Below are 61,174 nucleotides of genomic sequence, written 5' to 3' on the forward strand. Positions count from 1 at the left end.
TCCTCCTCGGAGCTGCTCTCCTTGCAGATCTGCTCCTGCAGAGATTATTTGGGGTGAAGGGGATATTTTTTCCCGTTTTTAATCCATTTCTTATGTCTCCTTGCTTTATCCAGCAACCTGGGAAGGACGTTGGGGGAAGGCTGCAAGACTGGGAGTGTAATAGAAGTAGGACACAGGAGAAAGCCAATACACACCTCCTCTTTCCAGACCTGGATGTAAAGGAGAAAAGGTTAATGACGCCTTTCAGGAAGCGCAGAGTCAAGTTGCAGTTTCTCCAAGCAGCACCCACATTTAACTCCTTGCCTATATGGATGCCAAGCCACAGGTCTGGTTTCTCTTTGGGTAAATGGCTTTGGCAAGGTAAAACAAACATACGGACACCAAGGCCTCTTACAAAGTCCTCAGAAATATCAGCCACCTAAATCACAGAATCCCAGAATCAATGAGGTTGGAAGAGACCTCTGGGATCATCGAGTCCAACCATTGCCCTGACACCACCATGTCAACTAGACCATGGCACTAAGTGCCATGTCCAGGCTTTTCATAAACACCTCCAGAGATGGTGACTCCACCACCTCCCTGGGCAGCCCCTTCCAATGGCTAATGACCCTTGCTGAGAAGAAATGCTTCCTAATGTCCAACCTGAATCTCCCCTGGTGAAGCTTGAGGCTGTGTCCTCTTGTCTGGAGGGTCTGACCTATGAGGAACAGCTGAGGGAGCTGGGGTTGTTTAGCCTGCAGAAGAGGAGGCTCAGAGGTGACCTTAGTGCAGTCTACAACTACCTGAAGGGAGGTTGTAGCGGGGTGGGAGTCGGCCTCTTCTCCCAGGCAACCAGCGATAGGACAAGCCTGGTGCCATGGTCTAGTTGCCATGGTGGTGTCAGGGCAACGGTTGGACTCGATGATCCCAGAGGGCTCTTCCAACCTGGTTGATTCTGGGATTCTCTGATTCTGTGACTGTGGGGGTGGTAAGACCCTGGCCCATGTTGCCCAGAGAAGCTGTGGCTGCCCCTTCCCCGGCAGTGTTCAAGGCCAGGTTGGATGGGGCTTGGAGCAACCTGGTCTGGTGGAAAGTGTCCCTGCCCATGGCAGGGGGTTGGGACTAGATGGTGTTTAAGGTCCCTTCCAACCCAAACCAGTTTGTGATTCTGTGACTAAACCTGGTACGTGGCTCTTTGTGCAGGTTCTGCTGCTGCCTCCACGTGGGCACAGTTATTTCAGAGGGTTTAAAACTGGTGCAAAGAGACTGGGGCGCTGACAGGGGGTAGGAGAGGCTGGAGGGGCCCATGAAACCAGTACCCGCTTCCTGCACACACCAGTACCCCCACACCAGTACTCCCAGTTGCCCCTCCCAGCACACACCAGTACCCCCAGTACCCCCTCCCCAGTACCCCATCCCTGCGCACACCAGTGCCCCCAGTACTCCTGCACCAGTACCTGCTCCCTGCACACACCAGTACCCCCAGTCACCCCTCCCTGCACACACCGGTGCCCCCAGTACCCCCTCTCTGTACACACCAGTACCCCCAGTACCCCCACCCCTCTGCACCAGAACACCCAGCCCCCCTCCCTGCACACCCCAGTGCTCCCAGTACCGCTGCACAAGAACCCCCAGCCCCCCTCCCTCATACCCCAGTGCCACCAGTACCCCCGCACCAGTACCCCCAGTACACCCAGTCCCCCCTCCCTGCACACCCAGTACCCCCAGCACCCCCCACCAGTACCCCCAGTCGCTGTTCCCTGCACACACCAGTACTCCCAGTACCCCCAGTACCCCCCGTCCCCCCGCTCCGCCCGGGCACTACAACTCCCGGCGGCCGCCGCGGCCGGAGCCAGGGCCGGGGGCGGAGCGGAGCGGGGAGGCCTGACCCGGCGGCGGGCCCAGCGCTGCCGCAGCCGGCGGGCCCGGCGGGCCCGGCCATGGCCACGGCGGTACCGGCGGGCAGCGGCTCCCTGCGGGGCGAGATCAGTGCGTGGGGACGGGGCGGGATGAGTGCGCGGGGACAGGGCGGTTGTGGGGCCGTGGGGCTGGTGTGCGCGGAGGGGTCGGGCTGGTCTGCTCCGGGGAGAGACGGGGGTGGTTGGTTACGAGGCCGGTGTTGACGTCGTGTTTTGAGGGTGGGCAGGGTGGTTTTGGGGTGGGCAAGATAGTTTTGGGGGTGGGCAAGATGTTTTAAGGTGAGTAGGATGGTTTTGGGGTGGGCAAGATGGTTTAGAGTTGAGAAGCATGGTTTTGGGGTGGGCAGGATGGTTTTGGGGTGGGCAGGATGGTTTTGGGGTGGGCAAGATGGTTTAGAGGTGGGCAGTGTGGTTTGGGGGTGGGCAGGGTGGTTTGGGGGTGGACAAGATGGTTTAGAGGTGAGCAGGATGGTTTTGGGGTGGGCAGGGTGGTTTAGAGTTGAGTAGGATGGTTTTGGGGTGGGCAGGGTGGTTTGGGGGTGGGCAGGATGGTTTAGAGGTGAGCAGGATGGTTTGGAGGTGGGCAGGATGGTTTTGGGGTGGGCAAGATGGTTTAGAGTTGAGCAGGCTGGTTTTGGGGTGGGCAGGATGATTTAGAGGTGGGCAGGATGGTTTGGGGTGCGAGTGGCCTCTCCCATGGAAGGGGTAAGAGGCAGGTGAGGATGCTCTCGGGAGAGCCCCTGCCTCAGGGGATGGGGAATTATCGTTGTTCCTCCATGAATTAACGAGCGTGTGTGATCCAAAGAGGTGGTTTTGGGGAGCTGGAGGAGAGGGGATGGCTCCCTCCCTGGAGGGAGATGGCGAGTGGGAGCCATGCACCCCCCTGCAGGGCCCAAACCCAGGTTCCCCTGGTAGGGATGCTCTCTGGTCACGTCAGGAACCGGCCGTGTTCCCCTGCGTTGTGCTTCAGCTGGTGGGGCAGAGCCCTAAGTCTTGAATGTGCAGATTTCGGAGGTCTGGCCCTGGCTGGGGTCTTCCCTCCTGCTCCGTAACCCCGGGTGCAGCCGTCTGGGGCTGCGGGAGCCCCATCCATGGGACTGATGATGTTGTCTCTCATGGGAGCCTGCCACGTAAGGAACTGTGCAGTAGGAGGGAAGAAATTTGAGGAGCCTGTAGTTTGCAGGTTGATTTTTTTTTGGAATATCATAGAATCACAGACTGGTGTGGGTTGGAAGGGACCTTAAAGATCATCTAGTTCCAACCCCCTGCCATGGGCAGGGACACCTTCCACCAGACCAGGTTGCTCCAAGCCCCATCCAACCTGGCCTTGAACACTGCCAGGGAGGGTACAGCCACAGCTTCTCTGGCCAACCTGGGCCAGGGTCTCACCACCCTCACAGGAAAGAATTTCTTCCTAAGATCTCATCTAAATCTCCCCTCTTTCAGTTTAAAACAATTCCCCTCTGGAAGAGCCCTCTGGGATCATCGAGTCCAACCGTTGCCCTGATACCACCATGTCAACTAGACCATGGCACTAAGTGCCATGTTCAGTCTTTTCTTAAACCCCTCCAGAGATGGTGACTCCACCACCTCCCTGGGCAGCCCCTTCCAATGGCTAATGACCCTTGCTGAGAAGAAATGCTTCCTAATGTCCAACCTGAACCTCCCCTGGCGAAGCTTGAGGCTGTGTCCTCTTGTCCTATCGCTGGTTGCCTGGGAGAAGAGGCTGACTCCCACTGCGCTACAACCTCCCTTCAGGTAGTTGTAGACTGCACTAAGGTCACCTCTGAGCCTCCTCTTCTCCAGGCTAAACACCCCCAGCTCCCTCAGCCGCCCCTCATAGGTCAGACCCTCCAGACCCTTCCCCAGCTTGGTCGCCCTCCTCTGGACTCACTCCAACACCTCAACATCTTTCTTGAAGTGCGGGGCCCAGAACTGGACACAGGATTCAAGGTGCGGCCTCACCAGTGCCGAGTACAGACGGACGATCCCTGCCCCAGACCGGCTGGCTACACTATTCCTAATAGAGGCCAGGATGCCATTGGCCTTCTTGGCCACCTGGGCACACTGCTGGCTCATGTTCAGCCGCCTGTCCATCAGCACCCCCAGGGCTCTTTCTAACCACTCTTCCCCCAGCCTGTAGCGCTGCAGGGGGTTGTTGTGGCCCAAGTGTCAGACCCAGCACTTGTTCTTGTTGAACCTCACACCGTTGGTCTCGGCCCATCGATCCAACCTGTCCAGATCCCTCTGCAGACCCTTCCTACCCTCCAGCAGATAGACACTGCCACCCAGCTTGGTGTCATCTGCAAATTTGCTGAGGGTGCACTCAATCCCTACATCTAGATCATCTGTAAAGATATTGAACAGCACCGGCCTCAGAGTTCCCATCTCTCTCTTCTAGCTGCCGGCCTATGGTCCCTTTTCTGGTCTGCTTTTCTCCAGCGCAGAGACCTGTTTGCTCCACGCGTATGGTTTTATTTATCTACTTATTTATTTCTTCTTTCCTCTCTAGGCTTCTGGGCCGATCGAACACCAGTTCATGAAGCAGCCAGGCGGGGAGACATCCTGCAGCTGCAGCAGCTGATAGAGAGCGGAGCCTGCGTCAACGCCGTCACCTACGACTCCATCACCCCGTTGCACGAGGCGAGCCTGCGAGGGCAAACGCATTGTGTCGAGCTCCTGCTGGCTGCAGGGGCCCAGGTGTGTGTTTGGGTTTGACCCAGCCGGGAACTTCATCTTGATGTCTGAAGTTATTTCTGGGATTTGGATTCTCCCCATCTGGCTCTAGGCTCTTCTTCATCACCCTGGGCTTTCTTGGCAGTCAGCAGAGGGTGGCAGGACACTTCAGAGAGTGTTTGAGCTTGATGAGGGCTTAAACAACTGCCTGGAAGTATTCCTGTCTCTTCCCCTCTCTCTTCACTGATTATCAACAGAGCCCAGGGTGACTAGAAATCTGATTTCATAGAATCATTTTGGTTGGAAAGGACCTTTAAGATCATCGAGTCCAACCATTAACGCAGCACTGCCAAGGCCACCACTAACCCATGTCCCTCAGCACCACATCTACACGGCTTTTAAATCCCTCCAGGGATGGGGACTCCACCACTGCCCTGGGCAGCCTGTTCCAATGCTTGACAACATGCTTGCTTCAACCCTTTCCATGAAGAAATTGTCCCTGATCTCCAATCTAAACCTCCCCTGGCACAACTTGAGGCCGTTTCCTCTCGTCCTATCGCTTGTTACCTGGGAGAAGAGACCGACCCCACCTCGCTACACCCTCCTTTCAGGCAGTTGTAGAGAGCGAGAAGGTCTCCCCTCAGCCTCCTTTTCTCCAGGCTAAACCCCCCCAGGTCCCTCAGCCGCTCCTCATCACACTTGTGCTCCAGACCCCTCACCGCCTTCGTTGCCCTTCTCTGGACTCGCTCCAGCACCTCAAGGTCTTTCTTGTAGTGAGGGGCCCAAAACTGCACCCAGGATTTGAGGTGCGGCCTCACCAGTGCAGAGTCCAGGGGGACGATCCCTGCCCTAGTCCTGCTGGCCACACTAGTGCTGATACAAGCCAGGATGCTGGTGGCCTTCTTGACCACATTGATTTAGATGATTTAGATGGCTCAAGTATCTAAAGCTGGCTGGGTTGAATCAAGGGGCCAGAAGGGGAGCAGGGGACATGTAGCTTCCAGAGGGGATTTATATTTATTCTTTTGTTCCTTCTAGTTCTTTAATTTTATTATGGAAACAAAAATCAGCTAAACAGAGTCTTTGGATATAGCTGGTGACAGCTGTCTTCAAGAGCTTGTGACGTCTCACACGCTGAAGACAGCTGTCCTCAGAGCAAAGCCAGTGAAGCGGAGTACACATGGTCCTCCTCAGTGCGAAGTCGAACAGCTTGGCTGTGTCCTCTGATGAAGCTGGGCTTTGTAAGCAGACGAGGAATTGTGTTGTGTTTCTCAGCCACAATGCTTGTAACCTTCTGGGGAGACCTCATAGCAGCCTTCTGAAGGGGCTACAGGAAAGCTGGAGAGGGACTTTTGACAAGGGCATGGAGTGATAGGACGAGGGGGGACGGTTTTAAACTGAAAGAGGGGAGATTGAGATGAGATGTGAGGAAGAAATTCTTTGCTGTGAGGGTGGTGAGACTCTGGCCCAGGTTGCCCAGAGAAGCTGTGGCTGCCCCCTCCCTGGCAGTGTTCAAGGCCAGGTTGGATGAAGCTTGGAGCAACCTGGTCTAGTAGAAGGGTGTCCCTGCCCGTGGCAGGGGTTGGAACTAGATGATCTTTAAGGTCCCTTCCAACCCACACCAGTCTGTGATTCTATGATTCATCAGGAAAACGGTAGAAAAATTTAATGATGGAAATAACAGCCTAAACTTGTGACATTAATGTACATCGGTGCCCTGAGAGCGATGGGAACAGCGCAAGCCAGGTTGCTGGCAGGAGCAACCAACTCTTTCCCAAGCCCAGAATATTTCTAGGGTTAAAAGAAGTCACAGAATCACAGAATCAACCAGGTTGGAAGAGCCCTCTGGGATCATCGAGTCCAACCGTTGCCCTGACACCACCATGGCAACTAGACCAGGGCACTAAGTGCCATGTCCAGGCTTTTCTTAAACCCCTCCAGAGATGGTGACTCCACCACCTCCCTGGGCAGCCCCTTCCAAAAATGGGCTCAGGAGTCAAAAAAGTAGGGAAGAGGATGCTGCCACACAGCAGCCTGCGGGTACCTAACATGTTTTTTCTGCCTTGCAGGTGGATGCCAGGAATATCGATGGCAGCACCCCGCTCTGCGACGCCTGCGCCTCGGGTAGCATAGACTGTGTGAAGGTGCTGCTGTCCCACGGCGCCAAGGTGAACCCTCCCCTTTACACAGCGTCCCCTCTCCACGAAGCCTGCATGAATGGTAAGCCCGCGTGGTTTTATCTTTGCACGGTTATTTGCAGCTTGGGAAAAAAAAAAAACAAATCAACAAAAGCAGCTGCTGAGTATCTTAAACTGACCATAAGTTGTTGTTGCTCATCAGAGCGTTACAGCTTGTGAATCCATCAGCATCATGTGGGCTCAGCTCCTGTTGAACGCAGAATGCAAAGCGCTGTGATATGAGATTAATAAAGCTGTCCCTTGTCTTGGGTGCTTTTATCCCATGTGACGGACACGGGATGTTAGGCAGATAAAATGCCAGCTTTTTGGTGCTCTGTTAGAAAACCTTGAGTCAAACCAGTAGCTTTGCTCTTGCGAGCAGAGGGGTGTTTGTGTTCTTTCCCACTGATCCATGTTTTGGGCCCCTCACTACAAGACAGACATTGAGGTGCTGGAGCGAGTCCAGAGAAGGGCAACGACGCTGGTGAAGGGTCTGGAGCACAAGTGTGATGAGGAGCGGCTGAGGGACCTGGGGGTGTTTAGCCTGGAGAAAAGGAGGCTGAGGGGAGACCTTCTCGCTCTCTACAACTGCCTGAAAGGAGGGTGTAGTGAGGGGGGGTCGGTCTCTTCTCCCAGGTAACAAGAGATAGGACGAGATGAAACGGCCTCAAGTTGTGCCAGGGGAGGTTTAGATTGGAGATCAGGGACAATTTCTTCATGGAAAGGGTTGTCAAGCACTGGAACAGGCTGCCCAGGGCAGTGGTGGAGTCCCCACCCCTGGAGGGATTTAAAAGCCGTGTAGATGTGGTGCTGAGGGACATGGGTTAGTGGTGGCCTTGGCAGTGCTGGGTTAACGGGTGGACTTGGTGATCTTAAAGGTCACAGAATCAACTAGGTTGGAAGAATCAACTAGGTCTGTCCAGGGGATAAGAGAAAACTGCAGGGGCCACAATAATGTCCCAGCTGGTGCGTGCCAGCCGGTCTCTGCTCCCCCTGTCCTCTACTTAAGCCTTGTCTGGACATTTGGATCTGGGTTATGGAGCAGGAGCAAACATCAAGGGTGGCTGTGACAGCAGCAGAGGCGGGGGAGTGGCAAAGTGTCACTCCTCCCCTGAACTTCCACTTGCACAGATGCAACAGCAGGAAAGCCTGGATGAGAGAATGATTGTGACCGAATCTCTTTAATCGTTTTGTGCCTCAGTTTCCCCTTCGTACGATGTAATATCTCCTCTCTCCTCCCCTTCACTGTTTTTGTTATATGCTGTCATGGACAGTTTCCCTTTGACTATGACAGATGTAGGAGACAGCATTTGTGACAATCAGGTAGTTACTGAATCACAGAATCCCAGAATCAAACAGGTTGGAAGAGACCTCTGGGATCATCAAGTCCAACCATTGCCCTGACACCACCATGTCAACTAGACCATGGCACTAAGTGCCATGTCTAGTCTTTTCTTAAACCCCTCCAGAGATGGTGACTCCACCACCTCCCTGGGCAGCCCCTTCCAATGGCTAATGACCCTTGCTGAGAAGAAATGCTTCCTAATGTCCAACCTGAACCTCCTCTGGCGAAGCTTGAGGCTGTGTCCTCTTGTCCTGTTGCTAGTTGCCTGGGAGAAGAGGCCGACTCCCACTTCACTACAACCTCCCTTCAGGTAGTTGTAGCTTGCACTAAGGTCACCTCTGAGCCTCCTCTTCTCCAGGCTAAACAACCCCAGCTCCCTCAGCCGTTCCTCGTAGGTCAGACCCTTCACCAGCTTGGTTGTCCTCCTCTGGACTCCTCTGGGCTGAAATATGCAGCTGTGTGCTCTTAGCTTTTCCTCGTTAAGCCTTTTTCTTAAGGCTTGATGGTGATCACTGCCCACTTTCTGTTAAGTCTTATTATTAGCATTGGAAAAAGTAAAGCTCGGGTGGTCTTGAAGGTGATTAATCCACCCAGGGCAGGATCAGCAACACAACCAGCTCCACGAAGAACGGGTGATTTAGTGCAAACCCTTCAATTCAGGTTTTTTTGACCTGATCCCCTGCAAGACCAGTTATCTCCAGCTCAGTGCCGTGCAGATGTGACTCTCTTTCTTGTGTCTTGGTCTTGATCTTGGTCCTACAGTGTATTGTGTTGGCTCACGAGCGTTTCTATTTTGCAGCCGTCCCCCCAAATATTAAACAGGCTGTTTGTGGGTCATGCTGATCTCAGCACGCCGCATGCTCCCATTTGAGCTGGATTCTTTCTGTTGACTCGTCTCTTCCCTTTCTAAAGGCAGCTCAGAGTGTGTGAAGCTCCTCATCGATGTCGGCGCCAACTTGGAGGCTCACGACTGCCATTTTGGGACTCCCCTACATGTGGCCTGTGCCAGGGAGCACCTGGACTGTGCAAAGGTGCTGCTCAAGGCAGGTATGGCAGCCACAGGGTTTGTTCTGGGTGGGCAGGAGATGGTGGGGTCTGTGCACAGTGTTGCCCTCGGCGTTCTCATAGAAGAGCTTATTCATTCACAGCATAATATAGATTAGATATTAGGAAGAAATTCTTTGCTGTGAGGGTGGTGAGACCCTGGCCCAGGTTGCCCCGAGAAGCTGTGGCTGCCCCCTCCCTGGCAGTGTTCAAGGCCAGGTTGGATGGGGCTTGGAGCAACCTGGTCTGGTGGAAGGTGTCCCTGCCCGTGGCAGGGGGTTGGAACTAGATGATCTTTAAGGTCCCTTCCAACCCAAACCAGTCTGTGATTCTATGATTCTATGAAAATACCTTTAACTAAACCTTGATCCTGCAGTAGTGCCTGATGGTGAGCTGCAACGTCTCATGGGTCTGGGGTATTTCTGTTAGGACATTTAACAGAGTTGTCACTGTTTTTCCTGAGTGGGAATACTCCGTTGGGATGATGGGATGGCTCTTTGCTGGCTTGGGACAGCACAGATTCAGGAAGCCGTTCTGAATTTCACACTCAGCAGCTTATTTACCTCGTAACATGGACTAAAATCCTTTCTCTGCAAGGAAAACATAAAGCCAGAGAAGAAGACTCATGCGTTGGCAGCACCGAGAACTTGTTCAGCAGTTTGGTTTCCTGTTTGTGCTGTTTTGTTTGGATCTTGGTCTGGCTGCTCGTGCGTGTTTTAACAGCATTTTGTGCTCCAGTCAAACCACTCCTGACGTTTGGGTCAAGTGAGGCTTTCATGAACAGGTTTGTTTTTCTTTCTGGCCTCAGGGGCAAATGTGAATGCTGCTAAACTTCACGAGACAGCCCTCCACCACGCAGCGAGAGCGAAGAACGTAGATCTGGTGGAGATGCTGATTGAATTTGGAGGGAACATTTACGCAAGGGACAACCGAGGAAAGAAGCCATCGGATTACACCTGGAGCAGCACCCCCATAGCGAACTGCTTTGAGTACTACGAAAGTAAGTGAGAGTTCAGTTTTGGACCCTCACTACAAGAAAGACCTTGAGGTGCTGGAGCGAGTCCAGAGAAGGGCAACGAAGCTGGTGAAGGGTCTGGAGCACAAGTGTGATGAGGAGCAGCTGAGGGACCTGGGGGTGTTTAGCCTGGAGAAAAGGAGGCTGAGGGGAGACCTTCTCGCTCTCTACAACTGCCTGAAAGGAGGGTGTAGCGAGGTGGGGTCGGTCTCTTCTCCCAGGTAACAAGCGATAGGACGAGAGGAAACGGCCTCAAGTTGTGCCAGGGGAGGTTTAGATTGGAGATCAGGGACAATTTCTTCATGGAAAGGGTTGTCAAGCACTGGCACAGGCTGCCCAGGGCAGTGGTAGAGTCCCCGTCCCTGGAGGGATTTAAAAGCCGTGTAGATGTGGTGCTGAGGGACATGGGTTAGTGGTGGCCTTGGCAGTGCTGGGTTAATGGTTGGACTTGATGACCTTAAAGGTCCTTTCCAACCCAAACAATTCTATGATTAAATTCAGGACTAGATCCAGGATGGATGCAGGTCTTGAAGGCTGGTGATTGCAGAGGCTGTGGGGCTGGGGATAGCAGCTTCTTAGGACTGACTCCTTCCAGAGCAATGTGCCCAACTGTAGCTCTGCGTCCGTGCACAAGCATCTACAGCCGGTGTTGAGGCTGCGGGCTGCACACTGGGGCTGTCTGGAAGGAGCGTGGGGAATTTAATTGGAGCTCTCAGCAGAGTGCTGAGCGAAAAGGGTTAACACAATCCTTAGATGGAGAAATGGAGTGGTAGGGAAGTGTTGGAAGTAGGTTTTGTTCCAACATACGGCATTGCTGAGGCTTAAAACAGCATCACAAGGGAAATGAATGTGGGTCGGGGCAACGCCAAGCACAGACACAGGCTGGGTGGAGAATGGGTTGAGAGCAGCCCTGAGGAGAAGGACTTGGGGGTGATGGGTGAGAGAAGCTCACCATGAGCTGACAACGTGCGCTGGCAGCCCAGAAAGCCACCCGTGTCCTGGGCTGCATCCCCAGCAGCGTGGCCAGCAGGGCGAGGGAGGGGATTCTGCCCCTCTGCTCTGCTCTCGTGAGACCCCCCCTGCAGTGCTGCGCCCACCTCTGGGGCCCCAACAGAAGAAGGACACGGAGCTGTTGGAGAGAGTCCAGAGGAGGCCACGCAGATGCTCAGAGGGCTGGAGCACCTCTGCTCTGGAGACAGGCTGAGAGAGCTGGGGCTGTTCAGCCTGGAGAAGAGAAGGCTCCGGGGAGACCTTCTAGCACCTTCCAGTGCCTGAAGGGGCTACAGGAAAGCTGGAGAGGGGCTTTTTACAAGGGCATGGAGTGACAGGATGAGGGGGAACGGTTTTAAACTGAAAGCGGGGAGATTGAGATGAGATCTGAGGAAGAAATTCTTTGCTGTGAGGGTGGTGAGAGCCTGGCCCAGGTTGCCCAGAGAAGCTGTGGCTGCCCCCTCCCTGGCAGTGTTCAAGGCCAGGTTGGATGGGGCTTGGAGCAACCTGGTCTAGTGGAAGGTGTCCCTGCCCGTGGCAGGGGGGTTGGAACTAGATGGTCTTTAAGGTCGCTTCCAACCCAAACCATCCTGTGATTCTATGACTCTATGAAATCTGACAGTCTTGGGTAGCCCCAGTGGATCAGAGCAGGTGACCCAGTGGCCACCATTGGCCTTTGGAGGATGCAGGTGAGGAAGGGAGCTGGGAGAAGAGCACTGCAGCTGTGCTCCCTGCTTCTGGTGGGGTTTGCATCGGGATGAAGCCTTGAGAGAGCACACCCATGGCCCTGCAGTGCCTTCCTGGGTGCTGTGGGAGGTTGAGCCAGGCTTGTGCCCACGGCGGGGGCGATGCCAGGTGTTACCCTCTGGAGGAGTCTCTGCTCTGCGGGAACATCAGCCATCTGCTGAGCTGCAGCCCCAACTTCGGATCCTCTTTTTTTCTCATTTTAGAAACGCCGCTGAGTTTGTCGCAGCTCTGCAGAGTGACGGTGAGGAAAGCTGCTGGGCAGCGAGCGCTGGAGAAGATCTCCAAGCTCAGTATTCCTCCACGATTAATCCAGTACCTGTCCTACAACTGACAGGGGCGAAGGTGGCCGGGAAGGACGATACCTTTACCTCCCGCAGTATGAAGTATCTGTCTCTTCTACCTCCCCCCGAGAAACTAATTGTAATTTAAGCAAACTGGTGTAAATAGTATTGATGAAGCAGCACTTCTTCTCTATGGGCAAAGACAGGCTCAGGCAATGTGTAGCCCTGGCTTGAAGTTGTCCTGTCTCCTGGGGTGATGGGTTAGACTGTCACCATGTTCCAGGCTGTAGCGCTGGAGTGAGCACTCATTGGCAGTGCTGGGTTACTGGTTGGATTGATGATCTTCAAGGTCCTTTCCAACCAAAATGATTCTGTGATTCTGTGATCTTCTGGAAGCTGTTATGCATCTTGCCCGGGTGATGTAGCCTCTGGCCACGTAGGGTTGACTTCTCTTAGTTATGGGTTAAAAAAACTTGGAGATCCCAAACACCCAGTTCATGGTTAGTTTATAGGGACTGGGGGCCTTTGCTGTGTCAGTGGCAGCCGAAAGACCCGGGGGTTTGCGAAGAGTTTGGGGATTGTTGGGAATGAAAGAGGCTGTCGGAGTCACGGGCATTACCAAGTGAAACTCCTCGGCTGACTCTGCTTGGGTGACACCCTCTGCTTTATTTTTATGTCAGGTTCTGGCTGTTGTTTGACTTCCTTCACCCTTTAATCCAAACGTTAGATCAGGGCATGAATCCAACGCAAACAAACCCAAACGCACCGGGCCAGTCCTGCTTTCATCCATCCCCTTCCCGGGCTCCCCAAACTGCAAACCCAGTTGAGCATTTCGGGCCACCTCCCTTCTCCTGTGGGTTTCACCACCAGCTTTGCTATGGGTCCAGCAGGACGGGGAGCGGTCTGAAATAACCCCGCTGCTTCTGGGAAGCCCAGGTGGGAACAGGGCTTTGCTTTCATCTGTGAAAATCATCCTTGGGACAGTCAGCCTTGCTCCTGGGCACTGCCGGTTGCTGCTGGCTGAGCTTCTTAAGATCAGCTTGTGAGCGAGAAGCTTCATCGTAGCAGCTTTCCTCCAACTATGTGAAGTTTGTCCAGAAAAAACAAGGTGTGACTGAAGCTGATGCCTTGGAAGAAAGCCTCCTGGCACTGAAGAATTAACTCCTTGTAATGCCAGAAGCCGTTGGTCTCCCTGGACGAGGTGGAGAGGAGCCACCCTTTCCCTTCCATGAAGGAAGGATTTGTGGCCTTGGTTGCAGCTCTCCGAGTCTCTCGGCGTAAAGAAGCAGGGGAGAAGGGAAGACATCAACCACAAACAGGGTTGGTTTATTTTTTGTTATCTTCCAGGGGATTTTGTACAAGAGAGCAAACCCCGAGGGCTGCCCTAACCTGAGCAGCAGCGAACAAAGACCTCAGTGTCCTCTGGAAAGTGGCGTCTGAAGATGAGTAATGGGTGGTTGCATCACGTTTAGGGCAAGCATGAGCATGAAGTATCTGTTCTACCTCTTGATTTAAAAAAACCCACCCAAACGCTGTAGACCTTGAGTATTTTCCTGAGTTTTCACACACCCTGTTCATCACTTCCCTTGTTTCTCCAGGGGAACAAGCGATCCTGCAGGCACTTGCAAGAAGATGGTGCCTGTCCCACATGCTTGAGCAGGAGCCAGTGGAAACCTAGTTGGGGGGCAGGTCTCAGCTGACTTGTTCTTCCTTGAGGTCCAGCCTTGGGCAGCTCAGAGGCTGGTGAATGTCCTGTTCCCTGGCCTGGGGGTGGCTGGAGCACCAGTTGTTTTGAAATCGGGGTTTTTAAGTCCAAGGTGGTTATTTTTGAACTTAAAGCCAGCACCTAAATCCGTAGCCAGGTAGCAAAACACAAGGGAGGAAAAATCCTGCTGATTTCTTAGGGAAACCTTGCCTGCTTTTAGGTGGCACCTTTGGGCTTGCCTGTGCTGTGAGGTAACCCCAGGTTCTCCTCCCTGCATGCCACCAGGGACAAAAAACCTCATGTGTCGTGCAAAAAAAACCCCTAAACCAACTCACTTTTTCACCCACCAGCGTAGATGCAGCTTGTGCTTCGGTAGGTGCCCTGTAACTGTGGTATCCTGAGGCTTCTCTGGGTTTAGGCACCGAGATACCGGGCTCAGCAAGTGTTGACCTCTGTTTGGAAAGAGTATGGCATGCTACGAAGATGCTCTTTGTATTTAGACCCGATGGTCTGGTTTTTGATGGTTCCCAGCATGCTGTGGTGGTAAGATCTGGGCAGGTTTGAACGCGCTGGAGTGTTATTCATGATTAAAACTCGTTCTGAAAGGTTTCATCTGTGCCTGACTGTGTTTCTTCTGTAGATGGTTGTGGTTGGAGTGTGGGGTCTGCACAGGAGCCCTGCTCCCCTTGCCTTGTCAGCCCCATCCCTAATCGCAATGAGGCCGTGGGCCGGCAGCGCGTCAGCCCGTGGCTTTATGGACCTGTGCAACCAGCTGGAATTGTCCTCCTGAGGACAAACCAACCCAGGTCACACGGAATCACACAGAATCACACAGAATCCCAGAATCAACCAGGTTGGAAGAGACCTCTGGGATCATCGAGTCCAACCATTGCCCTGACACCACCATATCAACTAGACCATGGCACTAAGTGCCATGTCCAGGCTTTTCTTAAACACCTCCAGAGATGGTGACTCCACCACCTCCCTGGGCAGCCCCTTCCAATGGCTAATGACCCTTGCTGAGAAGAAATGCTTCCTAATGTCCAACCTGACCCTCCTCTGGCAAAACTTGAGGCTGTGTCCTCTTGTCCTATTGCTGGTTGCCCGGGAGAAGAGGCTGACACCCAAAAGGTGATGCTCTTTGGGGACAAAGGGACAGTCCCCCTCTTCCCTAAGGGATGCTCTCCAGCCACCCTGCTCACTGGGTCCTTCTCCTGACTGGAGGAGCCGGTTGGGATGGGGAAAAGGTGCCTGTGGGTTTTGGGGAGGTGATTTTGGGGGGGAATTGGCACTGATTTGTGATGGGAGCGCGAAAACCTTCCAAATCTCGGGGTTTTGTTGCAGCTGCGGGTTGCGGGGAGCCTCTTCCCCCCGCGGTGCCGCTGGGCGGTGCTGCTCCCCCACCAGTACAGGCAGCAAAACCTCCCCGGGGAGGGAGAAATATTTCACCGGCTGGGTCTGCACCAGCCACATTTTCACGGGAGAAACACAAATCCTGGAAAAAAGCTTTGAAAAAAAATCTCGAAACAAGCCCGGGCGGTTTCCCGTGGGCGGATGGCAAAGGCATCGTGGGTCCCCCCGAGCCAAGACGCTCTTTTATTCCAGAAAAAACCCTTAAATCAGCAAACACGGACCCCATTTCACCTGTGTTTGGGGTTTTTTTTCCCCCTTTATCCCCTTTATCATTCAAACAGCAACAACAAATCGCCTCCAGCCGACTCAGTTCCTACCTCCAGGCTTCAATTCTCCGCGTCTCAAAAAAGCTTTTCACATTCCCCAGATCTGTCAGGAATTAAATTCCTGCTGATCTCGGCTCGGGGTGGGGTGGGGGGGTGTGTTTTTAAGGGGAAAAACAGGAATTGAGGGAAAGGTATAAACCCAGCTCGGTGTGGGGGGAGAAGGGGAGCGCGGGGCAGGTTGTGCCTCCTTGGATGGGATGAAAATAGGGCAAAAAATAGGGGCTGAAATGAGTTACTTATTTCTTTCAGCTTTGCCTGGGCTCTTTTCTTTGGCATCTCTTCTTCTGAGGGCTGATTTGGGGCTAATATGGACCAAAGTGGGAAATTAAGGTTTATTTTTTATTTTTAAGCTATAAAGAAGGGAAGGCACTGGGCTCTAAAGCTGTGGAGATGGGGCTGGCGTGGGTTATTTTATTATTTATCTCTGGGGGTGAGTTATAGAGCTACAGCACCATCCTCTTGCCTATCCCAGGGGATAAAAGAGGGAGAAGACCCCCCAAAATCTCCTCCAGCTGGGATACGGTGGGCTGCGGTTACGTGGGGCTGCCGGCACGCCGGCGAGCGTGATGGCTGAGGTCATGGCGCTATTAATTTCCCGTTAACAAGCCCCCCGACAGCTCCAGCGCTGCAGGGATGGAAAATGAAGCAGCTCCGATTGCTGTTAACCCCTGCAGGGATGCCTGAATTTTTGGGGTTGAGAGAGCCAAATCACCGTAGTGCCGGTGGTAGATGACATCACTTGAAGGTTGATGGTCACCAACTTGGCCACTCTATGGATGCTGCAGGTCCTCATCTGGCTCCTGGGGGACTCAGGGTCCCATCAGACGTTGAGGAAACCCTCCCGGTGCCTGCAAAGACCTCGTGGAATTTAATCCCTCCACAGCCAGCCGGGCTGGAGCCACATCTGCCCACCCTACGATGCTGGAAACCCGGCCATCGCTGAGGGCCTGGGGGCTGGTTGCATTTCACACTCTAAACCCCTCCAGGGCTGAGACCAAGGGCTTATTTTGGTAACTTGAACTTGGGAAACCCCTCAGCCATGGAAGGCTGGAAAGGAGCCTTGAGAAATGTGGTGGCAGGTGGGGTCTCCTGGCGTGTGTCTTTGCAAAATCCCTTGGGGCTTTACGCTGAGCCTTGGGAATGCTGAGAAAAGGAGATGGGGGGGACTGGGGAGGTGTCCCCCTCCTTGCAGGAGGTCACAGGGCATCATCTTGGCTCATCTCGAGCCCCAACAAACTACCTGGCATTGGGAGAGCATGGGGGCCTCTGTCCTTGTACCCTCCCCTGGTCACACTTGTCCCCATCTCCGGGTTGTTCTGGTCCCCTCTTCTTGTCCTGCTTGTCTCCTGCTCCCACTTATTGCCAGCCCAAAGACTTGTCCTTGTCTCCTGGTCTCATTTGTCCTTGTCTCCTGGTCTCACTTGTCTTTGTCCACTGGTCCTACTGGTCCCTTCTCCTGGTCTAACTTGTCCCCATCTCCTCATCGCACTTGTCCTTGTTCCCTGGTCCCTTCTCCTGGTCCAACTTGTCCCCATCTCCTGATCCAATTTGTTCCATCTTTTGGTTGCATTTTTCCCCTCTCCTGGTTCTTCTTGTCCCCAACTCTTAGTCCCACTGGTCCCCTCTCTTGGTCATGCTTGTCCCCAACTCCTGGTCTCATTTGTTTCCCTCTTCTGGTCCTGTTGGTCTCCTGGTACCATTTGTCCTCTCTCCTTCTACTCATCCCCATCTCCCTGTCCCACTTGGCCCCTCTCCTCGTGCCACTCCCTGCTCTCAGCAGAGGCAGTTTCGGTGCAGACCCAGCAGGATTCAGTGCAGCCTTTTGGGGCCAGAGCGTTTCCCCACTGGGAGAAGCCCAATGCAGCTCCCCAAGCCCCCAACACTCCCGTCCAGCCCCAGCAAGTGCCACCATGAGGGTACCACGATTTTGGCCCAGCTGTGAGCTGAGTCCAGGGAAACTCATGTCATGCAAAGCAGCTCAGTGCCTTGGATGCTCTTGGGCACCTGCGTTACACCCAGGGTCCCACATGGGGCAAAGGGGCTAATGCAAAAAAAAAGGGGGGTAAAACTAACTGCTCCGGTCCCAAAATCAGGCATTTTGCCCCAGAACAATTCCCCACATGGTGCCACCTTGGGCTTGGTGCTGGATCTGGCCCCATATGGGTCCATTCAGCATCATCTTTCCCTCTGTACTCGGCACTGGTGAGGCTGCACCTTGAATCCTGTGTCCAGTTCTGGGCCCCGCACTTCAAGAAAGATGTTGAGGTGTTGGAGCGAGTCCAGAGGAGGCGACCAAGCTGGGGAAGGGTCTGGAGGGTCTGACCTCCGAGGAACAGCTGAGGGAGCTGGGGGTGTTTAGCCTGGAGAAGAGGAGGCTCAGAGGTGACCTTAAGTGCAGTCTACAACTACCTGAAGGGAGGTTGTAGCGCAGTGGGAGTCGGCCTCTTCTCCTGGGCAGCCAGCGATAGGACAAGAGGACACAGCCTCAAGCTTCACCAGGGGAGGTTCAGGTTGGACATTAGGAAGCATTTCTTCTCAGCAAGGGTCATTAGCCATTGGAAGGGGCTGCCCAGGGAGGTGGTGGAGTCACCATCTCTGGAGGTGTTTAAAAAAAGCCTGGACATGGCCCTTAGTGCCATGGTCTAGTTGCCATGGTGGTGTCAGGGCAATGGTTGGACTCGATGATCCCATAGGGCTCTTCCAACCTCATTGATTCTGGGATTCTGTGATCTTGGCCATCCCTGGGCACCATGGCCCATCCTGCCCCATGCCCCGTGCCCGGTCATGGCGTGATTTGTGTTTTATTTTTTTTTCAATTTCTCCCCCATACGGTGATTTCTCCTTTCACAAATGACCTGAAAGTGGAAAATCGGTGAGAAAAGAACAATTTAAAACCAGTTAAAAAACACCTCTGAGAAATGAAACAGTTTTCCACCAAACTAAATATTGGAAAGATGTATTTGCAAAGATGTTTTGGGTTTTTTTGGGGTTTGTTTAGTTATTTATTCCCCCATACAGAACCCAACTTGCTGCAACCCACCTGAGCTCTCCTCCCCGAGCATCCCCTAACCCTTCATCCCACCAACCCCACTGCAGAAATCCTTTTTTTCCCCCACTTTTTCGCTGCAGCCGGCTGTCGAGGGGCCTCCCCTTCCCTCAGGCAGTGACATTTCCCAGGCAAGACGTCATGTTTGCTTAAGAGCAGAGTTATTGCCGGGGAGGAGGGAGGGAGCCGCGGCCGCGGGAGGCTGTGGGAGGGGGCAAAAAATGGGGAAAATTGGGGGAAAAAAATCCTGCCCTTCTTTTCAACATCCTATGGGAGGGCTCAGCTCCTTGGTCCCTCTTGGGATGTCTCAGAATTGTTTCCCCAACCTTTAATTAACGTGTTGTTGTTGAGATGTTGTTGAAATGTTATTAAAATGTCTCGTTCCGCTAAAATAAAAGGGAGTGGGGAGAATTTGTGACTGATTCAGCAGCGCTGGAGGAGAAGCATCTCTGGTTTCCCATGGTGGGTGATGCTGGGGGGGTGGTTCATGAGCTGCTTTTCTCCTAAAAAGTGTTGTTTTAGAGGAAAACTGTGTCCAGGTGAAGCAGAGGTGTGAGCAGGGAAGGGAGTGCGGTGTGGGGGTATGGTTGGGCCCCTGTTTTTGAGTGGTGCTGGAGCCCTTGGTGGCTTTTTTGTTGGAAAGTCTGGAGCAAAATGTATGGAAAGGTGGTGGAAGACTCTGCTAGTGATGGAGATGGGATCAATTGCTGCAGTCTGGATCCAGGAGATCCCCCCAACTCCCATCCCAAGAGATCCCCCACGCCCCATCCTGCAGGATCCTCTATGTCCCATTCTAGGTGATTCCCCATGTCCCATCCTAGATGAACCCCCAGGTCCCATCACAGACTATCACCCAGGTCCCACCCTAGGCAGTCCCCCATGGTCTATTCTAAGTGATCCCTCATCTGCCACCCCATGTGGTCACCCCTCAGCTCCCATCTTAGATGATGTCCCAGATCCCATCCTAGATGACCCTTTGGGTCTCATCCTTAGGGATCCCCCCAGGTCCAGTCGCAGGTGATCCTCCAAGCCCCATCCTAAGTGATCCCCAGTGTGCCATCCCAGGTGACCCCCTCCCAGGTCCCATCTCAGATGATCCCCCAGGTCTTATTCCATGGGATCTCCCAGGACTCATCTGAGATAATCCCCCAAGCCCCATCCTAGATAGTCCCCCATGTCACATCCCAGGTGACCCTCCTGCATGCCCCCTCTTAGCTGATCCCCAAGTCTTCTCAGCAAGGGTCATTAGCCATTGGAAGGGGCTGCCCAGGGAGGTGGTGGAGTCACCATCTCTGGAGGGGTTTAAGAAAAGCCTGGACATGGCACTTAGTGCCCTGGTCTAGTTGCCATGGTGGTGTCAGGACAATGGTTGGACTCGATGATCCCAGAGGGCTCTTCCAACCTCATTGATTCTGGGATTCTGTAATACCGAAGCGACTGGGTCCCTCCCATCCGTCCATCTGTCCATCTGTCCATCCCAAACCTTCAAATTAAGGGAGAAATGGGCAAATAAACTCTCTTTGTGCTGGTGCTGGTGATGATGGGGCTGCTGGGACGGTGTTTCTGGCCAGGGTCCATCTTCCCGTTAAAGACCGTCGTTGAGAAAAAAAACAGCTCAGGATTAAACGGCGTGAAAAATGCTCCGATAATTAAACAAGCCCAGAATAGAAGGAGAAAAGGTCAAGCCTAAAAATACACGGTGTGTTTTTGCGCGGAGACACGGCGTTAATAAATAATCGCGCTTTTGGGAAGGGCTAATTTTAGCGGCTCGGGTACAAAAGCCTGGTGTGACCCCTGCAGAGCTGGAGGCAGGTTGGGTGTGCGAGCGAGAGGGCAGCACGTGGTCATGTTCAACTTGGTCACCAATGAAATGGACGAAGGGACAGAGTGTACCCTCAGCCAGTTTGCTGGTGACACCAAACTGGGAGGAGTGGCCGATCCCCCAGCAGGCCGTGCTGCCATTCAGCGAGACCTGGCCAGGCTGGAGAGCTGGGGGAGAGGAACCTCATGGAGTTCAACAAAGGCAAGTGTAGGGTCCTGCACCTGGGGAGGAATAACCCCCTGCACCAGTACAGGCTGGGGGCTGATCTACTGGAGAGCAGCTCTGCAGAGAAGGACCTGGGGGTTCTGGGGGACAACAAGTTCCCCATGAGCCAACAATGTGCCCTTGTGGCCAGGAAGGCCAATGGTGTCCTGGGGTGCATTAGGAAGAGTGTGGGCAGCAGGTCGAGGAAGGTTCTCCTGTCCCTCTACACTGCCCTGGTGAGGCCACATCTGGAGTAACTGTGTGCAGTTCTGGGCCCCCCAGTTCAAGAAAGACAAGGAACTACTGGAGAGAGTCCAGCGGAGGGTACGGAGATGGTCAGAGGGCTGGAGCATCTCTCTTATGAGGAGAGGCTGAGGGAGCTGGGGCTGTTCAGCTGAAGAAGAGCAGACTGAGGGGGGATCTTATCAACACTTACAAATACCTCAGGGGTGGGTGTCACGGGGATGGGGCCAGACTCTTCTCAGTGGTGCCCAGTGACAGGACAAGGGGCAATGGGCACAAGCTGAAACATGGGAAGTTCCATCTGAATATGAGGAGGAACTTCTTTGGTGTGAGGGTGCCAGAGCCCTGGCACAGGCTGCCCAGGGAGGGTGGGGAGTCTCCTTCTCTGGAGATATTCAAATCTGCCTGGACGTGACCCTGTGCGACGTGCTCTGGGTGACCCTGCTCTGGCAGAGGGTTGGACTGGATGATCTCCAGAGGTCCCATCCAACCCTTAACCATTCTGTGAAGGCACTGGGCGCGGGGGTGGAGCGAGCGCGGGTGTGCCCAGCCCCACCACCCGGCGTGTAGGCACCCGCCCGGTATTCCCAGTGTTGGGAAAACAACTGGGATTGCCAAAGATCCCGGCCCCAGGGGTGGGCTGGAGGTGGGGGGTGAAGTCCTTGTGGTGGTTTGGACATCTCCAGAGCCACGATGTCCCCTGTGAAACAGCTCACGCCACCTCCCCGCTTGCTCGTTAGTGACTGAGCATTAATAAGCCCCATTATAATTAATTCTCTTTCAAACCCCTCTGTGTAGGGAATCACCCCAGCCCGGGGCAGGAGAGCTGCTGCAATTGGGTTTCACCCTCTTTGTGGGGAAACTGAGTCACGGGGAGCACGACGGGGTGGATTAAGGCCGGGAAAGGTGAATCCTGCTCTGCTCAACTTTGGGATGGGGATTAGGGCTGAATCCAGCTGCCAACTCTCCTCTTTGGGGAGAGAAGAGGGTCCCCAACACCCTGGGGGTGCAGACCCCAAAAGTGATGGGGATTTGGGGTGGGGATGGCCATAACCCGGGGGGCTGTGGATGGTGGGTGCCCAGCACCCATGAGGGGCATCTTTCCAGCTTGTAGGGAAAAAGGATGGGGGGGAAGAGGACGGGGGTGACAAGGGGCTTGACCCTGGCTGGGGTGCACTGAGGGTGATTTGGGGGGGGTTGTTGTTTAGCAGAGACCCCAAAGAGAAGCTGAAGGAAGCACTGGCAGCCATGGAGGGGGGGGACATTTCTTTATTGGACTCGGCGCGGTGCTGGGGGGCATGTGGTGGCCACCGGCACCTCTACAGACACGAGAGGTGCATCTTGTGGGGGGCAGCGGGGAGGGACCCCCTGTGTCCATCTGCACCCCAAGGCCCATCCTGCCAGGTGTGGTGCCTACATCCCATGTAGACACTGGCTGGTGACGCTCCAGCTGGGATAAAAGAGGATTTTTCCAGCCTGGTATGGCAGAGAGAAGGTGGTGGGGGATGGAGGGGCTGGGGGACCACCACGACCTCTGTTCCCTATGAAGAAATCAAGGCAAAATTAAAAAAAGCACCATGAATATGGATTTTTCCAACCTCTGGGAGAAGTTGCAGGGCAGGAGGTGGTTGGGATGGGGGAGATGCAAGATTTGGGGTGGCCGTTGCAATGGGTGGGGTGGACCCCCTTGATCTGGGGCTTTCCATGGACGTGGGGTTGGGCGCGGAGCCGCATCCCAGCGAGTTACCTGCAGGCTGGGGTCGGAGGTGGGCGGTGGGGGAGGCTTCACTTCTCCGTCATCATCCTCACGAACTCCTCGTAGTTGACCTGGCCGTCGTCGTTGCAGTCGGCCTCCTTGATCATCTCGTCCACCTCCTCGTCCGTCAGCTTCTCGCCCAGGTTGGTCATGACGTGCCGCAGCTCCGCCACGCTGATGTAGCCGTTGCCGTCCTTGTCGAAGACGCGGAAGGCCTCGCGGATCTCCTCCTCGCTGTCCGTGTCCCTCATCTTCCTCGCCATCAGCGAGAGGAACTCGGGGAAGTCCACGGTGCCGCTGCCGTCGGCGTCCACCTCCCCCACCATGTCCTGCAGCTCCGCTTCGGTGGGGTTTTGCCCCAGCGAGCGCATGACGGTGCCCAACTCCTTCGTGGTGATACAACCGTCTCCGTCGCGGTCGAAGAGGGAAAAAGCCTCCTTGAACTCGGCGATCTTCTCCTCCGACAGCCGCTCCGCCATGGCGCTCCCCGCTCGCGCGCCGCTCTGCCCCGGCACGTCGGAGGGGGCCTCCTCCTCCCTCCAACCTGCCTCTCCCCGGAGGAGGAGGAGGAGGAGGAGGAGGAAGGAGCTGGGGCACGCGGGAGAGGCTGAGCCATGGGGTCAGCAGGATCTCGGTTCAGCTGGACCCTGGTGGAGCAGGCAGGGGGGTGATGGAGAAGGAGGGTGACCTCCATCCCCCTTGGGCCACCCTGGCTGCTCCACCGGTGGCATTTGGCAGGGCCGGCTCCTAACGAACCCCCTAATTAAGGGATTTGCGCTGTGGCTCGCAGCAGAGCGGTGGTTTCAGGGCGAGGCCGGGCGATACTCACTATTTTTGGCTGTTTTAAGGCGATTTTGGTGGGGTTTGGAGTTGCTCAAAGACCTCCAGCCCTGCATGGGGAGTTGAGAGGGGTCCTCCCAGTCTCCCCAGCCCCAGGGCCACCATGGCGATGCTGGCAGCATGTCAGCGCTGCCGAGGGAGGGTCCCCTCGTGCAGGTCCAGGCAGAGCCCGGCTGCCCGGAGCAGATGTTCTCCGTGCTGACAGAGACCTGAGTCAGCCGTGACGCCTCTTCTGGGCTCCCCGAGAACGGCCCCATGTCCCCCCCGGGGCAGCTGACGTGGTCGTGCATCAGGTGAGCAGTGTCATGAGTCCTGCCCTGGTTAGTCAGGGGTTAACCCCGGGGCTGAGTGAGGGTTAACCATGGTGCAATGGCTGCTTTCGGTCCTACTCATCTCTTACAGCAGGGAGTCCAGCTGGGCTCAGAGGTGAAGGACCATGAGGACTATTTCTCTGTCCATCTGCCCATCCACCCTGCTGTCCATCCATCCCTCCATCCATTTATCTGTTCATCCATTCATGCATGTATCTACCCATCCACACATCCGTCCACCCAGCCATCCAACCATCCATCCATGTGTCCATCCATCCACCTAACCGCATTACCACCCATCCATCCGTGCATCCACCCACCCATCCATCTGTATGTCCATCTATCCACCTAACCACATCATCATCCATCCACCCATCCATCCCACCAACCAACCATCCACCCATCCATATGTCCATCTATCCACCTAACGACATTATCATCCACCCATCCATCCCACCAACCAACCATCCACCCATCCATATGTCCATCTATCCACCTAACAACATTATCATCCATCCATCTGTCCAACCATCCATCCATCCCACCAACCAACCATCCATCCCACCAACTAACCATTCACCCATCCATATGTCCATCTGTCCACCTAATGACATTATCATCCATCTATCCATCCAGGAGTGCATCCATCCACCCAACCACATTACCATCCATCCATCCATCTGTCCATCCATCCCACCAACCAATCATCCACCCATACATATGTCCATCTATCCATCCATCCATCCGTGCATCCATCCACCCAATCACATTACCATCCATCCAGTCATCTGTCCATCCACCCCTACATCCAGTTGCCCAACCATCCATCCAGTCCACTATCCATCCATCCATGCTTCTGTCCATCCATCCGTGCATCCCCATCACCATCCATCTACCTGTCCCTCCAACCATCCATCTCTCTTTCCTATGTGCCCATAAGAGCCAAGTGACCTTCACCAGCTGGGCCAAGGAGCTCATGGCCCAGACGATCAGGCGCAAGCAGAAGATAGTTTGACTTTCTTGGCTACAAGAAAAATGGCACCAGTTTACCCCGGTTTAACCCAGTGAGGAATCAGAGCTGTGCGACTTGGAGAGAAGGCCACAAAACAGAAACCAACCCATGGGACAACTGAGGAACACATGGGAAATGGGGTCTCCAGGTGCGACAAAGCCTGGGAGGGGATCACTGTCTCAAGGAGAACCTCATCTGGAAAAAACTCTGGGCACGTTAAATGCTGCAGTTGCCAGGAGGAATCGGCCGAGCCGGGCCAGGAACCTGTCTGACAAGAGGCCCCGCTCGCCCCGCCAGCGCGTTTCGGGGAGGGGAGGTCCTGGCAGCTCCTCTTGTGCAACGAGCTGCTCCCTAATTATCTGTCTAATTGCCTGCGCTTGCTCTTCTGCTCCAGATTTAATGAGATCGAATCAAAATTGCCATAAAAGAGCCCCGGGCAGCCAAGCAAGGAGCCAAGAGGAGGAGGAGCTGGCTCGAACCCGGCTGGGAGAAGCAACCACCAAGAGATAACTGGGTGTTTTCAAAGCCTGGGAGGATTAAGGTGTTTGTTCAAGCCATGGGGGAGTTGTTTGAGCTCCAAACTGAGGGTGGGCTGGGTGGGGCACCCTGGGTCACCTCACTAAGGACGGAGGGTTTGCTCTGTCCTGGGTGTCCCGTGGTGCTGATCAAAGCTGGAAGCTGCTAGGGGTTTTTGCTTCCCCATCGTCTCTCCATCGCCAGCACCCGCCACTTCCCCATCATCTCTCCATGATCAGCACCCATTGCCAGCACCCATCATCTCCCCATGAGCAGCACCCATCACCAGCACCCATCATCTCCCCATGAGCAGCACCCATCACCAGCACCCATCATCTCCCCATGATCAGCACCCATGTCCAGCACCCATCATCTCCCCATGATCAGCACCCATCATCTCCCCATGATCAGCACCCATGTCCAGCACCCATCATCTCCCCATGATCAGCAATCATCTGAAGCACCCATCATCACCCCATGATCAGCACCCATGTCCAGCACCCATCATCTCCCCATGAGCAGCATCCATCATCTCCCCATGATCAACACCCATCTCCAGCACCCATCATCTCCCCATGATCAGCACCCATCTCCAGCACCCATCATCTCCTCATGATCAGCACCCATGTCCAGCACCCTCCACTTCCCCATCATCTCCCCATGATCAGCACCCATCATCTCCCCATGAGCACCACCCATCACCACCACCCGTCACCTCCCCACGACCAGCGCCCATCATCTCCCCATGAGCAGCACCCATCACTTCCCCATGATCAGCACCCATCTCCAGCACCCATCATCTCCCCATTATCAGCACCCATCACCTCCCCATCACCTCTCCATCACCAGCACCCCTCACTTCCCATGTTTGCACAGTCTTTGGGGGAAGCTCAAGCCAGCCCTTGATTTTGACTTGCTTAACTGCACCCTCGTTAGCACGATAGGATAATTAACCTCATAAAACTGCCTGCTGGCCCCTAAAATCCCACGGTTTATGGCCGAGTCTGATTTAGGGCATCCGAGACGGGCCGTGGGGTAGGATGGTGGTGGTGAGGCCACCGTGGTGGGAGGCAGCGGCCGGCGTTAAAGCCCCACATCGTCCTGCTCAACCTCAGCGTCCCAAACCCGATGGTGACATCACCCAGCTGGATCATCCTGAGCTCCTAACACGAGCCCAGATGTGCGCAGATGTGCGCGGCAGCGTCTGGCTTTGCGGTCGCAGACGAGGCGGCGCTGGGGGAGGCTGATGAATTTGTGGAGAAAAAAAAGAAAGTTGGAGGCGGAGAAGGAAACTGCTCCGACAGGGAAACCTCGGCGGGGCCCCGTGCCCCAGCGTGAGCCCAGACGAGAGGATGCCACCAGGAGGGTGGGATCGGGGTGCTGGGGAGATGCTGGGGACAGGGACGTGCCCTGCTCTAACCCCGACACCAGGAAGGTCTCACCTGTACACTGGGGTGGTGGTGGCTCCTCTGGGCACGTAGCGCCCGAGCTGGGTGGATCCCCAAAGGTCAATACAGGGCCCCAGAGCTGCTTACCGAAGGCGGAGGTGCCCACGTGTCCCCTGGGCACGGACACGTTCCCTTTCCCTGGCCATGACGGGAACATTGCCATGGTCAGGGTGGCCGAGGATGGGGGGGCTCAGCAGGGCTTGGGGACATGGCGCTGGCCCAGGTCCCCCCTCTGCCCTTGGGTGTTTCACCCCACAGAATCAACCAGGTTGGAAGAGCCCTCTGGGATCATCGAGTCCAACCATTGCCCTGACACCACCATGTCAACTAGACCAGGGCACTAAGTGCCATGGCCAGGCTTTTCTTCAACACCTCCAGAGATGGTGACTCCACCACCTCCCTGGGCAGCCCCTTCCAATGGCTAATGACCCCTTCTGAGAAGAAATGCTTCCTAATGTCGAACCTGAACCTCCCCTGGCAAAGCTTGAGGCTGTGTCCTCTTGTCCTATCGCTGGTTGCCTGGGAGAAGAGGCCGACTCCCACTCCACTACAACCTCCCTTCAGGTAGTTGTAGACTGCACTAAGGTCACCTCTGAGCCTCCTCTTCTCCAGGCTAAACACCCCCAGGTCCCTCAGCCGTTCCTCGTAGGTCAGACCCTCCAGACCCTTCACCACTTGGTCGCCCTCCTCTGGACTCGCTCCAACACCTCAACATCTTTCTTGAAGTGCGTGTCCCGGGGTCCCCCCGTCTGTGGGGTGGGGGGTCTTAGCTCGGAGGTTTAGCAGCGCAGGCGAGGAGAGGGCTGGCCAGGGCTCAGCACGGGAGGAGACCAGCAAAGCCCGGCTTGTTTAGTCTAGCGAAGGCAGGGCTGAGGCGGCGGCCTGCACATTCCTCCCTTCAGGGAACCACCAGGAGTGGGGGGGAGTTTACTTTTAAAGGGAAATTAAGTTTTTGGCTAATTTGCTGTCTGTCGGCTACAGGATGACGAGATGAAGGCTCAGCCCCGGCCCGACGCGCGGGAGGACACGCAGGCTCGCTGCAGGATTTCCTCTCTGCCGAGGATGAGCCATGTCCCTGCTTTTTATGGCAAAAGGAGGCTTTTTTCCAGCTTCTCCCTGCTTGGGAAGGGCTGAGCCCCCTCCAGCTCAAAGCTCAGCTGTAAACCCCGTCCCTGCAGCCTGAGCTGTGCCTGCCCGAGGGAGCTGGCGCGGATGTCGCCTGCTCTCCCCGGGAGCTGCAGCCGTGCCCAGACGCGGCCCTACATGGTCAGGCCGCAGCTTTTGGGGAGGGCTGCGGAGACCCGAGGGTTTCATCACGCTGCTGATCAGCGGGTGCTCCCCGCGGCCCCGGGGGAAGCTGCCCTGGCAGGGGGGACTCTGCCCAGCGGGGTCCCCCTTCCGCTCAAGGCTGCTTCTGAAGGTTCTAGGAGAGGATCACAGAATCACAGGATGGTTTGGGTTGGAAGGGACCTTAAAGATCATCCAGTTCCAACCCCCCCGCCATGGGCAGGGACACCTTCCACCAGACCAGGTTGCTCCAAGCCCCATCCAACCTGGCCTTGAACACTGCCAGGGAGGGGGCAGCCACAGCTTCTCTGGGCAGCCTGGGCCAGGGTCTCACCACCCTCACAGCAAAGAATTTCTAAATATTTGCTAAACGGGGACCTTTCAGTTCTGGGGGAGGTTTCTTTTGTGGAGGAAGGAGGTTTCAGTGGCCCAGGAGGACAGGGATCTTTGCCACTGCTCCCTTTTCCCCTACAAACAAGAGTGATGCAAGCGCCGGAGCGAGTCAAGCAGCTGCGCCCTGGTGACAGCGACCGCCCGTCGCACACGAAGAGGAATTGGGACAGAAAAAGGGGTTTGAATAAAGCCACGGCTTCCTCCTGTGAGCTACAGCCCTTGGCTTGGAGAAGCGCAGGTACGCGCTTACCCGCTGCTGTCTGGCAGCACCCACCATGGCACAGGCGTGTCCCTCCCCGGCCACGACTCAGACGAGGCAGGCAAGAGGCTGTCAGGAATTTAATTGTACTTGGCATCGGAAACTGTACAACACATTTACAGAGAACCACCCGTCTGTGTCTATGTACACCCTCTGCCCGTTCCCAACATCACCGGCCATGACCCCCAACGCGCGAGTTACGGCTCCTCGAGCGCGGATTTCGGGTGACGCCCGAGGAGGGACATCGTGGGATCCTGCCCTCGCCCCACCACCACCAGTCAAACGACAGGAAGGACCTGGTGGCTTTGCTCAAAGCTGTCACCACGTTGCTCCCTACAACGCTTTGCAGCGCAGTTCCCAAGCTGGCTTCTCGCACACGCATCTTTGGACCACTACAACACGGCGGTGCCGTTATGAGTATCTACAACCACCCTCTCCTCTGTCCTTACACCTCATCAGCTTCAAACGCTTCCTCCTCTCTACCTTTCTACCACATGCAATAACCCCTTGGTTGCCTCCAGTCCTGCCTCCCCGGGGGAAGGCATTTCATTTCCAAAAGGCAACAAGAAAAATCTACCTTCACGCCCTGCTACTCCCCTCTAGGTGCTGCTCCTCCCTCCCCAAACCCTTTGCAACGTGCCTAAAACCTCCCTAAACCCCGCTAGCAACGCAGTTCTCTTTCAGTAGCTCAGGGCACACACAAGCCTCAACGTTTAGGGGGTACGTCGAGAGTCTCCCCCCAGCCATGATGGCTCGGGCTGCGCCTCAGCAAGAAGGATCAAGTTACTTGAAAGGAAATGCCAAGTTTGAACAGCAACAAAATATAAAAGTAAAAAAAAAAAAAGAAAACCAAAAAAAAAAAACCCCCAAACTTGAAACAAAACAACTAATAAAAAAACAATTAAATATCTGGCAGGTTATAAGAGTGAAAATGAGGAATGTACAAAGGACACACGAAGATGAAAGATTCCAGTAGGTAAATTGAGAACCTGTTGAACTTGGGGTCTGTTGGTTTGGTTTTTTTCCTCCTTTTTTAACATGAAAAGCCGCATCGATTGCGAGAATCACACACTGCAAAATGTGCAAGAAGAAAATGTGAATTTGGGTTTTGAGTCTGATTTAAAAGGACTCTTGTGCTGTTATTCCAAACCCCCTGGTGCTGCCAGGCTCGCAGCGATGGCCCTGGCTCCCACTTGACTATTCTCCAGCCTCAAAACAGCGTGGAAACCTTTCAGAAACCACCACGTGCTCTTCAAAGCTGCCACGAGCAGTCAAGAGCACGAGGGTTTCTGAATCATGGCGTTAAACCCAGGTTCATGCGTGTAAAACCAGACTCCAGTTCAACAGTGTTAACTGTATACCAGTAGCTGCCATTACAACATAAAAAAAAAAACAAACCCCACAAAAAATATTCTGTTCAGCAGAGTGAATCCCATCATGCTCACAAGAAAAATGTACACGTTATTTATAAATAAACAGTCCTGCACCAGGGTGGTGCTGGGCTCCTTTACACCAACGTTTCTTTCCGCTTGCCGCTCAGCTGCTTCTCCCTCGTTTTTCTGTGCCCCGAGGGTGTTCTGTGGGTTTTCAGACCTTTGGCTTCCTCCGAGTCCAGGATGGAGCCACACTCGGCCGTGCTTTCGTCCAGCTCCATCTCGGTGACACCAGACTGCCTCTTCTGGGCTGGGATGTTGGGGGCCGAGGGGTTGTTCTCCTCCGCCTCCTCGCTCAGCTCCGGCAGCTCCTGCAGCTCCGCCGCGGCAGGAGTGCGCTGGAAGGGAGCGATGGCCGTTCGGATGCAGTTGACCCATTGCTGCTTGTGGAAGACGTCGTTGGCCTGCAGCGTGTGGGACTGGCCCGGGGAGGGATCTTGGAAACGGACTCGGAAGATATTTTTAGCTGAAGATAAACAGAGGAAAAAGCAGATCAGTTCCTAGCTCAATATTTAGAGATTCCATTGCTACACAAGCGACCTGGACTGCCCTGTTCTGCCTTAGTGGAAGCGTTCAAAACCCCACCAAAAAAACAGGCCAAGCCCCACAACCCAGCAGAGACACGTTGAAATAGATGTTTTCTACTCTGAGCACCACAGAATCACAGAATCGACCAGGTTGGAAGAGACCTCAGGGATCATCGAGTCCAACCGTTGCCCTGACACCACCATGTCAACGAGACCAGGGCACTAAGGGCCATGTCCAGGCTTTTCTTAAACCCCTCCAGAGATGGTGACTCCACCACCTCCCTGGGCAGCCCCTTCCAATGGCTAATGACCCTTTCTGAAAAGAAATGCTTCCTAATGTCCAACCTGACCCTCCCCTGGCGAAGCTTGAGGCTGTGTCCTCTTGTCCTATCACTAGTTGCCCGGGAGAAGAGGCCAACTCCCACTCCACTACAACCTCCCTTCAGGTAGTTGTAGACTGCACCAGCTGCAAAGCACCACACAGATGTTCATGGTCACCAAATAGAAAATGGCAAAGCCCAGCAGCGACAAGGGGCAACGGGCACAAGCTGAAACATGGGAAGTTCCATCTGAACACGAGGAGGAACTTCTTTACTGTGAGGGTGCCAGAGCCCTGGCACAGGCTGCCCAGGGAGGGTGGGAGTCTCCTTCTCTGGAGATATTCAAACCCGCCTGGACATGACCCTGTGCGACGTGCTCTGTGTGACCCTGCTTTGGCAGGGATTGGACTAGACGATCTCCAGAGGGCCCTTCCAACCCTTAACCATTCTGTGACAGTCTAAAGGTAGATCTCAACATCTACTTGTCCAGTTCTGGGCCTCGCACTTCAAGAAAGATGTTGAGGTGTTGGAGTGAGTCCAGAGGAGGGCGACCAAGCTGGGGAAGGGTCTGGAGGGTCTGACATATGAGGAACGGCTGAGGGAGCTGGGGGTGTTTAGCCTGGAGAAGAGGAGGCTCAAAGGTGACCTTAGTGCAGTCTACAACTACCTGAAGGGAGGTTGTAGTGGGGTGGGAGTCGGCCTCTTCTCCCAGGCAACCAGTGCTAGGACAAGAGGACATAGCCTCAAGCTTGGCCAGGGGAGGTTCAGGTTGGACATTAGGAAGCATTTCTTCTCAGCAAGGGTCATTAGCCATTGGAAGGGGCTGCCCAGGGAGGTGGTGGAGTCACCATCTCTGGATGTGTTTAAGAAAAGACTGGACGTGGCACTTAGTGCCATGGTCTAGTTGCCATGGTGGTGTCAGGGCAATGGTTGGACTCGATGATCCCAGAGGGCTCTTCCAACCTGGTTGATTCTGTGATTCTGTAACGCATAGCGGGTGTCTGCTGTTCTGAAGGAACCTCACTCCATGGGGATCTACACCCAGGTTTAACCTCTCCTCACCAACACATTCCCATGCAGATGAACTGGTTTGGTCCGTACCTTTATCGGAATTGCCAAAAGCTCCTCGGAAGGACCCTCCCATTTTCACATCGCCATCCTGCAGGTCTTCCAGGAGCAGCTCCTGGACGGGAATGGGCTGCCTGTACACTTGGTAGGCCTGACGCTCATTGCGAGTGACCGGCCGGGTCAAAACCAGGATGTCTTGGAAGAGGAAGACGTAGAGTTTCTGAAAGGGAAAAAGACGTTTGAATATGAGCAAAGCTTTGTAATCTGTATTCAAAGCCGTCACACGTCCTCTGGGATTCAAGGCCACGTTATCTGAAGTTTCACCCACATAAACTTTCTGACAGTTTCCTGTTACAGCAATGTAGGGCCCTGGCAGGGGTGGCACAGACCAGACTTACGTCATAGAACCACAGAATCGTTTTGGTTGGAAAGGACCTTTAAGATCATCGAGTCCAACCGTTAACCCAGCACTGCCAAGGCCACCACTAACCCATGTCCCTCAGCACCACATCTACATGGCTTTTAAATCCCTCCAGGAATGGGGACTCCACCACCGCCCTGGGCAGCCTGTGCCAGTGCTTGACAACCCTTTTGGTGAAAAAATTGTCCCTGATCTCCAATCTAAACCTCCCCTGGTGCAACTTGAGGCCGTTTCCTCTCATCCTATCACTTGTTACCTGGGAGAAGAGACTGACCCCCCCTCGCTACACCCTCCTTTCAGGCAGTTGTAGAGAGCGAGAAGGTCTCCCCTCAGCCTCCTTTTCTCCAGGCTAAACACCCCCAGGTCCCTCAGCTGCTCCTCATCACACTTGTGCTCCAGACCCTTGACCACCTTCGTTGCCCTTCTCTGGACTCGCTCCAGCACCTCAAGGTCTTTCTTGTCGTGAGGGGCCCAAAACTGCACCCAGGATTCGAGGTGCGGCCTCACCAGTGCCGAGTCCAGGGGGACGATCCCTGCTCTAGTCCTGCTGGCCACACTAGTGCTGATACAAGCCAGGATGCTGGTGGCCTTCTTGGCCATCTGGGCACACTGCTGGCTCATATTCAGCTGCCATCGACCAACACCCCCAGGTCCTTTTCCACCAGGCACTTTCCAGCCACTCTTCCCCCAGCCTGTAGCGGTGCGTGGGGTTGTTGTGCTCCAAGGGCAGGACCCGACACTTGTTCTTGCAGACCCTCATACAGTGGCCTTGGCCCATCGATCCAGCCTGTCCAGACCCCTCTGCAGAGCCTTCCTGCCCTCCAGCAGATCAACACTCCCGCCCAACTTGGTGTCATCTGCGAATTCAACGGGTTTATTATTTTAACGACCCTTAAGAAGTGAATTATGATTTACAGATGCCAAGCACAGGATGACTAGAAGCAGAAAACACGTCACGTATCCAGAAGTGTAATGGCCAAATTAAACAAAAATAAACCCCAATCAACAAAAAAAGAAAACAGAAAAAGATTTGATGTTTAAAACAAGGTTACTCCTGCGAGCCAGAACAAAAGGCAGCAAACCCTCAAGCCCAGCAGGGTCTTTCAGCGCTGCTGCAGTGGGAGATAAAACTTCTGGCAGTTCAGCTCAAAGCCAAACAGGCTTTTGCAGGAACACTTTTGTTTGGGAGAGCTGTGCGCCAGCGCTCAGAATGGGGAATGTCAGAGCACCTGAAAGTAAACAGCCGGCAGGAAATCCCTTGTGATGGAGTGCTTGGGCACAGAGCACCCTCGCTATGGTAATTCTGTGCTAATTATTTTCCAGCATCTGAAGGCCAATTGTAAAGCTGTCAGCAGGAAACTTTCCCTTACACCCTGAAATGCAGGCTGCCATCAGGTGCTTTCTCTTCTGCTTTTTATATTTAGCTAATTGTCTAAACTAACCCTAAGGATGGAAGGGCTCCAGGGTCCTTCTATGACAGACAAACAGTTTTAACTACCTCTGAGGGAAGGTTTTCAAACTTGAGAATTAATTACCAGGAACACGAGGGACTTACATGTCCGTTTTTATTCTTCAGCTCCCCGTGGCACAGCAAAGCTTTGCTGCCTTCAATCCTTGGGTCCTTCTGCTTCTCATCCAGGTATTCCAGCTTGTCGATGTAATACTGGCACTCTGACTCCCCCTTCTTCAGGTTGATGTCAGAGAGGACTCCTTGGATTATAGATATCTATAAACCAAAACATTTACAAGCAATTTAATAGTGACCTCTGCTTGTACCTCTTCCCTTTAAGTGCTGTTTAAGAATTCCGGATGATGGAATCCATGTGGACTGATCTCTCACTTGCTTTCACAAAGGGTTGCAGTCCCAGATTTGTGTCCACCGAGAAAACCACCCCATGAAATCGCTGAGGCTTTAAGAAAGCTTTCTGGAGCTCCAGAATGACATGCTTATGTCAGAACAACAATGATGAAATCGCTGTTACTTACGGCTTCTTCCAGAATCTGGATATCGGGATGGTCTTTGGGAGTGTGCCTCAGGATCTCTTTTAGGAGCAGCGGGTATTTGACCAGCCGGCTTCGAGGAATGTCCAAGAAGCTCCAAAGGTCCAGCTTGCGGCTGAAAGGAGACTCAAGGCAACGCTGAAGGAAGTCTTGAACTCTCCGGTCCTGCTTCTTCTGATCCAGAAGTGCTTTGGCTGCCAGCTGATTGCTACAGTAACCTTTGTAGGCATGGAGGCGTGGTAACTGCAGGAGAACAGAACAATGTTCAGGAGTCAAATGCCGTGTAGGAAAAGCAAATCACATTAACATGTCAAACTCGGGGAGCTCTCCTTTCCTCGCTGTGATACTTGACCCAATAAAATGTTAACAGACTACCTTGTACATGTAGCCAGCCTTTTGTGAGGAGAACAAGGGCATCCTGCGTGCAACGCCTTTGAAGTTCAGATGTTTGAGATTAACAGCGATAACACTATTGAAATCACATCAGGGACAAACAGGCCAGAAGATAGAGACATTTCAAACATAAATCAGCAAGTAATTGCAGTCTCACTAGTGCAAGTCTCCAGGGTGAGATCGTGGCCCGTTACGGCTGACAGAGTCCCATTGTTTTCAGTGTAGCCAGGATTTCCGTTTCAACCTTTCGCTCAAGGCCACAAAAGCCCACAGCTTCTCGGCTTCTAGCTTTAAATGTTCTTTAAGTGAGTTTTTAGCCTGCTGTCTCTAAGTTATGTACTCACCCACTTCACGAGAATGGGCCCAATCTGCTCCACTGTTCCATCTGGTTTTGTTGCTTCTCCTAAACTTGCCAACAAGTCTGGAATTGAAACACAAAAATAGAAATTGCAACACTGCCCCAGTAAACTGTTCTAACATGAGAAAGCACAGAGTTTAACTCTGAGTCAGCACGTTATGTGAAAATGATCCACTTGCTCTTACCTTCATGCAGAGGAATATAAGAATCCAAGTCCCCAAATATGTGGGTGAGTTCCTCCTCAGACATGATAGAGAGTTTCAGCATGGGATCATGATAGGCCTGTCAAAGAATGTCAGGATTAAAATACATTTAAACCTCCCAAGCCCAAAAGCTGACAATTTAAATATGAGGGGACATATCACGTGCAGGACAGATATGAAATGAAGAAGTGGTAACACTGATTTGATTGCTAAAAGATTCACCTCTGTGTGGAGGTATCAAGGCCTTCAAATGAAAAGGACTTTCCTGTCTGAACTGTTCTCATCTGAGAGAGGGATTCCCCCATGAGCTCTGTAGGACTGCAAAGCACAATCCTTTTTTTGGCTGGGTTTGTTGCAATCCAACCAGTACCGTAGGACTGCAAATGTCAACTTCCCAGGCCAGTTTCAAACTGTGGATTCTGGGCCTGACAAAGCTGATATATGTGATGTTTGCAAAGAAACTTCATTATTATCTGCAATATGATTACTGACTGCAGCAAAAAAAACCCCACTCACCTTTCTGGCAAGCTTCAGGTCTTCGATTAGGTCTTGCTCTCCCCTGGACATTTCATATATTGCCTGTGAGGAAGAGGATAAAACATGGAGAGTCATTTTTAACCCCAGTCTTCCTCTGAAAGAGCCTTTCAGCTCCCATAATGTACATCCTGTCTCTGGAGCCTGAATAGGTGGTGTTGCCATCTGAATCACTGGATGCCACCTGGGCATGACAACCTCGAGTAAATCTGCCGGCTTTCCCAGCTCCGAGAAAGCGACATTACTTACAACTGTGTGAAAGCTCCGACGCTCACGCACAAGCCAAATTAAATATTAGCGCCTTTTAAATCACTGCTTTGACACAGGCAAGTACGAAAAAAACACAAAACCCAGAAAACCACAGAGGTCAAATCCCAGGCGTCTTTAGTCAGCTTCTGTGTTGTCATTGGAAGATTTGTCTAAGAACTACAAGAAAAAAGGCAAGCCAAGGCCTTGCTATTTGGCTTTCAACCAATTGTCAAGAGCTTTAAGAGAAAGACAGCTGGCTTCACAAGGAACCCGACTTTGGGTCTGCTGCAAAGCAACCAGCATGGCTGGGTCTTGAATTTCAGAAATGCTGAGCACCCCCATGGAACGAGTTTGGCATCTCTGAAGGGTCAAACTGTGGAGACAAACTCCCTAGTGACTCGAGAGAGAGAAGCCTACCTTTTCCCATGCCTAATACAGAAATAAATCTAGCGGCTTAGAAATAAAGGTGCACATCAAGATACAGTCGCCCACAGATGCTTCATTACTCCTTTACTTGCCAAGGAAACAGCCCAAGCCAAGGCCTTGGCTGCTCTTCCCAGTCCTGCTGGTTAACGGACAGCCTACCTCCTGGCGCTTGATTTCTTTGGTGCTCAGGGACTCTTTCATGTTGACGTCTAACATCTCAGACCAAAGCACGCTGTTTCTTCTTTTAGGAGGAGTAGGAGCAGCAGATCTGCTACATGACTTCTGGGCACAGCCAGGAGATTTGCTGTCACTGCGAAGGGCAAATGACTACAGGGATTAAAAAAAAATAAAGAAAAAATTAAAAAAAATGTGGAGCCAACATTTCAGAAGTACAGAAGTATTACAGTGTATCCATACCCCTCCCAATCCTTCATCCTCCTCTGTTGTACAGGGCAGGAAAACACACCCAGACACTTTTCCTCAGATAAAGGAACACTTTAATCAAGCTGCTGAGAGAGCCCCGAGCACCGGGGCAGAGACTGGCAAGCTTTTCCATGCGCCTCTCCCCGCACTGATCCAGCGGCAGCACTTGGGAGGAGGAGGGGCTGCTAAAGCTTGGGTCTATTTCCAAGGTTTGAGGAAGTAAATAAACTAGGATCATAATTCTACCTATAACGGGGCTAATCAGGAGCCACTTGAACTTTGCTCTCGTGATTTGCAATGCTACAGACTACAGCAGACACAGAAGCGCTCTTATCTGCACGCGTGGGGTATAGTGTTCCTCAGACAACACTTCTCTAACATCACTGAACAGCAAGGTCAGTTCACATTTAGGCACGTGCTCCAATACACATATCTCAAGTACTAGAACGGTTTATCAACTAATTCTCCCTATCTGAATCAGTTTATTTTTTTTTTTTACTGCTTAAACCCTCAATAACCTGGTTATCTAGCAAGCTACCTCTGAACTCTTCTTCATCCCCAAGTCCCAAGCAAACTTTCTGTCCTTGCACGAATCATACAGGAGATTTTCAAGAGATGCCTTGAAATCCCAGTGCCTGCTTTACCCCCATACAGCCAGAACCATCCCCGTGCTTCTGGACTTCTAGGACTAGAAGCTTTTTACCTGTATTGTCTGTCCAAAGCGCCGAACAGCACCATTTCTGACAGGAGAGATCAAGTTCGCGAGGGACGTGACCCGTGATAAAGGCCGAACCCGCTTATTGCTCGGCTCCTGTAAATAAAGCAGAGAACAAATCGTACTGGCTGTGACTCCCACTTCCATTTCTCCAGCGGCCCAGGCAGGTTTAATAAGCAGGAACCCACTTAAGGAGTGGGAAACACGGCAAAGAGAGCGTTCTGAAGTAGCAATTCGTCTTAAAAGGAAAGCAGAGGCTGTAAATATTTGTCTGAACTTTAAGGCTGCAATTAAACTGTGGAGGCTTTGCCCATGTAAAAGCAGCAAGACAACCTACATGTCAGTCAGGATTCAAAATAGGGCTCGAACAGGGACCGTTATGGTTTGAACATAAATAGACTGAAGCATTCTCCTCTGTAAGGCAAGAGACTGTCAGCTAAAGATGGAGCTGTGAGCTGCTTCGCCATTTTATTATGTTTTCATTTGTAGAAAGAATGTGTTTTTCCATTTTAATTTTATTTTGGAGAGAAAAGTAGCAGTCGGAGCCCAGGAGAGCCTCAGCAGCTATTCTAACAAATAGCCAGTGACCACATGCTGAACATTCCTGCGAGGGACACACACACACGAAGTGGATGAAGTTTAAAACCTTCAGTTTACAAAGCTTCCTCCCCCTTCTGCTTCCCTTCTGCCCTTCACAAGTCATCATAATTTTTCTTATACGTTGTTTAGATTTGAAAGATAGAGCTTCTGCTTTTCTACACCACTAATCCCCGCCGGGAGCGCGGAGCGTTTTCGATTCTGGGCTGACCGAAACGCTGCCAAGAAAGAGGAAACGCCCCATGGAAACCTCCTGCTGCTTAAGCTCAGATCAGTTTTTAAAATCATGCTGGCAACCCAACGTCTCTTACATCAAAAATATGGTGTTGTAAGGACTGCACGGGAAAGGTGTGCGCAATGGGACGCCAGAGGAGATGGGCTCGGAGCTTAAGTCTAGATGAGGTGCCCTGGTGCTCTTAAACATCTGGCAGATGGTTAGACGTGACTCATCATCACAAGGAAGCTCCTTAGCCTGAAGTTCAGATGAGTTGATGGAAGCAGCCTCTTTTTTGAGTTGATCTCAGCAGAAATTTTACCAAACCTTTATTAGGCATTTTTGTTTCATTACAGTCGAGTCTCTCCTCTTACATTTCAAAAGGCTAAAAGGCAAAGACTGCTCAGGACAAGCTCTCCGCTGTCTCTGTTTCCAGTCTGAGATCACAAGATAAGGTGCCCAAACCCTTCGCTTCTGTGTAGCAACAGAAATGACAAATGCTGAAAACAAAGAAGGGGAATAGGAACACACAGAGCTGGATTCCAGTCATGAGACTGAAGAAGCATAAAAGCTATGTATGTAAGATCTGATTTCAGCAACATGACCCGAGGAGTGGCCCGTCTGTCTGCCTACACGCAGCGTTAAGCAACAGAGGAGGTTAGCTCACGCTGAACTAAGCCTTCAAAGTTGCAGGGGTGGGGGGAAACATGAAAAGAAACAATTTATGAGTGATGCAGAACAGAAAGACCTCTTGGCACAGCATAAAGCCTGTTCAAAGCTGTGCTTGAAATGTTTGGGTAATGCCAGAACTAAGAGGGTACTCTAGAAATGGGGAAAAGCTGTAAGAGAGCACCCTCAAGCCTGGGACCTCGACCCTCAGCTGGGTTTAGGTACGCCAACGATGAGCCACTGCACTCAAAACAGAGTCAGACAGGAAAAAGATTATGCAGAAGGCTGGAAATTTAGGCTGAGCTCAAAAGAGGACAAGGGAACTTTAATTAATTACAGACGTTTCTGAGTGGAGGAAAAGGATGGGTAATTTACTTCTAGAAAACCATGTATCAGCGTACTAGAATAAAGAGACAGAAGCCAAGAGAAGCTTAAGAAACTACAGGAATGTAAGCAGAAAATATACAGACATAAGCCACACACAGCTCTGTCAAGGCCAGCGATATAAATAGCATAGAAAAGAAAAACGTGACACTGAAAATTAATAGCAAGAAACCTCAGGGCTTTAGGACTCTTGTAGCATCTTTCACAGCTCGCTGTTGAAGGGTCAACCCTGCAGCCTCTCCAGAGAGGAGATACAACGACACGCTCTCTGCGCCGAGGGACATGTGCGAATGCCTTCCCAGCACATCTGTGCTGGGCTGAAGCGACACATGCATGGGCACAAGGTCTGGCAGAAGGCATTCCTGCCTCTGCGTTCGGGACAGGCGGCACAAGGGGCTCCCTGTTCGAAGGGGATTATAAATCGCCACTTTTCAGAACACGATACACACCGAGACTCAAGAGGGAGCACGGCTGGAGCCCTCCTCTGCTCTGCAGACGGAGGAATTTTGCACAGATCGGCACGACCGGAGCCTTTTCTGTCCATGCTCCCCAGAAAACCTTCTGTACGCCATAAATTCAGCGTAGCAAAAGGCCATTTCCCCTCTCTTAAAGAGAAACAAATCCCACTTTCTGTCCTGCGAGTGCTATCAGACATGAATGGCTCGACTGCCAAAAAATTGCATCTGCTTCTTCTCCTTCCAACTATATCATTTGATCCAAGGCAAGGAGGGAGAAAAAAAAACCTCTCCTTAGAAACTTCACCTTCTCTGAGATCTGTATTTCAGCTTGGGGTCATGTACTCCGCTTACAGTCAAACCCAGCCACGGTGTAAGCTGAGACTCAGCACAGTTCATACTACAGATAACTTTGGCTCAGTATTTTTTTAGTCCTGTACTTGCAAACAATGATTAGCCTGTCTCCACGCTGTCTTACTTACAGAAGCCCAGATTAGAAGGAAGTCTGTGAAGCTTTTGTAGCAAGCTAGTAGTGTTCAGCATTACAGCACTGACAGATAATTAAAACCCCAGCGAATACAACAGCACTTCTGCTTCCATTCAGAATTGTTTTTTTCTAGGGGACTCTTCATTAAAAATCAATATAAATATATTATAAACATACACACAAAAGCAAAATTTGTGCCTCAGCTGGCAGACAAGACTTCGCATTAGTGGAATTTCTTCAAGCCCTTCTAAGCGCAGTTTAACTCTTCACATTGTTACAGGATTGTACCTTGCTGCTTGAAAGAAAACCAGGCTCTACTTTTGAGCAACAAACACCTTCCTCTAGCAGCACCCACGCCGACAACCTTTCCCCCACGCTAGGTAATAATTAGCAGTTTTTACAAGGATCACTAGTTACTAGAGTGCAATGTCCTATGTGCCAGTCCCAGGCCGATGCGTACAAACACGGTGACAAACCCAACAACCACGCAGAGCAAAACTTTTCCTATTAAGCCAAATATGCAAAAAGGGATTTTAGTCACCAGCTCGAATAATTCCTGCCAGAAATCATCACCACCTGACTATCCTATTTTCAGATTCACGTGCAAGGAGCTTGCTGAATCTCAAGCTCTCTTCTGAAAACGACTCAAACTGAACAACTGGGCTCTGGCTTGGCACGACGGGACGGAGATTACCACCCTCACTCTTAAATTCAACAGGCTCTGTGCAACCAAGAGGGAAATCTACCCTTGCACTCAGCTGATAACTTCAGTGGCTCTTGATAGCAACTCAGTACCAGGCACTGATAAGTAATGACTCCTAAGTCAACACTCCTAAGCCCAGACCCAAAGTTTAACATCAGATACCCAGCGTGCTGCTTATACCCTACAGAAAATACAGGTTTGAAGAATTAGAGGCGATTTACTCTCCTTTAAGAGATCTGGTTTCTGTTATTTCTCTCCCAGCATCTGGTTTCCCTTTTGCACGATGAGATTGCCCAAGTTTGGCTGTTTTAAAGGCAGGATTTTAAGAGGCTGGCGACTCAGACCGGAGCCCTCAAAGCCCCAGAGCTGTCTGGAGCTGCCTTTTTTTCTGTCCCACCTCACCTCATGGCTAATCTCGGCAATAAAACCCTACCCAGGGCAGCCGGTCCCTACCTGGCTGCTGAACTTTTGCCTCCTCTGCGAGCACCTACCAGGAATGCAATTATTCTCAATGCAATTATTCTCATCTACATAACAACACATGATACAAATAACAATACTTCAAATAAAAAACAAAACACCCCTCAGAAACCTAACCGACCACTATGATTTTTTTTTGGGGGGGTTTATGCAGCAAACAAACGCCCTAATTAGGAAAAATCCTGTCAGTGGAAAGAGCGTGCAGAGCAACAGGGTTTTTTTTAATGAAAACCCCACTGGGAAGAGCTCAGGTGAGGCGCTGAGCTCGGTTTCGGCTCCCTGGTTCCAGTCCTCCAGGGGCTATAAACTTGTTTTTTAAAATATATATTTTTTACATCGCTGCCTGCACCTCACTGCAGGGCCAGCTCTCGCACCCGGCTCGTTGCCTCCCCTCAGACACGGAGAGTGAGGGGGGGTCCCAAACCCACCGCTTTCCCCTCAAAAAAACCCCCTTTTCCACCCACTCCTCCTCACCTCCTGCTCCCTGAAGGACTGGTTCTGCGCGTCGATCACCCGGATAGTCCTTTTGATGGGCAGCAGCCCCCCGAGCTCGTCGTGAGCCACCATGGCCGCCCGCAGCGGCCGCCCCCTCCCGCCGCCGCCGCCTCAGCCCGGGCTCATCCCCGCTCTGCGCCCGCCGCCGCGCCGCGCCCCAACCTCACCGCCGGGGGCGGGGCCAGCGCTGACCACGCCCCCTCCAGCGCGAAGCCACGCCCACTGCCCGATAGCCCCGCCCCCCGCCCCAGAGCCCAGGGGGGCCAGGACACTCCGGGCCCCTTGCCCAGCCCTTATTTCCTCCTAAACTCCCCCAAAAATGGGACCTCTGAGAGGCTCTGCTTCAAGGCAGGGCAACAGGGGCACCCACGGAGGGTCAAGGGGACTATTCCATCCCACCCCACAAGGGAGAGCGGTTTGAAAAGCGCAGGGCTTTGGCTATTTGCGCTGAAAAGAGACAAAGCCAAACCTATGTTTTGGGGGTTTTCCCCTCCTTTTTCTTCACTGGCCTACGATCGTCTTGCAAGATGAAGCTGCTTGTGATCTTTCTGATTTTAGGAAGTGTTTCTTCTCAGAAAGGGTCATTTTGGAGAAGAGGAGGCTCAGAGGGGACCTTAGTGCAGTCTACAACTACTTGAAGGGAGGTTGTAGTGGAGTGGGAGTCGGCCTCTTCTCCCAGGCAACCAGCGCTAGGACAAGAGGACACAGCCTCAAGCTTGGCCAGGGGAGGTTCAGGTTGGACATTAGGAAGCATTTCTTCTCAGCAAGGGTCATTAGCCATTGGAAGGGGCTGCCCAGGGAGGTGGTGGAGTCACCATCTCTGGAGGGGTTTAAGAAAAGACTGGACACGGCACTTAGTGCCATGGTCTAGTTGACAGGGTGGTGTCAGGGCAATGGTTGGACTCGATGATCCCAGAGGGCTCTTCCAACCTGGTTGATTCTGTAATTCTGTGCTTCTGTGAAGTGTGGTGGTGGGACACGCTCTCATCGCCGCCGCTGGAGCATAAATCACTTGCTGCTGCAAATTGGTTTTCTTTTTACCGGCCTCAGCCCTCCTTGCTCAAAAAAAATAAAATAATTCTTGTCTAGACCTGTGCTTTTAAGTCTGCTCTCAGCTTTAAAGGTTGTTCTGGCACGGCTCTGTTAGCCAGGGGCTGGGCTGAGCCTCTCCCCCTCTTCTAACAGGGGAGCCTGTCCCAGCAGGCCTGGCCGTAGATGCAAAGGGTTTGTGTTTTTTGTTTGTTTGTTCAAGTCATATTATTCCTGGCACCGCTACAAATCTCCAAAATAAAAGGTCTCCTGTGCTGGTAAAAATAAACCGAGTTTATATGGCAATAGGAGGGCAGCTGCGTTGCTGCCTACCTGTGCTAACCAACCTTCTTCGTGGAGGAGATGATAATTTTGGGGTGGCCGGGAGTACCGCAGGGTCCCCGGCTCCTCCGTGGCGGCTGCGGGGTGGGCAGAGGGTTTGCAACGGCATTTTTCAGAGTAATGGGCAGGAGGAAAGTCCTGCTGTCCCCTCCCCGGCTTGTTTTTTTTTAAGCTTTGTTTGCTTCCCTCCTGTGGAGAGCTGCTCTCAGCAAATCTGCGCCTGTTTAACCTCTGCCGTGCGAGACCAGGACATTTAGGATCATCCACTGCAGGATTCCCAGAAACTTGGGACACAGCGAGTTTCTGTACCCCTGTTGAAAGGACAGACTGCGAGTCTGTCAGATATGGGTAATCCTTTATGGATTAGTGAAGTCAACCATTTTTAAGACAACAAAAGACCAAAGAGATGATGACTCCAGGGAGGAGCAGGGAAAACCTCCATTAGGTTTGATACTCCCCCAAAAATGATCAAACATGCCCATTTCTCCTACAATCTAAGATCAAAAGTTTGTTAAACTTGGTCTAAAGGTTTAGGAACGCTTCTCAACCCCAAGAGTGCATCTCTTTTCAATGAGATCACAGAATCCCAGAATCCCAGAATCAATCAGGTTGGAAGAGACCTCTGGGATCATCAAGTCCAACCATTGCCCTGACACCACCACGTCAACTAGACCATGGCACTAAGTGCCATGTCCAGGCTTTTCTTAAACACCTCCAGAGATGGTGACTCCACCACCTCCCTGGGCAGCCCCTTCCAATGTCTAATGACCCTTGCTGAGAAGAAATTCTTCCTAATGTCCAACCTAGATGTAGACAGGCCCATGCAGAGTCAACTAAAAATAGGGGATGAACAACTAGGAGCTGAGAGGGAAGGCGTGAGGCAGAGTCACGCACGCAAAAGTAGCACTTAAACACTTCTTGTTAGGACCAGAACGTGATGTCCTGTGTCTTGAAGCGCTTCATGCCATATGAAGTGCTTTCTGTGACGTGTTAAATAGTCCTCCTCCTTCCCAAGCCCTCGGGGAAGGGACCTGCTGCCGTGCACTGGGGAAGCACGTGATTCCCCGGCGGGGAGATCCCTGCCTTTCGGCGTGACACCTTGTGAGGATAACGAGCTCGTGGTGATGCAAGCCCCAGCTGATGCAGCCTGCTGAGGTCATGTTGTGGAAATGTAAAGCTCTGGCCTGATGCAACAGGGCTCCCCGTCTGCCTCTTGGCATGGCATGTGCAAAGGGTTACGTGCTTGGACAGCTGCCCTTTGTTCAAAGCGAGGGGTGGGTAAGCCTTGATAGCAACAAAAACCCCCAAGATAAGCGATTCCTGGCTGCCCCTGTAGCAGATGGGATGATTTCTCTACGTATAGATCATCAAGTACCATTTTGAGGCAACTAGCGATAGGACAAGAGGACACAGCCTCAAGCTTGGCCAGGGGAGGTTCAGGTTGGACATTAGGAAGCATTTCTTCTCAGCAAGGGTCATTAGCCATTGGAAGGGGCTGCCCAGGGAGGTGGTGGAGTCACCATCTCTGGAGGGGTTTAAGAAAAGCCTGGACATGGCACTTAGTTCCATGGTCTAGTTGACATGGTGGTGTCAAGGCAATGGTTGGACTCGATGATCCCAAAGGTCTCTTCCAACCTGGCTGATTCTGTGATTCTGTGAAAACCCACCCTGAGCAGTGGAGGCACGCACCGTGCGATGGGTACCCTCTGACCAACGTGTGACGCAGGGAAGGCAATAAATGTGGAGAAGCCTGAAGACAGCGAGGCTGGAAGGTGATCTTGCAGAGGTAAATAATCAGTCCCCAGGCCCACGGCGTCCCCTCCACAGCAATATAACCAGCATGGCCTTAGAGCAGCTCAGAGCACACTACGATACCTGCTCATTACTTACCTGCCTCTGCTCTACTTACAACACACGCAAGAAGCACTGTCAATATGACCTTTAAGTTTGTACTAAGCTCATTGTTGTGCAAAGGCCACTCCAGTGGGCAAACCGTCCTGAACAAGGCTGCAGTACCTGGGAACCCTCTGACGAAAGCCAAAACAAATGGAAAAAGAAAGGAGAATTGTATCCTCGTGCAGCAGAAGCAACGAAGCCAGGCTCATGGATTTGTACCCTGTACACCCCGCACCGCAGTCATAGAATCATAGACTGGTTTGGGTTGGAAGGGACCTTAAAGATCATCTAGTTCCAACCCCCTGCCACAGGCAGGGACACCTTCCACCAGACCAGGTTGCTCCAAGCCCCATCCAACCTCGCCTTGAACACTGCCAGGGAGGGGGCAGCCACAGCTTCTCTGGGCAACCTGGGACAGTGTCTCACCACCCTCACAGCGAAGAATTTCTTCCTAAGATCTCATCTAAATCTCCCCTCTTTCAGTTTAAAACCATTCCCCCTCGTCCTGTCACTACTTGCCCTCTCCCGCTTTCCTGTGGCCCCTTCAGGTACTGGAAGGTGCTAGAAGGTCTCCCCGGAGCCTTCTCTTCTCCAGGCTGAACAGCCCCAGCTCTCTCAGCCTGTCTCCAGAGCAGAGGGGCTCCAGCCCTCTGAGCATCTTCGTGGCCTCCTCTGGACTCGTTCCAACAGTTCCATGTCCTTCTTATGTCCCAGCTTCCCTCTAACTCAGGATATATTCTTCTACCCAACACCATCTCCCTCTGTCTTCCCAGTACCCCCTTACCCCTCTGCCCTGGCCCCAAATTCTTTCGTGCCTTCTCCTGCCCCTCCAACCCACTGGGCAGGGATCAGCCCACGCCGTGGTGGCTCTGAAGCCACGAGAATGCAGCCCGGCCGGTCGCTGCACTGAGGGATGGATGACAGACCAGTTCTTCCTGCTCTCCTGACAGTGGATATTAATAGTATTCCTCTCCTATACTCAAATGTGGATTTTCACTCCTAGGAGCAAAATACCGTGGTGACTCCTATCCTACTACCAAATCAGGGAGCTGGGAAGAGTTCAAGTGACAGAGGAGACAACCAGGCCTCATTGTTTTACTCTTATTTTTAGCTTGGGTTTGCATTTCCACGGAGAAGGGGGACTGCTGTTACCCAGGGCTGTTTGCCTGAAGTCCTGGGCAGCCTCATACCTGTGACATTCCTTGCTCCTGCAAGTTATTCTGGGTAGGGCAGCTACTAAATAAAAATGCTCTCTGGGGTATTGACATGCCATTTTGTTATTTCAGCCCCAAAGCATCATCAAATAAATTTTAGATTCACAAATGATGAATTCCTAAGAAAACACGCATCCAAATCCTAGTGTACAATTCCAGACTGATGTAAGTTTTCACAGTTAAAAATACTCAGTTGTTGAAGCGACACATGGCATCTGGCTAGTGCCAGAGGTTGCCAAGTGTGGCATGCAGGAATGCTCCCCCAACAGCTGAATATGTCCTCCAGCACCTGCGTCCGGGGTGGCCGGCACTCACGACCTGATCCTGTCTCTTCTCTTGGCAGTGCTCAAGCAAATCACGTGCGAGAATGGCAGGCAGACAGTTAATGTACAACCCTAGCACGCCTGGATTGTGATTTTCAGCCTACCTTCAGTGGAAGAGAATCATTACAGCACCCTCAGTATCCTCCTAGTTCAGGTTTCCTCCTAGTTCAGGTCTCCTCCCCTCCTTAGCTTCGCCAGGGGAGGTTCAGGTTGGACATTAGGAAGAATTTCTTTTCAGCAAGGGTCATTAGCCATTGGAAGGGGCTGCCCAAGGAGGTGGTGGAGTCACCATCTCTGGAGGAGTTTAAGAAAAGACTGGACATGGCACTTAGTGCCATGGTCTAGTTGACAGGGTGGTGCCAGGGCAACGGTTGGACTCAATGAACCCAGAGGTCTCTTCCAACCTGGTTGATTCTGTGATTCTGTGATCCTGTCTGGCCAGGTTACACAGCCCTCACCATCAGCCAGGACACTTCAGGGGTGCTTATTTTATACCTAAGCCTGCAAGAAGGATGTTTGCTGATGCTGACAAGAGCCAACGACAAAAGATCTCAGTTTTGCCACTGGCTGAAGAGAAGAAGACTTGAGCTGGTGCATTAGGAAGCATTTGTTCTCAGCAGGGGTCATTGGCCATTGGAAGGGGCTGCCCAGGGAGGTGGTGGAGTCCCCATCTCTGGAGGGGTTTAAGAAAAGCCTGGACATGGCACTTAGTGCCCTGGTCTAGTTGCCATGGTGGTGTCAGGGCAATGGTTGGACTTGATGATCCCAGAGGGCTCTTCCAACCTGATTGATTCTGTCATTCTGTGATTAACAGAGCCCGGAGGCAGGGGGATACTCCTCAGTGGGCAGTTTTCCCAGTTTTCACAGGTCCTGGATGCCTCTAATCTGCCTGACATCTGGATTCAATTCCTTCAAAGAAAGAACCTGCGACATTTTAATCCCTTTGGCGGCTTGAAGTCTCAGGGAAAACGAAAGCATCCAGTACATTCACAGCATATTCATTTTCATTGTTGCGCGTGTACGTTTGGAAATCCTATTTACTAGGAACCCAAATCCACCTAAAAACTCACTTTAGGGCTATTCTTAATGTGCTATATATAGGGTAACACGCAGAACACGCGAGGACCGGAATAAATGAGATCTCCACAGGCAATCTCCTTCTGCCGTACATGTTCGTGGACCCCCTCTGCCGTACACAAAGTTGTTTACTGTCCATGAGCTGTGTTTAACATTCCACTCCCAGATATTTATATTCAGAGCCAAATTCAGAGCAGTATTCTGGAAAATGAGCAAAAGTAGGCTATGACCCATCAAGAGACTATTGGGTCATCTGGAAAGTTTACGAGCCGGTTTGGCATCCAGCATTTATTTTGGATGGTGGGAGGTCACTATAATTAGCTGCTGTTCAACTCCATTATACAGTTACAAATACAAAAAAAGCCCCTTCGACCCACAGCACAGATGCATTTTTACCGAAATCCAACCTATGCATCCCGCAGAGCTCTGCAGAAAAGGAGTTACCTCAACCATTCCTCGAGTGAACATTTGTGCGCTCAGGCCAGAAAAGCAATTTCCATCTTATGAATATGAATGCAACACCAGCAAACACGGCCCGTCCGATCTCGGGAGATTATTAAACACAACATCTGCCCTAACAACAAAGTAATGGAGCGAGAAGCTCCGGTTGACTCCAGCTCCCAACCTGCTCACGTGCCAAATGTTGTTTTTCAGAGTCGTGCGGTGGAGCCAACGCCAGAGATGTTCGTTTTGATCAAAGTCTACTGCCAAATACAAATTAGTAACTTATGCATGGGCACGTTCTTGCATGAATCAGACACGCCAATAAAATTCCCATAAAAGTCCTCCGGAGCGGTTGTATCTTTGGGAGGGGGAAGGGAAGGACGGTGTTTGTTGTTTCTTTAAAGCTGGGGGATATATATGCTAAAGGAAGGAGTTACTGCTGCAATTTCTTGCATTATTTAGTGATGATCTTTAGGCTGTGTTATCCCTGCCTGATTGAAGCTGCTTGCAGGGACTCTGGCCATGGAAGACACTCATTGATGGTTTCAAATCACAGAATCACAGAATCACAGAATGTTAGGGATTGGAAGGGACCTCGAAAGATCATCTAGTCCAATCCCCTGCCGGAGCAGGATTGCCTAGACCATATCACACAGGAACGTGTCCAGGCGGGTTTTGAATGTCTCCAGAGAAGGAGACTCCACAACCTCTCTGGGCAGCCTGTGCCCGTGTTCAGTCACCCTCACCGTAAAGAAGTTTTTCCTCATATTTATGTGGAACCTCCTGTGTTCCAGCTTGCACCCATTGCCCCTTGTCCTGTCAAGGGATGTCACTGAGAAGAGCCTGGCTCCATCCTCATGACACTTGCCCTTTACATATTTATAAACATTAATGAGGTCACCCCTCAGTCTCCTCTTCTCCAAGCTAAAGAGACCCAGCTCCCTCAGCCTCTCCTCAGAAGGGAGATGTTCCACTCCCTTAATCATCTTCGTGGCTCTGCGCTGGACTCTCTCTAGCAAAATGATCTGGACCAGCAAGAATGAAGACATAAGGATTCTCTCTAACCCTACTCTTTTTTTTTCCAAGTAAATTTTTACATCAAAAAAATTCAATGTTTATCTGCCTTCCCTGGAGAGATTGTCGCTGTCAGCTTTATCGTCACAGTCTCTGCTGCCGACGCTAGTACAACTCTAGGGTTTGTTTGGGCTGAACTCATGTCCAAGCTGAGTAATATTCACAGAATTGGTCCCCAAAAGGTGAATCACACAGAATCACAGAATCAACCAGGTTGGAAGAGCCCTCTGGGCTCATCGAGTCCAACCATTGCCCTGACACCACCATGTCAACTAGACCATGGCACTAAGTGCCATGTCCAGTCTTTTCTTAAACCCCTCCAGAGATGGTGACTCCACCACCTCCTTGGGAAGCCCCTTCCAATGTCTAATGACCCTTTCTGAGAAGAAATTCTTCCTAATGTCCAACCTGAACCTCCCCTGGCGAAGCTTGAGGCTGTGTCCTCTTGTCCTATTGCTAGTTGCCCAGGAGAAGAGGCCATGAGTAAGGCTTCGAGAGGACACAGCATGGAGGTTCATAAAAAGGGTCGTCACCAATACTTCACGTCCTCTCTGAAATCCCTCTTCCTGAAGCCTTACAAGGACATCCCATAACCAACAGAAAACACCATCCAGACGAGACGTGATTCTTACACGTTACTCAGCCTGGCTTCATTTTGCCTCTGGTAAAATACACCATCGTATCCATCCGTTCCCTGTCACATACTGAAAAGTGTTTACCTGGTTGCTAACGAACACCAAGATACACACACCTTCAAAAAACACAGCACTGCTTCCTCCCATGAATCACTCAACACCTTACATAACCGTGGGGGTAGTATGGAACCGTTTCATATGTGATCACTTAACAAACAGTTGGTCATAAACCTCCCTGAAATGCAAAAATAACTCTTAAAGCCTAAAGATCTGCTTTATAAAGAAATTCCTGTCCTCAATCTCTTCTTTCTGTCCCGGCCCTGCAATTTACTCTCCCTTCTGTCTTACCCAGACAATTATCAACAACCCATGTTGTAGTACAGCTCCAGACACGATCTGGGGAGAAAAGACTTTCTTTCTCCCAAAAGAAGAGTGTTTTGGCACCAGAGAAGGGGTGGCTCAGTGCTGAAGGAAGTGGATGCTGTAACTATGGTCTCAGGTTGTAACTTCCTACTCATATTTTGGGAATGTTTGGAGGGTTTTAGGCTGCCATCGTCCCTCTGTACTTGGCACTGGTGAGGCCGCACCTTGAATCCTGTGTCCAGTTCTGGGCCCTGCACTTCAAGAAAGATGTTGAGGTGTTGGAGCAAGTCCAGAGGAGGGCGACCAAGCTGGGGAAGGGTCTGGAGGGTCTGACCTACGAGGAATGGCTGAGGGAGCTGGGGTTGTTTAGCCTGGAGAAGAGGAGGCTCAGAGGTGACCTTAGTGCAGTCTACAACTACCTGAAGGGAGGTTGTAGTGGGGTGGGAGTCGGCCTCTTCTCCCAGGCAACCAGTGATAGGACAAGAGGACACAGCCTCAAGCTTGGCCAGGGGAGGTTCAGGTTGGACATTAGGAAGCATTTCTTCTCAGCAAGGGTCATTAGACATTGGAAGGGGCTGCCCAGGGAGGTGGTGGAGTCACCATCTCTGGAGGGGTTGAAGAAAAGCCTGGACATGGCACTTAATGCCATGGTCTAGTTGACGTGGTGGTGTCAGGGCAATGGTTGGACTCGATGATCCCACAGGTCTCTTCCAACCTGATTGATTGATTCTGTGATGTCAAATTAGAAGCTTAACAGACCTAACAGATCTGGTTCAACTTTTGAGTAGGACTCTGGGGGGTGGGGTGGGGGGGGTGGCAAGGAGGAGATTAACAAGCCAAAATAAACCAGAATAGCCAGGGCATTGCAGTCTGTCTGGGCTGGCGTGACCTCCCCTGCCACTTTGCATGCCATCTTTCTGGTATGCGGAACGATGATCTAGAATATATGAAGTTTAAACATCATTAAAGGACTGTTCAATCTTCTCAGAAAGACAGGTACACACACAAATTAAATAATCCCTTCCCCCACCTTTATTTTAAAAACATACGTTGGGTAGGGTGCCAAGTCTGGGATCCTAGCGTGCAGCTCCCTGCTCCAAAGCAGCCTTTCATGGGATCACCATCTACGTGGCAGTTTTGTCAGCACAATTACGTCTAGTAGGAGTGTGAATGCAGTACGCTGGCAAAACTCCTCCGTTGTTACAAGTATGGTGAGAAAACAGCAGCTTGTCAGCTGAGCTATGTTTGCTGGGGGAGATAGTGGAGCTGAAATAACAGTTGTGCTGTGGAGTTTGACACTTTATAGAGACAAACTCTGAAAAATCAGTTCCCATCTGTAAGATGGGGATAAACAATATGTGGTCTGACCTACATGGAACGTTCTTAAATTATCTTACCAGTTCAAGAGGGACAGAGATCTACTGGAGAGAGTCCAACGGAGGGCTACGAGGATGAGTAAGAGACTGGAACACCTGCCTTGTGAGGAAAGGTTGAGAGACCTGGGGCTTTTTAGTCTGGAGAAGAGAAGACTGAGAGGGGATCTGATTAATGTGCATAAATAGATGAGGGCTGGGTGTCAAGAGGAAAGGGGCAACCTCTTTTCACTTGTGCCCTGCGATGGGACAAGGGGCAATGGATGCAAGCTGGAGCACAGGAAGTTCAACCTCAACATGAGGAAGAACTTCTTTACCGTAAGGGTTACAGAGCACTGGAACAGGCTCCCCAGAGAGGGTGTGGAGTCTCCTTCTCTGGAGACTTTCAAGCCCCGTCTGGCTGCGTTCCTGTGTGACCTGCCCTAGATTGGTCCTGCTCTGGCAGGGGGTTGGACTCGATGATCTCCAGAGGTCCCTTCCAACCCCTAACGTTCTATGATTCTATGATCTTGATCTTCTCTTGTGACCTTCTTTCGTCAATGAAAAAGATATATCTGTGTCTGATGGAGCCAAATTTTAGGCTATTGGTTCATCCTCATCAAATCTAGACAGAAAAAAGCATAATCTGTGCTACAGCATAAGTGCTCAATGAGACTCAGAAGTCCTGGTGATGTGTTTTGAAAATCTGACTATAAATAGCTGACTGTGGTGCTTTTGAAACTTTTAATAACCTTGAGAGTTGGTATAAAAAAGCCTGAAAATTACAATCCAATCAGTACCGTTAATGTATTTTAACAAGAATACTGGAGTTGGTGGGTGTGCCTCAAACTCAAATGTCCAGGAAAGCCTGACCCTTTCAAAAGAACAAGCTAAAAAGTCAGGTTAAACAAAAGCTGCAGCCTGAACTTTGGCTGTATTAGCCTAGGGATTTCCCTTTCTCCTTGGAAGGTTTCTGTTAAAACCCTTAAAAGGCGAGTACACAAATTACTGTTGATATTTTAGTTTCACCTTGAAGTGATTGCTTTGTGGGAGAAACCCTAATTCATGCAATTTTGACCAACTCCTAAAAATGTCGTCCAATTAAGAAGAAAAAAAAAAGGAAAGAAAAGAAAAAGAAAATCCTCTTCCCTGAGGGCAGATTTCCTAGCCATGCCACTCCCATCCGCATCAGAAAAGCAGAAACAAAACAAGCCCCAAACAAGTCAGCTCAGAGGCATCAGCACTGCTGTGTCATAGCCCTCTGCAGATAATAATTTTTTGCTCTTTTCCCTCCCCTACTGGGAAATTACAGGGGTGGTCTTATCTGGAACAGGAGATCTAGTCTAGAGAGGTCAAAGCCCAGAGTTAGCCTGTTGGACAGGACAATTGGTGGTGGAAAGCATCCAGCAGTAGCCAGGTTAAGTGAGGCTAATAAATAATGCACAAATGCAAAGTAAGTGACAACAACCGAGGATCCACTGCGAGGATGTTAGGTCAAACAGGAAATTCCCCACTAACAAATTACATTTAATCCCAGTCTAATAAACTGTAAACCCCACTTAGTTAACTCTCAACTCAATAGCTACCTTCCTAGGAAAAACCCTATTTCTCTTCCTTCCCCTCTTCAGAGAAGTGTCTGACTGAGATCTTCAGGGCAGATGGAAGTAGTTTCTCTCTCAGAAAACCAAGCTTGGACAGTCCTTGGAAAAAGATGCAGCTCCCCACCTTCATTTTTGTCAGTCAATTTAATCCATAGCTTTAAGAACAATTTACCACCCAGCCAGTGCAGCTTGTGTGCAATCCAATGAAAATGCACTAACTAAAGTCAAACAAAAGCAACATTTGAAAGGGCTTTTGCACAGTTTTGCTTCCTGGCACTTGAAAATGCTTATGTTCTTGCTAAGTACGGGTTACACGCATTTATTTCACACAACATTAAAACTGTGGCAGATTTAGGATTCCAATGATTAAAACAGGAGATCACAAACACTGTTATGGATATCACCAGCAGGACTCAGCCCACCCCAGAGGTGTATGCAAGAGCAAACACAGCTGTACACGACTCTAAACTGTTGATGGTGAAATGCAAACACAGAAAGTAGAAGCCAGTAGAAGCCACATCGACAAAGTAGATGATTGCACAACGTTGTAGAGGAACGTGTTTTGATTACCTTAAAGTCAAGGCTGCAAAGACTCACTACATCATCGTCTTTCTCTCGGCGCTTCCTCTTCTGCAAGAAATGAAACAGAGTTAGAGCTGTAAATTCGATTTGCGTTCAGAAGGAAGGCTCTGGTTTTTATAAAGCAGACTAGAGACCTTTTCTTTCTCTACACCCTTAATGCAAGGCATGTTTATGCTGTTTCATGAGGTTTGTCACCTGATCAATACCTATAAGTTATATGCCTATAAGCTTGTTTCTCTGTACACCCATAATTGTGGTTGTGAATAAAGTCTTAAGTAGGAAATTTCAGCAGCAGGACAGAACGCAGTGGTTACCGCTGTGAAAGGATTTGAGATTCATTTAGTTCAATTAAACATTTTTTGTGGTTTCTGAGGTCAGAATCCAGCAATAAAGTTGGGCTTTTTGAAAGAATCACAGAATCACAGAGTCAACCAGGTTGGAAGAGACCTCAGGGATCATCGAGTCCAACCGTTGCCCTGACACCACCATGGCAACTAGACCATGGCACTAAGTGCCATGTCCAGGCTTTTCTTAAACCCCTCCACAGATGGTGACTCCACCACCTCCCTGGGCAGCCCATTCCAATGTCTAATGACCCTTGCTGAGAAGAAATGCTTCCTAATGTCCAACCTGAACCTCCCCTGGTGAAGCTTGAGGCTTGTGTCCTCAAGAGTTCGGTACCAAGAGGGTCAGACTGGGTGATCGTTAGGATCTGAGGTCTCGAGGGGACACCAGAAGATACCACGTTGAACTTGCATGTTTGCTCACCAGCACAGCTGGGCTTGGGCAGGGGTCTGTGAGTGTGGGGATCTACAGATTGCACCCTGGGGCCAGTGCTAGCATAAAGCAGTTTTGCACTAGATTGGTTGTTCCTGCTCCTCAGCTACCCTCTAATACCCAAATATATTTTATTCAGGGGATTCTTACCGTGTATCAGGGATTTGTTTTGTAGTGCTGTTCCCTAAACAGCTGAACGTGTGTATGTGAGGGCATTTTGATCACCTATTTAATTCGTTACTTTGGACATGGCCAGTAGACATCTGTGGCTGAAGCATCCCCGCTAGGAATGCAACGGGCTGAAAGAACAAGCGTTTTTGTGGAAGAAAGATGAAGCATTTGGCCAGGGAGCTCTCGGCTATTTTCCTTTCCAAAGAAGAGCACAAGCCAGTGGAACAATGATCAAAGACATCTGCACTGAGCTTCCTGATACCTCCCACTATTTCTGTACTGTCTGGCCTTCTACATTATTTTTCATTACCCAGATAATGGAACACTAATTGTGGACTCATCCTATTAGACTGTGCCAGCCTGCAAATCACCTGGTCTGGAAAAAAAACATGGGTCATGAGCATGAATTGTTTGGTCACCCATGAAACAAGTAGTTGATTTTCATCCTTTGTTTGACCCTTGTCCTTCAACATTTCAGAATGAGTCAAGTTCATCCTCTTCCACTTCATTAAGCACAAAGAAAAAAGAAAACAAACTATTTTGTATTTTTATATGGGTCTACATGTTTATCAGTTTAACAGACTAGACATTGAACGAGGTGAAATGGGAAAAAAACCCTCTCTGTAGCTGCAGAGGGAACTACTACCACAGGTCCACTCTGAAGTTCAGCAAATTTCAGTTTTGTGCTCTACCAGTCCAGCAGCTTGACCTTCTGTCAGGAGCAAATATGTAATTTAGCCTGGAGAAGAGGAGGCTCAGAGGTGACCTTAGTGCAGTCTACAACTACCTGAAGGGAGGTTGTAGTGGAGTGGGAGTCGGCCTCTTCTCCCAGGCAACCAGCGACAGGACAAGAGGACACAGCCTCAAGCTTCGCCAGGGGAGGTTCAGGTTGGACATTAGGAAGCATTTCTTCTCAGCAAGGGTCATTAGCCATTGGAAGGGGCTGCCCAGGGAGGTGGTGGAGTCACCATCTCTGGAGGGGTTTAAGAAAAGCCTGGACATGGCACTTAGTGCCGTGGTCTAGTTGCCATGGTGGTGTCAGGGCAACGGTTGGACTTGATGATCCCTGAGGGCTCTTCCAACCTGATTGATTCTGTGATTCTGTGATTCTGTAATTCCTGTTTTCTTAGAATTTAATCATATATTGAAGTAACTTAAAAGTGTCAGCTTTAATAGAGGTTTATCATCATTGTAAGTGTATTTAAAATGTTTGAATACAAGTATTCATTCAAATTCTTGTTAAATGCTGACCAGCCTAGTTTCCACGGTTCCTTTGAAAATCTGATGCTGTTGAGGGGATGTCCAGTTTCCCCGGAAGGAGCTTGGAAACCTGTTCTCTTGTTTTGATGCTTTCGTATGATGTGTTTTTAGGCTCCAATGTGTCTTCTCTTCTGTCACACAGAATCACACAGAATCAACGAGGTTGGAAGAGCCCTCTGGGATCATCGAGTCCAACCGTTGCCCTGACACCACCATGTCAACTAGACCATGGCACTAAGTGCCATGTCCAGGCTTTTCTTAAACACCTCTAGAGATGGTGACTCCACCACCTCCCTGGGCAGCCCCTTCCAATGGCTAATGACCCTTGCTGAGGAGAAATGCTTCCTAATGGCCAACCTGAACCTCCCCTGGTGAAGCTTGAGGCTATGGAAAAAAAGGAAAAAAGAAGAAAGGACAATGAGATGACAATGTGACAGCTGCCTTATAAGTCACTTATTACTCAAAGCAATGCTGCAAGTCAGTAACATGCTGTTACAGATACTTCACTCTATGCTGACTCTACCATTTAACTATTAAACACACACGTGCCTTGGTGAGATATTACAGAAGTGCATTCACTAGTCTCTTATATTTTGGGGTTTGGTGCTGTGTTTTTTTTTTTCTCAGCTATAGAAACTAGCTACCGAAGTGGATTAAAGTACAAAGTTCCCCAATGATTTCAGCTTTTCTGTTTTTTTTTCTGTATTTGCAAAGACAAGATACTGACTCTGTCATGGGAGTGAGTCCCTTCACTAATAGACTTGCTAACTCCAGAGGAAAAAATTCTCACATTAGACATTATGTCTTACCATATTTGTAGCATTGACACCTGATTAATGTCCCAGCACACTCCGTAGCTTTTGAAGAGACCTTTGGCAGGCTCGAGAACACATGCATATGCAGACATTTGTTTTTTTTAGGTTTAGTAAAATGTTCAGGGTTGGTTATTTATCAAAGCCTGCAATAAGACTGCTATAACCCCACCTTTTTGGTCCGCAGATTATTTTTCCCATATGTAAGTCAAGGATATTAGCATCTATTTAACAGAAGAAAACTTGCAATAAAGACAAAAGCCACCACGCCTTTTTGGTCTGAATATTATTCGTTCCTTATGTAGTCAAGTATATTAACATCTTTAACATACAGCTCCAGACCAAAGCCCAGACACGAAAGGAAGGCCAAGGTTTTGTTTTTAAACTGGCTAGACTTATGCAATAAGGACTGCATTGGCTGGACCCCATTTCCTTTGCCCAATATAGTTTCATACAAAAACTTAGACATTTCGCTCCGGAGCCAGCTGGATCATTCCTGTGCGGTGCCAGAACAGAAACAGATTCCAAAACGGCCTCTTCAGACTGCTCAAATCAGGGTTTTTAAAGCCACATGGTAGAAAAGCAGCTTCTACGGTGCTGTTTTCTCACGTTGTTGAGACGGTCACGATCAGAGAGCTGATACATTAACTTTCTCACGAAACTCAAGCCATGTGGAAAAAGTTACTTCTACGATAGTTATTAAACTGTAAAAACCGTGAGATCCGATTCAAAGAGGTATCGTAAAGGAGAAGCATAAAAAAATGCTAATCTGGAGGGGAAATCTAAATATTTTGTGACTTTAGTTTAGAAAGACCTGACCAACGCCATGAGCATGAATGTTAATTACATTTCAAGGATTCCCATTAAAGCTCCAGGAACGCTTTTTAAGAAAGTTCTGGTTTTCAATTTGAAAACAATTCCAGTCATCTAGTTCTCTTCTCTCCTACTAAGGGCTTTTGCCTCAAACCAGGATATTTTGTTCTTTAGGGATCAGTCTGGTTTTTGCTGCTTATTGCCCACCTGAAGTCATAAAACACCAATAAGGCTTCAGGTGAGGAATGTGCATCAGGACCGTTAAGTCAACAAAGATCAAGTGCCTGTTTCTCATAAACAAATCCTCCTTAATGAAAAAGAAAGGAAAACAGACCACGAGTAACCTTGCTTCCAGTCAAAAGCCATCCAGAGGATATTTAAACCCAAACTGCATTAGTCTCTTCTTAGAATTACGCAGAACACGCACCAGTCCTTCTCTTTAAACCCACGCCACCTCGGCAGGCGTAGCATGAACTATGGCATGAAGAGATGCTATTTGTGACTGGCACATGAGTACTTGGGGGTCACAGAATCACAGAATCAACCAGGTTGGAAGAGCCCTCTGGGATCATCCAGTCCAACCGTTGCCCTGACACCACCATGGCAACTAGACCATGGCACTAAGTGCCATGTCCAGGCTTTTCTTAAACCCCTCCAGAGATGGTGACTCCACCACCTCCCTGGGCAGCCCCTTCCAATGGCTAATGACCCTTGCTGAGAAGAAATGCTTCCTAATGTCCAACCTGAACCTCCCCTGGCCAAGCTTGAGGCTGTGTCCTCTTGTCCTATCGCTGGTTGCCTGGGAGAAGAGGCCGACTCCCACTTCACTACAACCTCCCTTCAGGTAGTTGTAGACTGCACTAAGGTCACCTCTGAGCCTCCTCTTCTTCAGGCTAAACACCCCCAGCTCCCTCAGCCATTCCTCATAGGTCAGACCCTTCACCAGCTTGGTCGCCATCCTCTGGACTCGCTCCAACACCTCAACATCTCTCTTGAAGTGCGGGGCCCAGAACTGGACACAGGATTCAAGGTGCGGCCTCACCAGTGCCGAGTACAGAGGGTCACGGGGGGAAAAACCCCCTTGTGTGACACATTCCAGCACATGAGATACGACACCAAGAAAAGCAGAGTTCTTACTTGCCTAAAGGCTGTTGCCAAACTAGAGAGCTCTGGTCAATGTATGTCAGCACAATCACATTGTCAAAGTCTCTAAGCGGAGACGTGGCCTCTGGCCATGCAGTAAGGGTGTGTCTGCTGGGCAACTGAACTGCACAGCTATGCACTCTCCTGTGTTATTCTTTCTCTTCTGTATTTGCTTCTCCTCCAGCGTTAGGTGTATCAGTCCAAGACTAACCTCTAGCTAGTCACAGGAAAGCTTGAGTCTCCAGAAAAGGGCTGGAGTTCAGGGGCACCCACAATATGTGGCTGCAAATGAAGCTACTTGGGCTCGAAGGGAGAAGTGGCAGTGGACCAGGTTGATGAGGGACATGATGGAGGAATGCAAATAGCAATTAAGTCCTTCAAAAAGAGTTTCTTCGGGTTTTGGAGTCTGTCATGACATACAATACGTTCTAACTGTAACTGAGAGTTGAGCTGAATATGTAAATAGCCAAATAAAAGCAGATTAAAGAACATGTAAAGAACAGGAATAACATAAAACTCAATCAAAATGCTTTTAATTTGTGATGTTAGAGCACAATGTTTTCAAATTTGAAAGAATATAATTTCTAGGGCTTTGTAATATTCAAATGTATATGTTTAAGGTAGCTGTAGTCACCAGATGAAAGTTTCTAAAATTAAGCAAAAGAAAAACCTACAAGAGATTATGGTTTCCTTTAATCCACTCCCACACCGGACTGGTGTTTGTGCAGCCTCAAAATTGCACATGTCTGTCCTTCAAGGCACAGCCAGCACAGTGCCTGTCTGAATGCACACACACAAGAAGCTCCAGCTGGTTTTAGATGGGATTTCCTTCATAAATGGTAGTCCTGTCCTCTTCCCCACCTCCGGACATGTTCTCACGCCCTTCCTCGTGCCAACACAGCTTGTGCAGTCAGCTGGAGCAGCTCATCCAAACCTCTTTGTTTTCTTTGTGGTAAAGCAAGTTTTTGAGTCAGATCAGTTTGCTGGTTGAGGATGGGATCACCGCTTCCAGGGGCAGCGGTGGGCAAATCAGCTTAGGCTGCTCATGAAAACGAGCTTTAAGATAGGACAAGATCTACATAACCAACACCAGGCACCATGCACCTACTTCAGCTGACTAATCGCCTTGCAAATCTCAGTGCATGAAGTGGGACTCGATGATCCCAGAGGTCTCTTCCAACCTGGTTGATTCTGTGATTCTGTGGGACAGACGTCACGAAGCAGCAACTCAGAACACAAACCCAGCGTAGGGCCTCTGAACCACTCTCCGGAGTAGTCCATTTTTTGTGTCCAGTTCTGGGCCCTGCACTTCAAGAAAGATGTTGAGGTGTTGGAGTGAGTCCAGAGGAAGGCGACCAAGCTGGGGAAGGGTCTGGAGGGTCTGACCTATGAGGAACAGCTGAGGGAGCTGGGGGTGTTTAGCCTGGAGAAGAGGAGGCTCAGAGGTGACCTTAGTGCAATCTACAACTACCTGAAGGGAGGTTGTAGTGAAGTGGGAGTCGGCCTCTTCTCCCAGGCAACCAGCGATAGGACAAGAGGACACAGCCTCAAGCTTGGCCAGGGGAGGTTCAGGTTGGACATTAGGAAGCATTTCTTCTCAGCAAGGGTCATTAGACACTGGAAGGGGCTGCCCAGGGAGGTGGTGGAGTCACCATCTCTGGAGGTGTTTAAGAAAAGCCTGGACATGGCACTTAGTGCCATGGTCTAGTTGATGTGGTGGTGTCAGGGCAACGGTTGGACTTGATGATCCCAGAGGGCTCTTCCAACCTGATTGATTCTGTGACTCTGTGATCTTCCTCTACCAGCTCTAGAGGCTGGATGTGAACCAGTTCCCTAGTAAGGGATGCACATTAAAGGATGGAGAGAAGAGAGTACAAGGCTTACAGCAGTTAGGCCATGCACTTGCTGTAGGTAGTTTTACACCAAATAAAATACAAGTTTTTGCATTTAAGGGAAA

At 51.1% G+C, this 61,174-nt stretch overlaps 3 protein-coding genes across 3 annotated transcripts; 1 reads left to right on the forward strand and 2 right to left on the reverse strand.

Annotated features, from left to right (window-relative positions):
• The first annotated feature begins 1,861 nt into the window (after window positions 1-1,861).
• On the forward strand, window positions 1,862-14,490 carry ASB13 (ankyrin repeat and SOCS box containing 13). The gene is made up of 6 exons (XM_068400522.1): window positions 1,862-1,968; window positions 4,411-4,598; window positions 6,644-6,794; window positions 9,009-9,143; window positions 9,949-10,140; window positions 12,096-14,490. The coding sequence occupies exons 1-6, from the start codon at window positions 1,920-1,922 to the stop codon at window positions 12,221-12,223; spliced, it is 843 nt and encodes a 280-aa protein (XP_068256623.1). The 5' UTR covers window positions 1,862-1,919; the 3' UTR covers window positions 12,224-14,490.
• A 7,979-nt stretch (window positions 14,491-22,469) lies between these two features.
• On the reverse strand, window positions 22,470-23,167 carry LOC137663998 (calmodulin, striated muscle). Its single transcript, XM_068401715.1, has one exon. It carries the CDS (start codon window positions 23,165-23,167, stop codon window positions 22,718-22,720), a length of 450 nt encoding a protein of 149 aa, XP_068257816.1. The 3' UTR covers window positions 22,470-22,717.
• A 5,661-nt stretch (window positions 23,168-28,828) lies between these two features.
• Window positions 28,829-42,429, reverse strand: NET1 (neuroepithelial cell transforming 1). The gene is made up of 10 exons (XM_068400779.1): window positions 42,289-42,429; window positions 37,814-37,921; window positions 36,847-37,014; window positions 35,995-36,057; window positions 35,461-35,557; window positions 35,262-35,338; window positions 34,510-34,767; window positions 34,079-34,249; window positions 32,136-32,322; window positions 28,829-30,653 (listed from the first exon to the last, which is right to left on the reverse strand). Exons 1-10 carry the CDS (start codon window positions 42,379-42,381, stop codon window positions 30,262-30,264), a joined length of 1,614 nt encoding a protein of 537 aa, XP_068256880.1. The 5' UTR covers window positions 42,382-42,429; the 3' UTR covers window positions 28,829-30,261.
• Between the last annotated feature and the right edge of the window lie 18,745 nt (window positions 42,430-61,174).

The sequence above is a fragment of the Nyctibius grandis genome, chromosome 5, assembly GCF_013368605.1.
Source record: "Nyctibius grandis isolate bNycGra1 chromosome 5, bNycGra1.pri, whole genome shotgun sequence".
NCBI lineage: Eukaryota > Metazoa > Chordata > Aves > Nyctibiiformes > Nyctibiidae > Nyctibius > Nyctibius grandis.

Excerpts from the sequence above, each read along its gene's own strand:
- ASB13 (XM_068400522.1), top strand. The coding sequence starts at position 1,920 with ATGGCCACGGCGGTACCGGCGGGCAGCGGCTCCCTGCGGGGCGAGATC. Across the intron at positions 1,969-4,410 it reads CTCCCTGCGGGGCGAGATCA|GCTTCTGGGCCGATCGAACA; the intron begins GTGCGTGGGGAC and ends TTTCCTCTCTAG. Across the intron at positions 9,144-9,948 it reads AAAGGTGCTGCTCAAGGCAG|GGGCAAATGTGAATGCTGCT; the intron begins GTATGGCAGCCA and ends TTCTGGCCTCAG.
- LOC137663998 (XM_068401715.1), bottom strand. The coding sequence starts at position 23,167 with ATGGCGGAGCGGCTGTCGGAGGAGAAGATCGCCGAGTTCAAGGAGGCT.
- NET1 (XM_068400779.1), bottom strand. The coding sequence starts at position 42,381 with ATGGTGGCTCACGACGAGCTCGGGGGGCTGCTGCCCATCAAAAGGACT. Across the intron at positions 35,558-35,994 it reads ACCTGAAGCTTGCCAGAAAG|GCCTATCATGATCCCATGCT; the intron begins GTGAGTGGGGTT and ends ATTCTTTGACAG. Across the intron at positions 34,768-35,261 it reads GGCCCATTCTCGTGAAGTGG|TTACCACGCCTCCATGCCTA; the intron begins GTGAGTACATAA and ends GTTCTCCTGCAG.